This window comes from Delphinus delphis, chromosome 4 (assembly GCF_949987515.2).
Source record: "Delphinus delphis chromosome 4, mDelDel1.2, whole genome shotgun sequence".
NCBI lineage: Eukaryota > Metazoa > Chordata > Mammalia > Artiodactyla > Delphinidae > Delphinus > Delphinus delphis.
The window spans coordinates 67,392,728-67,464,816 of record NC_082686.1 but is presented as its reverse complement, the minus strand read 5'-3'; the positions used below and the strand labels follow the sequence as shown (position 1 = coordinate 67,464,816).

The window sequence follows — 72,089 nt, the reverse complement described above, 5'->3', positions numbered from 1 at the left end:
CTCCTTGGGAAAAAAATAAAGACTAAACAAAAAGTACCTAAACATTTAAGTCCATAAAAGGACAATAAATTGTCTAAAAGTGTAGAAGACAGGAATTAATAGACGTTAAAGACAGAAATTAATGAAATACAAACATACAAAAAAAATCCAGTGCTTCAATTAAATCAGATACTATTTTTTCTTGGGGAAAACCAATAAAATAGATAAATGTTGTCATTCAAAAAAACAAAAAAAATCATAGAGTCATTAGAAACAAAAAAGTACACAGAACTACAATGGTTGAAAGGAAATTCATTATATCAATATATTAGACAATGTGGATAAAAATGGAAAAATTAATAGGAAATCATAAATGATCAAAATTTAATCAAGCCCTTGACTTCTGGAATGACAGAGTAAGGACTTCTGAAAATCTCCATAAAAGCAATTAATTAGAACACTGGCAAAAATGGACAGACCAAGTTTTTCAGAACTCTGGAAATTCACTAAAGTCTTACAACAATCAGAGGAGTGTTTATTTAAGAAAATCTGCTGAAGCTTACTTGGAATGGCAAATCTTGTGGCATTTTACCTTGCCTTAATCCTATCTCCCTCTCCCCAGTTGTGTGGTAGCCTTGAAAGCCAAGAGTAATGCAGTTATGGTAGCTGTGAAAACCAGCAGGCTAGAAGCTACTGAGTGAACAAAAAGAGTTGGAGCTCCCCAAAGCCCCATCCCCAGAGAATAATCACCATTTTACCTGCCTAGAAACTTGTTTAAAAGCTCCATTCTCAGGGCTTGCCTTTATTAGACCTCACTCAGAGCTCACCGCATGCAAACTGCCCTGCCTTCTGGGTATTCCTTGGAAACAAGCAGCAGTAATTAACATCACAGCTGCCTGATGTGGCATTACCAGTAAGGCTAACAAGAAGTTGAAAAACTTGATAAAACATGGGGAATAAGATGTCCATAGGGAACTTTAAAAAGCTGTGACATATTCCTTGGACTCTAATGTGCAGGGCTGTGTGGGAAAGTTCTGAGAAGGCTCTAACTTCTCACTTCTGGCCTTGAGATTCTGTGCAAACAGGAAGTGGAGGCTAAAACAGAGTTGTAAACTGCCTGTGGGAGCATTGAAGGCATATACCAACACACAGAGCCTTTCAGCAAAGGCTGAGGCTATTGGTCCCAGGCATTTAAGGAAATCCCTGTCCAATCATTAGCTGACCACTAAACTAACTAAGCAGAGATTTCAGTGGCTGCACACCACAAAGAATATAGACTTTACAGAATTAGTCCATAAATGTTACCAAGCAAACAAACAAACAATAAATAACAACAACAGACTTTGCAAGAAGGATCTGATTTCCATAATTGATACACTATGTTATTTTAAATGTCCAGCTCTCAACAAAAAAATTACGAGACATGCAAAGAAACAGGAAAGTATGGTCCATACAAAAGAAAAAAGCAGTCAATAGAAATTGTCCCTGAAGAAGCCCAGACATTGGACTTAATTAGACAAAGACTTTAAATCAGCTATTTTATATGTGGTAAGAGAACTAAAGGAACTGATGTCTAAATAATTAAAGGAAACTTTGAGAACTATATCTCATCAAATAGAGAATATCAATAAAGAAATAAATTATGAAAAGAAACAAATAGAAATTCTGTCACTGAAAGGTAAAATAATTGAAATAAAGTTTTTACTGGACGGACTCAACAGCATATTTAAACTGGCAGAAGAAAAGAATCAGCAAACTCAAAGACTGATTAATTGAAATTATTCAGTTCAAGAGAAAAAAAGAATAAAGAAAAAATAAACAGAGCCTCACAGACCTGTGGGATAATATCAGGAATATCAATATACACATAATGGGAGTCTCAAAAGGAGAGAAGAGACAGAAAAGGGCATAAAGGATTGTTTAAAGAAATAATGGTGGGAAACATCTCAGATTTGATTTAAAAAAACAACTATTAATCTGCACATTCAAGAAGCTCAATGCATCAAAGTAGAAAAACTCAGATAAACCATATCTAGACATCATAATCAAACTGGCAAAAGGCAAAGACAAAGAGAAAATAACTAGAGAAAAGCAACTCATCACATACAAGGGATCCTAAATGAGATCAACTGCTGATAGAATTCTCAGAAACTATACAGGCCTTCAGGCCCCACATGATACAAGGCAGAGGGATGGCATGTTCAAGTACTGAAAGAAAAAAATGTCTAACAAGAATTCTATAATCAGCAAAATCATACTTCAAGACCAAAAGAGAAATTAAGACATTTTCAGATGAACAAAAAGTGAGAGACTGGCCCTACAAGAAATATTAACTGTTATACTTTAGGTTCAAATGAAAGGGCACCAGATGACAACTCAAATCCACTTAAAGAAATAAAGAGCACCAGTAAAGGTAATTACAGAGATAATTATAAGAGAGGATATAAATGTATTTTTGTTTGTAATACTTTTCTTCTCCTATCTAATTTATTATTTTTTTTCTACCAAGGAAAAAAATAATGCTTTTTTTCTTCTCCTATCTAATTTAAAAGATAATCACATAAAGAATAATTATAATGTTGTGTTGGTGAGCTTTGAAAGAATTTTATACACTATTGAAATTAAGTTGGTACTAATCTAAATTAGATTGTTTTAAGTTAGGGTGTTAATTGCAATCACTAAGAAAATAACTAAAAATTATATACTAAAATAAACAAAAAGGGACTTAAGGTGTTACACTAGAAAATATTTTATCTGATAAAAGGCAGTAATGGAGAAATAGAGGAACAAAAAGACCTAAGATTCACACATAAAACAAACAACAAAATGGCAGACATAAATTCTACTTTTGCAGTAATGTAAGTAAATGTAAATGGATTAAAAACCTCAATCAAAAGGCAGAAATTGGCAGAATGAATTAAAAAAAAACATGCTCCAACTATATACTGTAATAAGAGACACAAGATTCAAAGACACACTTAGGTTTAAAATAAAGGGATGGAAAAAGATGTACCTTGCAAACAGTATCCAAAACAGAATTGGAGCAGCTGTACTAAACCCAGACAAATATGCTTTAGGGCAAAACTTATGACTAGAGATAAAGAATGTTATTTTTTAGTGATAAATGAGTCAATCTATCAGAAAGACATAACAATTCTAAACATATATGTACATAACAAGAGAGCTGCAAGATACATGAAGCAAAGACTGATAGAATTGAAGAGAGAAATAGACAATTCAACAATAATAGTTGGAGATTTCAGTACTCTAGTTTCATCAGCTGAAACAACTAGAACAACTAGGAAGAAGATCAACAAGGAAATAGAAGACTTGAGCAACAGTATAAACCAATTAGACCTAAACAGATAACTGTTTAGAACATTCTACCCCTAAACAGCAGAATATGCAGTCTTCTCAAGTACACATGGTCATTCTCTAGGATAGATTGTGCTATAGACTAAATGTTTGTATCTCCCCCAAATTCATATATTGAAACCTAATCCCTAATGTGATGTTATTTTCAGGTGGGGCTTTTGGGAGGTGATTAGGTCATGAGTGCTGAGCCCCATAAAAGAGGCCCAGAGAGCTCCCTTGCCTCCTTCCCCATGTGAGGACACAGAAAAAAAGACATTCATCTCTAAACCAGGAAGCAAGCCCTCACTAGACACTAAATCTGCTGGTGTCTTGATATTGGAGTTCCCAGCCTCCAGAACTGTGAGAAATAAATTTCTGTTGTTTGCAAGTCATGCAGTTTATGGTATATATTTTTTTAATAGTAGCCTGTACGAACTAAGACAGACCATATGTTAGGCCATAAAACATACTTCAATTAATTTAAAAAGATTGAAATCACACAAAGTATGTTTTCTGACCACGATGGTATGAAGTTAGAAGTTAATTACATTAAAAAATTCAGGAAATTCACAAATATGTGGAAATTAAACAGCATTACCCTTAAATAACAAATATAGCAAAGAAGAAATCATAAGGTAGATTAGAAAATTCTTTGAGATGAATAAAAATGAACAACATACCAAAATGTATGAGATGCAGGCAAAGCAGTGCTTAGAGAGAAATGTATAGCTGTAAGCAACTCTATGGGAAAGGAAGAAAGATCCCAAATCAATAATCTAGTTTTCTACAATACCTTCCATAAGAAACAAAATGCAAAAGCAGGCAAACTAAATCTAGAGCAAGCAGAAGAAAGGAAAAAAGGACTGGGGTGGAAATAAGTGAAACAGAGGCTAGAAAACTAATAAAATCAGTAAAACAAAAATTTGATTCTTTGAAAAGATCAACAAAATTAACAAACCTTTACCTAGATTAACTAGGAAGAAGAGAGAAGACACAAATTATTAAAATAAAGAATGAAAGAGGGGGCATTATTACTGACTTTACAGAAATAGAAAGATTATAAGAGAATATTATAAAAAATTATATGCCAACAAATTAGAAAACCCAGGTGAAATGTATAAGTTCCTCAAAAGACACCTACCAAGACTGACTCAGGAAGAAATAGAAAATTGGAATAGATCTATAATAAGTAGATATTGAATTAGTAATCAAAATTCTTTCTACAAAGAAATGTCCAGGCCCAGATGGCTTCACAGATGTATTACACCAAACATTTAAATAAGAATTAACACCAATCTTTCACCAACTCTTCCCAAATATAGAAGAGGAGAAAGAACTCCCTAACTCATTGTATAAAGTCAATGTTACTCTGATATCAAAACCATTGAAAGAAACCACACAAAAAGAAAACTACAGACCAATATCCCTTATGAACATGGAAACAAAAATTCTCAACAAAATACTAGCAAAGCAATGTTGGGTTAACATCTGAAAATCAATTATTGTAATACACCACATTAATAAAATAAAGGACAATGTTCATCTCAATAGATGCAGAAAAATTATTTGACAAAACCCAACACCCTATTATGAAGATAAAAACACTGAAAAAACTAGGAATGGAAGAGAATTTCCTTAATCTGAAAAAGGGCATTTTTGAAAAATCCACAACTATCTTCACACACAAAAGTGAAAGACTAGACGCTTTCTCCTTCAGATAAGGAACAATATGTCTGCTCTCACTACTTCTACTCAGTTCTGAAGGTTCTAGTAAGAATAGTTAGGCAAAAAAAAAAAAAAAAAAGCATTTAGATTGGAAAGAAAGAAGTAAAACCATCTTCATGACATGGTCTTCTATATAGAAAATATTAAGAAATCTACAAAAAACTATAAGACCAAATAAATGAGTCCAACAAGGTTGAAGAATACATGATCAATATAAAAATCAAGTTCCTATACACAATGAGCAAGCTGAAAATGCAATTAAGAACAAAATTCCATTTACAATAGTATTTAAAAAATGAAATACTTAGCAATAAATTTAACAAAACAAATAGAAGATCTATACTTTAAAAATGACAAAACATAGTTGAGAGAAATTTAAGAAAACCTAAATAAATAGAAAAACATATCATATTCATGAATCAGAGGAGCTAATATTATTAAGATGACAATACTCCCTAAATTGGTCTACAGATTCAATGTAATTCCTATCAGAATCTCACCTGAACTTTTGGGTAGAAATTGGTGAGTTGATTCTAAAATTCATACAGAATTGCAAGGCACTCAGAATTGTCAAAACAATCTTGAAAAAGAACAAAGTTAAGAACTCACATTTCTTGATTTCAAAGCTACTATAAAGCTACAATCATCAAGATTATGTGGTACTGGTATAAGGATAGACATATAGATCAATGGAATAGAATGGAGAGTCCAGAAATAAACCCATGAATCTATGGTTAACTGATTTTCAACAAGGGTGCTAAGACCATTCACTGAGAGAAAGAATAGTCTTGTCAATAAATGATGCTGAGAAAACAGGATGGCCACAAGCAGAAGAATGAACGTGGATCCTTACTTCAGATCACATACAAAGATTAACGTAAATAGATCATAGACCTAAATATAAGAACTAAAACCAAAAAGCTCTTAGAAAAAAACATAGGAGTAAATGGAAGACATGAAAAGATGCTCAATATCATCAGTCATTTGGGAAATGAAAATCAAAACCACAATGAAATACAACTTTATTCTCACTAAGATGGCTATAATAAAAAATGGACAGTAACAAGTGTTGACAAGGAGTGGAAGAAATTAGGATTCCCATAAATTGGTGATGGGAATGTAAAATGGTATAATCACTTTGGAAAACAGTTTGGCAGTTCCTAAAAGTGTAATAAATAGAGTTATCATATCACCCAGTAATTGCAGATATATATATAAGTATATATGCCTATATCTATACCCAAGAGTAATGAAATCATACCTCCACCAAAAACTTGTACACAAATATTCATAGCAGTATTACTGTAACAGCTAAAAGTGGAAACAACCCAAAATCCATCAACTAATAAATGGATAAACAAAATGTGGTATATCCATATAACAGAATATTATTTGGCCATAAAGAGAAGTAAAGTTCTGATAACATTCTACAACATAGATGGACATTAAAATCATTATACAGGGCTTCCCTGGTGGCACAGGACATTAAAATCATTATACAGGGCTTCCCTGGTGGCACAGTGGTTGAGAGTCTGCCTACTGATGCAGGGGACATGGGTTGGTGCCCTGGTCCAAGAAGATCCCACATGCCGTGGAGTGGCTGGGCCCGTGAGCCATGGCCGCTGAGCCTGTGCGTCCGGAGCTTGTGCTCTGCAACGGGACAGGCGACAACAGTGAGAGGCCCGCGTACCACCAAAAAAAAAAAAAAAAAAAAAAAAAAATCATTACACAAAGTGAAAGAAGACAGACACAAATGGCCATGTATGATTCAACTTAAATGAAATGTCCAGGATAGGTAAATTCACAGAGACAGAAAATAGATTAGTAGTTGCCAAGAGCTAGGGGGAGGAAAGGAATGGGGAGTGACTGTTAATGGGTATGAAGTTTCTATAAGTAATGATAAAAATCTTCTGCAATTAGACAACGGTGATCAATGCACAACTCTATTAAGACACTAAATACCAGTGAATAATGCACTTTATTTTATTTTATTTATTTTTTTACATCTTTATTGGAGTATAATTGCTTTACAATGGTGTGTTAGTTTCTGCTTTATAACAAAGTGAATCAGTTATACATATACATATGTTCCCATATCTCTTCCCTCTTGCATCTCCCTCCATCCCACCCTCCCTATCCCACCCCTCCAGGCGGTCACAAAACACCGAGCTGATCTCCCTGTGCTATGCAGCTGCTTCCCATTAGCTATCTACCTTACGTTTGGTAATGTATATATGTCATTGCCTCTCTCTTGCTTTGTCACAGCTTACCCACCCCCCTCCCCATATCCTCAAGTCCATTCTCTAGTAGGTCTGTGTCTTTATTCCTGTCTTACCCCTAGGTTCTTCATGGCATTGAATCTGTAGATTGCTTTGGGTAGTAGAGTCATTTTCACAATGTTGATTCTTCCAATCCAAGAACATGGTATATCTCTCCATCTATTTCTATCATCTTTAATTTCTTTCATCAGTGTCTTATAATTTTCTGCATACAGGTCTTTTGTCTCCTTAGGTAGGTTTATTCCTAGATATTTTATTCTTTTTGTTGCAATGGTAAATGGGAGTGTTTTCTTGATTTCACTTTCAGATTTTTCATCATTAGTGTATAGGAATGCCAGAGATTTCTGTGCATTAATTTTGTATCCTGCTACTTTACCAAATTCATTGATTAGCTCTAGTAGTTTTCTGGTAGCATCTTTAGGATCCTCTGTGTATAATATCATGTCATCTGTAAACAGTGACAGCTTTACTTCTTCTTTTCCGATTTGGATTCCTTTTATTTCCTTTTCTTCTCTGATTACTGTGGCTAAAACTTCCAAAACTATGTTGAATAAGAGTGGTGAGAGTGGGCAACCTTGTCTTGTTCCTGATCTTAGTGGAAATGCTTTCAGTTTTTCACCATTGAGGACAATGTTGGCTGTGGGTTTGTCATATATGGCCTTTATTATGTTGAGGAAAGTTCCCTCTATGCCTACTTTCTGCAGGGTTTTTATCATAAATGGGTGTTGAATTTTGTCAAAAGCTTTCTCTGCATCTATTGAGATGATCATATGGTTTTTCTCCTTAAATTTGTTAATATGGTATATCACGTTTATTGATTTGCATATATTGAAGAATCCTTGCATTCCTGGAATAAACCCCACTTGATCATGGTGTATGATCCTTTTAATGTGCTGTTGGATTCTGTTTGCTAGTATTTTGTTGAGGATTTTTGCATCTGTGTTCATCAGTGATATTCGCCTGTAGTTTTCTTTCTTTGTGACATCCTTGTCTGGTTTTGGTATCAAGGTGATGTTGGCCTCGTAGAATGAGTTTGGGAGTGTTCCTCCCTCTGCTATACTTTGGAAGAGTTTGAGAAGGATAGGTGTTAGCTCTTCTCTAAATGTTTGATAGAATTCGCCTGTGAAGCCATCTGGTCCTGGGCTTTTGTTTGTTGGAAGATTTTAATCACAGTTTCAATTTCAGTGCTTGTGATTGGTCTGTTCATATTTTCTATTTCTTCCTGATTCAGTCTTGGCAGGTTGTGCATTTCTAAGAATTTGTCCATTTCTTCCAGGTTGTCCATTTTATTGGCATATAGTTGCTTGTAGTAATCTCTCATGATCTTTTGTATTTCTGCAGTGTCAGTTGTTACTTCTCCTTTTCCATTTCTAATTCTCTTGATTTGAGTCTTCTCCCTTTTTTTTCTTGATGAGTCTGGCTAATGGTTTATCAATTTTGTTTATCTTCTCAAAGAACCAGCTTTTAGTTTTATTGATCTTTGCTATCAATTCCTTCATTTCTTTTTCATTTATTTCTGATCTGATTTTTATGATTTCTTTCCTTCTGCTAACTTTGGGGTTTTTTTGTTCTTCTTTCTCTAATTGCTTTAGGTGCAAGGTTAGGTTGTTTATTCGAGATGTTTCCTGTTTCTTAAGGTAGGATTGTATTGCTATAAACTTCCCTCTTAGAACTGCTTTTGTTGCATCGCATAGCTTGTGGGTCGTCGTGTCTCCATTGTCAATTGTTTCTAGGTATTTTTTGATTTCCTCTTTGATTTCTTCAGTGATCACTTCGTTATTAAGTACTGTATTGTTTAGCCTCCACGTGTTTGTATTTTTTACAGATCTTTTCCTGTAATTGATATCTAGTCTCATAGCATTGTGGTCGGAAAAGATACTTGAAACAATTTCAAGTTTTTAAAATTTACCAAGGCTTGATTTGTGACCCAAGATATGATCTATCCTGGAGAATGTTCCATGAGCACTTGAGAAAAATGTGTATTCTACTGGTTTTGGATGGAATGTCCTATAAATATCCATTAAGTCCATCTTGTTTAATGTATCATTTAAAGCTTGTGTTTCCTTATTGATTTTCATTTTGGACGATCTGTCCATTGGTGAAAGTGGGGTGTTAAATTCCCCTACTATGAATGTGTTACTGTCGATTTCCCCTTTTATGGCTGTTAGTATTTGCCTTATGTATTGAGGTGCTCCTATATTGGGTGCATAAATATTTACAATTGTTATATCTTCTTCTTGGATCGATCCCTTGATCATTATGTAGTGTCCTTCTTTGTCTCTTCCAATAGTCCTTATTTTAAAGTCTATTTTGTCTGATATGAGAATTGCTACTCCAGCTTTCTTTTGGTTTCCATTTGCATGAAATATCTTTTTCCATCCCCTTACTTTCAGTCTGTATGTGTCTCTAGGTCTGAAGTGGGTCTCTTGTAGACAGCAAATATATGGGTCTTGTTTTTGTATCCATTCAGCCAATCTGTTTCTTTTGGTGGGAGCATTTAGTCCATTTACATTTAAGGTAATTATCGATAAGTATGTTCCTATTCCCATTTTCTTAATTGTTTTGAGTTCGTTATTGTAGGTCTTTTCCTTCTCTTGTGTTTCTTGCCTATAGAAGTTCCTTTAGCAGTTGTTGTAAAGCTGGTTTGGTGGTGCTGAACTCTCTCAGCTTTTGCTTGTCTGTAAAGGTTTTAATTTCTCCATCAAATATGAATGAGATCCTTGCTGGGTAGAGAAATCTTGGTTGCAGGTTTTTCTCCTTCATTACTTTCAATATGTCCTGCCACTCCCTTCTGGCTTGCAGAGTTTCTGCTGAAAGATCAGCTGTTAACTTTATGGGGATTCCCTTGTGTGTTATTTATTGTTTTTCCCTTGCTGCTTTTAATATGTTTTCTTTGTATTTAATTTTTGACATTTTGATTAATATGTGTCTTGGCGTGTTTCTCCGTGGATTTTTCCTGTATGGGACTCTCTGTGCTTCCTGGACTTGATTTCCTTTCCCATATTAGGGAAGTTTTCAACTATAATCTCTTCAAATATCTTCTCAGTCCCTTTCTTTTTCTCTTCTTCTTCTGGAACCCCTATAGTTCGAATGTTGGTGCGTTTAATGTTGTCCCAGAGGTCTCTGAGACTGTCCTCAGTTCTTTTCATTCTCTTTTCTTTATTCTGCTCTGCAGTAGTTATTTCCACTATTTTATCTTCCAGGTCACTTATCTGTTCTTCTGCCTCAGTTATTCTGCTATTGATCCCATCTAGAGTAGTTTTAATTTCATTTATTGTGTTGTTCATCGTTGTTTGTTTCATCTTTAGTTCTTCTAGGTCCTTGTTAAATGTTTCTTGCATTTGTCCATTCTGTTTCCAAGATTTTGGATCATCTTCACTATCATTATTCTGAATTCTTTTTCAGATAGACTGCCTAGTTCCTCTTCATTTGTTAGGTCTGGTGGGTTTTTATCTTGCTCCTTCATCTGCTGTGTGTTTTTCTGTCTTCTCATTTTGCTTATCTTACAGTGTTTGGGGTCTCCTTTTTGCAGGCTGCAGGCTCGTAGTTTCCGTTGTTTTTGGTGTCTGTCCCCAGTGGCTAAGGTTGGTTCAGTGGGTTGTGTAGGCTTCCTGGTGGAGGGGACTAGTGCCTGTGTTCTGGTGGATGAGGCTGGATCTTGTCTTCTGGTGGGCAGGTCCATGTCTGGTGGTGTGTTTTGGGGTGTCTGTGGACTTATTATTATTTTAGGCAGCCTCTCTGCAAATGGGTGGGGTTGTGTTCCTGCCTTGCTAGTTGTTTGGCATAGGATGTCCAGCACTGTAGCTTGCTGGTCGTTGAGTGAAGCTGGGTGCTGGTGTTGAGATGGAGATCTCTGGGAGATTTTCGCCGTTTGATATTATGTGGAGCTGGGAGGTCTTTTGTGGACCAGTGTCCTGAAGTTGGCTCTCCCACCTCAGAGGCACAGCACTGACTCCTGGCTGCAGCACCAAGAGCCTTTCATCCACATGGCTCAGAATAAAAGGGAGAAAAAGTAGAAAGAAAGAATTAGTAGAAGTAGAAAGAAAGAAAGAAAGAAAGAAAGGAGGGAGGAAGGAAGGAAGGAAAATAAGAAAGAAGATAAAGTAAAATAAAATAAAGTAAGATAAAATATAATAAAGTTATTAAAATAAAAAAATAATTATTAAGAAAAAAATTAAAAAAAAAAACAACGTATGGATGGAACCCTAGGACAAATGGTGGAAGCAAAGCTATACAGCATAAATCTTGCTCTCAAAGTCCACCTCCTCAGTTGGGGATGATTCGTTGTCTATTCATGAATTCCACAGACATCAAGTTGATTGTGGAGCTTTAATCCGCTGCTTCTGAGGCTGCTGGGAGAGATTTCCCTTTCTCTTCTTTGTTCTCACAGCTCCCAGGGGCTCAGCTTTGGATTTGGCCCCACCTCTGCGTGTAGGTCGCTGGAGGGCGTCTGTTCTTCCCTCAGACAGGACGGGGTTAAAGGAGCCGCTGATTCTGGGGCTCTGGCTCACTCAGGCCGGGGGGAGGGAGGGGCACGGACTGCTGGGCGAGCCTGTGGCCACGGAGGCCAGCGTGACGTTGCACCAGCCTGAGGCGCGCCGTGCGTTCTCCCGGGAGAGTTGTCCCTGGATCCCGGGACCCTGGCAGTGGCGGGCTGCACAGGCGTCCCTGAAGGGGGGTGTGGATAGTAACCTGTGCGAGCACACAGGCTTCTTGGTGGCGGAAGCAGCAACCTTAGCGTCTCATGCCCGTCTCTGGGGTCCGCGCTTTTAGCCACGGCTTGTTCCTGTCTCTGGAGCTCCTTTAAGCAGCGCTCTTAATCCCCTCCCCTCGCGCACCAGGAAACAAAGAGGGAAGAAAAAGTCTCTTGCCTCTTCGGCAGGTCCAGACTTTTCCCCGGACTTCCTCCCGGCTAGCCGTGGCGCACTAACTCCCTGCAAGCTGTGTTCACGCCGCCAACCCCAGTCCTCTCCCGGGGCTCCGACCGAAGCCTGAGCCTCAACTCCCAGCCCCGCCCGCCCCGGCGGGTGAGCAGACAAGCCTCTCAAGCTGGTGAGTGCCGGTTGGCCCTGATCCTCTGTGCGGGAATCTCTCCGCTTTTCCCTCCGCACCCCTGTTGCTGTGCTGTCCTCCGCGGCTTCGAAGCTTCCCCCCTCCGCCACCCGCAGTCTCCGCCCGCGAAGGGGCTTCCTAGTGTGTGAAACCTTTCCTCCTTCACAGCGCCCTCACACTGGTGCAGGTCCCGTCCCTATCCTTTTGTCTCTGTTTATTCTTTTTTCTTTTGCCCTACCCAGGTACGTGGGGAGTTTCTTGCCTTTTGGGAGGTCTGAGGTCTTCTGCCAGCGTTCAGTAGGTGTTCTGTAGGAGTTGTTCCACGTGTAGATGTATTTCTGGTGTATCTGTGGGGAGGAAGGTGATCTCAGCGTCTTACTCTTCCGCCATCTTCAATAATGCACTTTAAAAGGATGAATCTTATGGTACATGAATTGTATCTCAATAAAGCTCTTATTAAAATTTAATCAAGACAAAGTGAAAAATTTGAAAATACCAATAAAAATAAATTGAAAAGTAGTCCAGTAAATAAATGAATGGAGAGTAATGCCATTTTATGCATAGAAAGTTTTAATATTATAGCAAGGTACTATTCATTCCCAAAGTAGTATATAAATTCAGTGTAGTCTCAACAAAAATTAATTGTTTAAAAAAATGCTCTTCAGATGATTCTAAAGTTCATCTGGAAAAGTTAATATACAAGAATTACCCATAAAATTTTAAAACGGGAAAAATATCAAGGAGTAACTTGCTCTAGCAGAACAAAACCTATTATGAAGGTAATAATTAGAGAGTATAACACTAGATCCAAGGGAATTCCCTGGTGGTCCAGTGGTTAGAACTTGGCACTTTCACTGCCAGGGCCCAGGTTCAGGGAACAAAGATTCCCTCAAGCCACGTGGCCCAAAACAAAAAAAGCTAGATCCAAGAAGACTATGAATTTATTATGTGATAAATGGACAATTGCTAATTGTTTTTGAAAAATAAAATGAAATCACACTTTATTCAAAACTAAATTCCATATAGATTAAATAGCTATAAAAAACAAAAATATTAGAATAAATCTTCTGAGAATATTTTTATAATCTTGGATGGGTAAGACTCTTCTAAGGTAGGTAAAAAGCACAGGTGTTCAAAAGGGAAAGACAGATGGATCTGACTACATACAAATTAAAATTTTCTGTACAATAAAAAGCATTAAAAACAAAGAAGGAAGGAAATATTTGCTATATATGTAATAGGCAATATATTTTTGTAATATTTAGAACTCTTCTACAATCAGTAAGTAAAAAATGAACAATCTAATAGAATAATGGTCAAGGTATGTGAACAGGCAATTCACAGATGAAAAAAATACAAGTGGCTGATAATATGAAAAGACAGCCCCTCTAGCAGTTGTGGAAATGTAAGTTAAAATAATAATATATCTTTGACCATCAGATTGACCAAAATAGTTTTATGATGAATTTTATAATACCCATGTTTGCAGAAATGTGGAGGAATGAGTATTTGCATACATGGTTGATGAGAGTTTAAGTGGTCTAGCCTTTTTGGAAGATAATTTGGCATTATCTACCAAAAGTTCAAATATGCATATCTTTTGACTTAGCAATTATACCTCTAAGAATACCAATCAATCTTATGAACATCTCCCTCCAGAGAATAAGTGGAAGTTAACAGAGAGCTTCTTTTGTGTAAAGAAAATGGGATTCCCCTAGTATTGATGGAAGTAGAAACTACTTTACCCATTTTAACAAGAGTTCAAAAATTTCATGTCATCTGAACTGGTAAATTCCATTGCTGGCAATTTATCATGAGGAAGTTATAACTACAAAAAAGCTTTATACATAAAGATATTCATAGCATCATCCTTAATAGCTAAAATTTTGAATTTATTTAAAAGTCCAAAATAGGGAAATGTTAAGTAATCCATGGTAAAGCTGCTCAGTAGACTATTATAACACCACTGAAAATGATATTCATGAAGATAATATATTATTAACATAGAAAGTGCTACTGAGATTATATTTTGCAAAAAATAATCAAGGTACTAGATTTTCATGAATTATCATCCCAGATGTGTTAAACAAGTACATGCCTATCAGTTGGAAAGCCCCTTTCTATGTAACAGCCCCAAGGCCTTCTAGCCCCGTCTACCTGTTTTCCCTTCCCTGTCCCCTCGACTGCAGGGTTTCTCCTGTGTCTGTCTCTCTCTTAGTCTGTCCACACTGCAGCCAGCCTCTCTACTGTTTCCTGGCTTCTACCCTGTCTTTCAGCGTCAGTAGCTGTGGTCCTGTCTCCCCCTGCTTCACCCCACACAGGCACCACCTTTCTTCCTTTATTCCCCAACTCTTCAGGAATACAAGGTGGCTGTCTATCCTAGACTCTGATTGAGGAATTAGCGATAACAGAGAGGAATTTGAAAATAGCACTGGAAAGAGCATCAACATGAATGTACATTACTGTTGGGAGAAGTGGTTGTACTCTTCCCTTAGTGGAATTCTGGTGTCAACTATTAAAGTAGTAATGTGTTTTCTTCTCCTAGTGAATAAAAAATATGCATCTTTGAACTGAGGAAATATATGATGGTTTAGATCACACATGCCTCCTGTGGTTGATGCGGCTGCCAAGAGCTCTGTATTCTGAGATTGGAGCGAGGTTCAGTGAGAAGGATCCGCGCTGCATCTGTGGTGGCCCAGGGCTGGCCATCTTAGTAAGGTTAGTGTTAATAGTTTGTGATTAAATAGGCTTATATGCTGAACCCATTTCCACAGGTAAGACAGGAAATCAAATTCTCTTGCCTCAGATTAGGGACAGCTTGTGCTGTCTCAGAACCACATTAGACAAATTAAAACAAAACTGTGCTTTCCTGTGAAATGGTGCTGCCCTCATATCCATATGCTGGAAGAAAGATGACACATGTGGCTCCGTGCCCTGGTCAGCCATGCCCACAGGCTGTAGCCGGTAGTCAAGGACAAGGCAGGAAATGACCTTGAGTTGCTTACCACAATTTGCTGCTGGAGAGGGAAGCGGCTGGTGTCTTCAGGATATTTAAAGGGTCTGCAATCTTATTAAGCTCCTGTTAATAAGCACAACTTCCTTATTTATCAGGATAATACGGTCTGGGATTAGAGAGAGAGCCTGGTCTTTAGCTTTCAGGAAATAAACTTTTCTTTGAGTCTTACCCCACAGCCGTGAACCCAAGATTAATCATTTTACTCTTTCAGTATTGTCCTTAACTGCGATGTACCAAGCTCATATCTGAGTGTTTAATTCTATCTCAGTTCTTGATTTTTAAAATTATTGTCAGCTGATTACTAAGAAAACCATAATTAGAAATATCAAACTTCCTTTCCAAGTAGTGGTTCAGGCTACTTTGAGAAGGAAAATTCTGGCCTTATTTTTCTTTGCGGTAGAAGAAAATCTCCTTGAGTTTCAGATGATCTATTGATTGGGTCCATCAGAATTTCCATCAGAATATCTCGCATGATCCTTCCCCTTTCAGGTGGAGATGTGCAGACTGTCTCTCTACTTCTCTGAGCAAATCCCATGTCACAGACTGGTTTGGGACTGAGTGCGGTTTAGAGGGAGCTGCTTCTGGGCCCCCGTGAGCAGAGTTCCCTGCAGAGCTAAAGCTTCCATTAAACAATCAGGGAAGCAGCCAGAGGTGGTGCCCTTGCAGGCAGGCCCCGAAGCCATCCTCTGACAGTTCATGATTTGGCGTGGGGTGGTGACGAAGCAGATGACAGAATAGAGAAGATAGTTCCTGCTGCTCCGCTGGGAAAGTTAAAACATGTGAGCTGACTGAAGGCCACCACGGTGTGGGATGGATAGAGCTCTGGTTAGGAAAGAAAGCTCCAGATCCAGGTATGGGGCTTGGGACAGGGTCAGTGTCCAACTGACTTCATACAACCTTATGTGTTGAGCAGGTGGTTGGCAAAGCCTCTGGCCAGCTTGAGATTTCCTTTTAGCTAAACTTGACTAAGAGTGTGCAATATACATTACCCAGTGCTTTTAATTTATTCACTTAAGCAAAGAATATCCATATTGCTGTCTGCTTTTGTGACTAGGTCTGCCTAGGAAGTTGGAAGGTAAATAAGTCCAGCAAGGCACTGGAGCAGGGAAATGGAGGAAGGCTCTTCTTTTCCATCCCTGAGGGCCTTATCTAGGCTCAGCTGTCTTTGAATGCCCCTGAGTCACTCTGTAGACTTATCACCAGGGCTCTGAAAGCCTCTGTGGGGTCACAGAGACCACCTACTCATTTATCTCAGAGATGCAGCCTCACTATTTCAGAGAGCCCCCAGGAATAAAAGCACTAAGGCTAATCAAACAATAAAACGTTTATTGGGTACCTAATATGTGCAGCACTGAGCTGCGTGCTGAAAAAATTAAATATTATAAAAGTGTAATGCCTTTTATATATTAAATATTTAAAAACTCCTAGGATTCTTAATAAAACTGGGGGGTGGGAAACATAGGAGACCCATTATTATTCACATTTTATGCATGAAGAAACTGAGCCCAGGGTGAGTAAGGTTAAACAACCTGCCCAAGACCACGCAGCTGGTGGAGCAGGGATTTGATTGGAAATGCCAGGCCCTGAGTTCAGGGAAGACACTGGAAGGCACTTTCCTGTCATTTTAGGACTTCTAAGATCCTGAAACCCTGAGGCTATAATGGCTTGTTTCCCAGATGATGAACAGAGAAAATGTGGATTCATTGACTGCATGTTCTATTTTCTGTTTTTTTCATAGTCCATATATTTAGGTTTGGTTTTGTGACAAGATCTCCCCTATTATTGTGAGGGCCTCTCTCAAGGTATAGGAGGCATTTACATGCCAGTGCTTCAAACAGTACTCACAATGTACTTTTATTTACTGTACTATCTGTTTGTTCATCTAAGCACAGAGTATGTTATCTGGATCAGGTTCATCTGACAAACTCCAGAGTGATTTTTCCACCCCTACATGCTCCAAATCCCTTACGCTAGGAGTTTTATTTTTCTGTCACCTGTTTGTTGGCTCAGTTTTCTCAGAACTTTGTTTCTCAGAGCCAGAGTGACCCAGGCCATGCTGAGTCAGCAGGGCAGCCAGAGAGAGGGAAGCAGAGTCAAAGTAGAGTCTATCACTGTTAGGGAGGAATGGTGTCAGGCAAAATAATAGCCACAGGGATCAGACAATTAGAATAAATCATGATGAGAGCTGTTGTGGAGGTGAGCCAGGCACAGTGGAAGCTCTAACACTCATTCTCTCTCACAGCACCTTGTTTTTCTCTTGCATCATATTTACTACAATATGAAATGAATGTTCTTGTTTAATTACTTGTTTAATGTATGTTCTTTCCACTAGACTGTGAGCTCCATGAGAGCAGGGGTCTTGTGTGCTTTTCACCACTGTATATCCAAGGCCTAGTACTGTGCCTGGCACATGGAAAGTACTCAGTAAGTATTAATTGAATATATGAATGAATGCATGGTAACCATTACATCCCGAGAAGGACCAGGGATTATATTTCATAGTAGGTACAATGTCAAAATATTTAACAGCAAATTAAATATAGGTAAAGATATATTTAGTGAATTACAAGATAGGACAGAAAAAAATGTCTAGAGAAAAAAAACTGGGGGGAATACAAACGAACAGTTAAGAGACAAGGAGGATAGTATGGGAAGGTCTAAATCAATTCATCAGAGTTGCAGTAGGAGAGGAAAGAGAAATTCGGAGAAATAATATATGAAGAGATAATGGGTAACTCACTGAAAATGAAAAAGACACAGCAATATACCAACTTAAGAAGCTAACCAACATAAATAAAAAGAAATCCATATCTAGGCACATCATAATGAAACATCAGAAAGACAAAGACAAAGAGACTATCTTAAAAGAAGCCAGAGGGGAAAAAATACAGACTGCTTTCAAAGGTGTGACAGCTTGTCAGTTGACTTCTCAACTTAACAAGGAAAGCTAGAAGACAGTGAAGTAGTATCTTCAATGCAAATAATTGCCAAAATAGAATTTTATATCTGTCAAAAATAAGGGTAAATAAACAAGAACTGAGAGAGTTTTTCAACAGCAGAGCATCACTAAAAGAAATTCTAATGTTTGAAGTGATGGTTTGACTGGGGTGTACTTATCTCCAAACTCATTAAGTTGTATATGTTAAATATGTACAGCATTTTGTATATTAATTATATCTCAATAAAAAAATTTTATTAGAAAGAAAAAAATTCTAAAACATGTACTTCAGATAGACAGAAAATTGTCCTACAGGGAAGATCTGCAATGTAAGAAGAAATAAAGGACAGGCTTCCCTGGCAGTCCAGTGGTTAAGAATCCGTGCTTCCACTGCAGGGGGACCAGGTTTGATCCCTGGCCGGGGAGGTAAGATCCTGCATGCTGCATGGTGTGGACAAAAAAAGAAAAAAAACAAGAAATAAAAGGACAATAAACTAATAAATATGTGGGTAAATTGACTATATAAAACAATAATGACATCTTGTGGTATAAAAAAGATATTAAAATGCATCATCAAAACAATAAATGTTGGAGAGGGTGTGGAGAAAGGGGAACCCTCCTACACTGTTGGTGGGAGTGTAAATTGGTACAGCCACTATGGAGAACAGTACGGAGGTTCCTCAAAAAACTAAAAATAGAACTGCCATATGATCCAGCAGTCCCAATCCTGGGCATGTATCCAGAAAAGATGAAAACCATAATTCAAAAAGATACGTGCACCCCAGTGTTCATTGCAGCACTATTTACAATAGCCAGGACATGGAAGCAACCTAAATATCCATCAACAGAGGAATGGATAAAGAAGATGTGGTACATACATACAATGGAATATTACTCAGACATAAAAAAGAATGAAATAGTGCTATTTGCAGAGACATGGATAGACCTAGAGACTGCCATACAGAGTGAAGTAAGTCAGAAAGAGAAAAACAAATATCATATAATATTGCTTATATGTGGAATCTAGAAAAGGGGTACAGATGAACTTATTTGCCAAGCGGAAATAGAGACACAGATGTAGAGAACAAACTTATGGATACCAAGGGGGGAAGGGGGAGTGGGATGAATTGGGAAATTGGGATTGACATATATACACTACTATGTATAAGATAGATAACTAATGAGAACCTACTGTATAGCACACGGAACTCTACTCAGTGCTCCGTGGTGACCTAAATGGGAAGGAAATAAAAGAGGGGATATATGTTCACTTTGTATACAAAGTGAATGTATAACCAATTCACTTTGCTGTACAGTAGAAACGAACACAACATTGTAAAGCAACTATACTCCAGTAAAAATTAATTTAAAAAAATACATAATAAAAACAACATGTAAGTTGGAAGGGGTTTAAATGGTATTAAAAGTGTTCTGTGGGCTTTGTATTGTCCAAGAGGAGATAGTGATTAACTGTACACTTTGGTAAGTTTGGCTGTTTTAATTTCTATAGTAATCATTAAAATAATGGGAAAAAATTGTTTAATTTCACACCTAGTAGAGGAAAAAACTAGAATGTTTGGAAATAATCTAAAAGAAGGCAAGAAATGATAGAAAAATATACACTGAAAAGGTGGGACAAATAAAAATCACAAAATAAAATGATATAAACTGAAATATATCAGCAATTACAATAAATATAATAATAATTGATAAACTGCATTTATCAAAACTAAAAATAAATGTTTAGACACATCTAAAATATAAGGACACTGAGAGGTTAAAAGTGAAAAGACAGAAAAAGATACAGTATACAGATACTAACCAAGAAAAGCTGGTATGTTAATTAACATCATGCAAAAAAGACTTCAAGGCAAAAAGAATTACTGTTAATGAGAATCATTCTATAACAATAAAGGGCTCAATTCACAGGAAGACATTACAATTTAAAATTTATAATGCACCTAATTATATAGCCTCAAAATATACAAAGCAAAAATTGACAGAATTACAAAGAGAAATAGAAAAATGGACAACTATAGTGGGAGATTTTAAGTTTCTCTCAGTAATTGATAGAACAACAGTCCCCCCTAAAATTCAGTAAGGATTTAAATGATTTAATTAACATGATTAAGAGATTTTTACATAATGAACTTATATAGAACACTGCACCCAACAACTACAGAAAGTACTTCCTTTTCAAGCCCAAACGGAACATATTAAAGAATTTGACCACATGCTGAGCCATAAAGAAGTCACAACAAAACCAAAGGCTGGAAATTATGCAGATCATGTTCTCTGACCACAATGTAATTAAGCTAAAATTGGTAAAAGCAAAAAGAAATAAAAAAACTAAAAAATCCCTAAATATTTAGATAAGAAACACATTTATAAATGACCCATGTGAAATTTAGAAAATAGTTTGAACTGAACAATAATGAAAATGCTTCATAGCATATTTTGGGGATACAGTTAAGACAGATTTTAAAGGGAAGTTTATAGCCTTAGGTAGATCAGAAAAGAAGAACGAAAAGACAACTTGTGGAATGGGAGAAAATATTTGCAAACAATGCGACTGACAAGGGGTTAATATCCAAAATATACAAACAGCTCATACAATTCAATATCAAAAAAAACAAACCACCCAATCAAAAAATGGGCAGACTTAAATAGACATCTCTCCAAGGAAGACATACAGATGGCCAACAGGCACATGAAAAGATGCTCAACATTGCTAATTATTAGAGAAACGCAAATCAAAATCACAATGAGGTATTGCCTCACACCTGTCAGAATGGCTATCATCAAAAAGTCTATAAATAATAAATGCTGGAGAGGGTGTGGAGAAAAGGGTACCTTCCTACACTGTTGGTGGGAATGTAAATTGGTGCAGCCACTATGGAAAATAGTATGGAGGTTCCTTAAAAAACTAAACTAGAGCTACCATATGATCCAGGAAGCCCACTCCTGGGCATATACCCAGAAAAGATGAAAACTCTAATTTGGAAAGATACACACACCTCAATGTTCATAGCAGCACTATTTACAATAGCCAAGGCATGGAAACAACCCAGGTGCCAATCAACAGACAATTTGTTTAAGAAGATGTGAGATTATATATATATATATATATATATATATATATATATATGTGTGTGTGTGTGTGTGTGTGTGTCTGTGTGTGTGTGTGTGTATAAAATGGAATATATATAATGGACTATTAGCCATGAAAAAGAATGAAATATTGCCATTTGCAGGAACATGGATGGACCTAGAGAATATCATACTAAGTGAAGTAAGCTAGGCAGAGAAAGACAAATATCATATGATATCACTTATATGTGGAATCTAAAAATTAACACAAATGAATCTATATACAGAAACAGACTCACAGACACAGAAAACAAACTTATGGTTACTGAAGGAGAAAGGAGGGAGGAGATAAATTAGGAGTATGGGATTGACAGATAGAAACTACTGTACATAAAATAGATAAGCAACAAGGATTTACTCTACAGCACAGGGAACTATATTCAATATCTTACAATAACCTATAATGGAAAATGATTTGAAAAAATATATGTAACTGAATCACTTTGCTGTACACCTAAAACTAACACAATATTGTAAATCAACTATATGTCAAAAAAATAAATAAAAAATTTAAAAGATTTAAAAAAAAGAATAAGTGGATTCTCAAAATTATGCTGAGTGAAAGAAGCCAGTAACCAAGCCAATACACACTGTATGATTTCATTTATGTAAAATTGTTGAAAATCAATCTACTATCTATGAACTTATCTTTAATGACAAAAAGCAGATCAGTAATTGTCTGGGATCAAAAATGAATGAGATGAAAATTGAGGTCAAAAGCCCACCATTCCCCCCAAAGGTAGTCTTCATCCTGCCTTTGTGATAAACCTTTTCTTGTTTGATTTATGGTTTTACAGACTATGTATTCACCCTAATGAATATAGTCTAATTTGCCCAGGACTCCAAATTTTATATAGAGTTATACTGTATGGTTTTTTATGTGTGACTAATTTCTTTAAAATAATATTATGTTTCTGAGACTTATACATATAGTGTGTGTACACCTATAGCATCTTCCTTTTAAATGCTCTATGTTGTTCTATTGTATGAATATTGTATGAATATTTTATGCAGGGTCGGCTTCATGGGGCATACAACTAGGGCAGTCACACAGGGCCTCTGATGGCAGCCTACCTCCTTGCCCCCAGGAATACCGTGTTCTATGAGCCATCTCTAGGCATCTCTGAGGCCCCCCTGTCTGCTGTTCCAAACTTGCTGCCCATCACATTAACTATGACCAATACCTCTGATGTTTAAGTGCCACTCCTGGTCTCTGCTATTCCAGAATTTTGTCATCCCCATTGATACTGTAAAGCTCACTTCTGTAGAAGTGTCTTCTACTGTCAGTCCTGGCCTACAGAGAACAGATATTACTGGACTTTTGAAAATGTGTGTCCCTCTGTCACCAGCATGTTTCTCATCGCCTTGGTTAATGAAGTATCTTCCAGGCCCTGCTGAGAAACAGAGACAGTGATAGGTTTTCAGGTTTATAAGCAGGCTTATTCTAGCATTCCAACTTCCCAAAGCCCTTTGAGACTTTCCTCCACAGTTTGCATCTCTACTTCATTTGCTACGTACGTGTCATGTTTTTTTCTAATCTTCAGGCACCATTTCAGTGGTGTATTAGAACTGTCACTCAGAAGCCTTTAATAACCAGATGTTAAATCCCTTTTTTAGATTTTTATTCTTCCTCCCTTGATCCAGCACCCCCAGGATCTACTCCCAGTTCCTGCCAGTACATGTTAGCCCGGTCCTGCAGTTCTTTTGGTGTATTTTCTCTTTCTTCTCTTATCAAGCCTGTATTCCCTCAGTCAGGTTTTACAGAGTCTTGGTCATAACTGTGCATCTCGTGGCCAGATGGAGGTGGGAACAGATCCTGAAGAAGGCAAGGATTGCCTTGAAAGTGTGGGTGCCAGATTTAGCAAATAAAAAAATAGGATACAGGAGATTAGGATACTAAAATATTATTCATTATTTATCTGAAATTTGAATTAACTGCACATCTTGCACATTATCTGGTGACCCTACTGCCTCATTTGAGGCCTCTTTATAGCCTTTAAGCAGCGGAAGTCCTCTCTCTTCCAACAAGGGAGAGTTGGTCACTTCGGTAGGCCGAGAGGGTTCAGGCAATTCAAAGTTCTCATTAAATCCTCAGCCTGATCTTCAGCTGTGCCTCCCCTCCAGCTGTAGGATATGAGTGTCTTTTTAAATGCTGTCAAGGAAATACTCTGACTCTTTCACTGCTTAAAGTTGTTGATGAGTACAGCTGAGCCTGTGATGTTCTCTCTGCAAAGAATCAGTGGTGATTACCAACAGCTATCTGATTCCACGGTTCTTCCTTACAGTTATTATTGCTCCCATACCCCTCAACTGCCTGACACAGTAGTTCCTAAATTGGTCAACACATTGGAATCATCTGGGAGCTTCTAAAAATACTGCTGCCCCTGTCCTACCCCAAGAAATTGCTATGTCATTAGTCTTAGGTATGGTCTTGGTTCGGAATTTTTAAGGGATAACCAGATGACTTTAATGCTAGGACATTGTACCAGTTAGTACATCCCATTGTACCTGTATCCCTCTATAGCTCATTACAGGTAAGTCTTAGTCTACCACCACAGCATCCAGGCAGTCTCAAAATCTAGTCCTCATGGTCATCCAGCTGGTGAGTAATCCAACTACAAAATCTCACACTTAGTGTCTACTTCCTAGGACCTTTTTTGGTATCAACTATCTTAGGTAGGGTTCCCTGAAGACAGGGAATCTTATCCAAGTAACTTGCCATGAATGCTCTTAGAAAAAGAGAGTGAGGAAGGCAGGAACAGGGCAGGAATGAAAACCAGCAGGAATGTGGTCCTAGCTAAAGACTAGCTGTAGAATCTGATCCCATGGGGAGTTCTAGAACAAAGTTCAGCTGCAGAGTTAGTCCTATCTTGAGGCAAGGGGGCTAACCTTTTGTACCGCTACATCAGTTAATCATTGGCTGAGGTCTGCTCCCAGAGGGGATGGCAGAGGGCTGGAGTGCAGCTTCTTAGCCAGGGCTAGGACTAGGGTGAGGTGAGCAGGGTAAAGTTAGAGGAGTGCCAAAATCTCAGTAATCAAGGTGAATACTATTTTAATGCAATATTTTAAATAAATCAAAATTAACCCCCAAAACTCACAACGAACAAAGTCAAATTTTAAATAAAGAGAATTAGGGGAGGAGGTTCCTATTTGGCCAAGGGTAAGTCTCAAAGAGAGGGCAGCTGTGGCTCGTTGTCAGTCAACATTCACAGCATCTGGGGGATCCATGCATATAAAAGGGGCCTGGGCGGGGCACCAGCAACATCCAGTACACCACCTTTCCCCGGTTCCATGTATTTCAGTTTGGGTTGACTCCATTCCCCTAGCATTTTGGAGAGGGAGAAGAGGAGAATAATACTTGGACCTGTTTCATAAGGTCAAAAATCTCTGGCCATGGTGATTACTTTAGGGATGAACATGTGACCCAAACAAGCCCAATCGGCTTCCTCTCAAGGATATTTCTGCTGAAGCTAACAGAAAAGATGCTCTGGACAACATAAGTTAGAGTTGCTTGTGGATGTCTTTTCTAGCTCCACCGAAGGAATATGCCTGTAATAGGAGAAGAGATCAAGATGCAGAGAAAATCTGAGCCAAAACTGAAGCTAGAGAGAGAAAGAGAGTGACCTAAAAATATTGATTGTGCTAGACTCAGGTGAGCCAACGTTTTTCTGTTCTATGATGTTTCAATTAGGAATATATTTGTTGTATAGAACAGAAAGTAGGACTTAAGGAATAAAACCAACTTGAGGAATAAAAAGGGTGGGAGGAGAGGAGAGGGAGAGAGAGAGAGAAAGAAAAACATAACTGGAGAGCCCAGGAGTACATTTGTTTCAGGTGTGGTGGGAACAGTGCCTGCATAACATCACCAGGATCGATCTCCTGGATCTGCTTCTTAGGACTGGCTCCATCTTCAGGCTAAACATGAATCAGACAATAAGCTGAGGGACAGATACTCTGGTTTCCTCAAAATCTACTTACCTCTCGGCAATAGTTCCATGATTCTTGAATCAAACATCTATGCCTGGATTCTCTCTTTTTTTAGGATGAATTATTCCCTAGCATCACCAGTTCTTCCCCACCAGTTCTCTCCTCATGATCACTTATACCTGTCTTAGTGTAGGACAATTTGTGTTTAGACTGCACCTCCCCACTCTGCCCCACTACAGTAACATACTTGCTCACTGTTCTGATGCTCTCATAATTCTTTTTCTTCTCTGAATTCTCATACTATCTCATATCACTACACTTTCCTTTTGGTTCTCCCTTCTCGTCTTAAAATGAGTTCTTAAACTTCTACAAGATGATGCAGCCTTTCTTCCTTCTTCCCAAGATAATATATGTAAACTGTTTAACACAGTGCCTGGCATGTAGTGTGCTCAATAAATAGCTATGATGATGATGATGACGATGACAATGGCAATGAGGCAGCATCGACCCCTTACCTAGTGTTGGGAAGATTTGACAATTGTTTCCAATGCTAAACACCCTGATACGAGATCTTTTTCATATCTTACCTATATTTCCTGCTGCAAATAAACCATTTCTATCAAGTTCTTAATATAAGCAATTACTCAGGGAGAATGAAAATTCTTAAAATTCTCCTTGATATGTCATCTTGTTTCTTTGAGTCTTGCTACAATATATTTTTTCCAGGCAGAGTTTAAACCCAGGGGACACTCACCCATGTTAATATGCATGGCTGGTTTGGACACAGGAACAAGATTTATTTTTAATGTTAAAAAAGCATTCCTTCTTTTTCCTTTCTTTTTAAATTGATAATGAGAGTCTCAAATATAACTCTGAAGCTGTGACTCCAAGAGAGTTCAACAAGTAAATTGAAAACTGGAGAAAAAAAAAAAGTAAAGGACTGATTTAATTGTTTGGTTTGGCTTTTTTTTTTTTTTAATGGAATGGGCTTGATGTTTTCCCATCAAGTGGACACAGCTCAGCTGTTCTTACAGAGATTGTGAGGCCTGAAGCCTGAGGGTAAATACTTGATGTGTGCAGTTAAAAAGTGGCAGGTGGACTGGTGGAAACAGCATGCAACTAGTTTGTGTTACCAGTTAGCAGAGTGACCATACCCTGGCCTGTTCTAATAATAAGCTTCAGGTATATGCTCTGGGTTGAAAATATGAATTTAAGGGAGGGTTTTAATTATTAGGTAACCAGTGTTCTGGGAGCAAAGAGCCCCTGCTTCCCACTCTGCGTCTCTGGGCTCTCACATCTTTGCCCTAACCCCATGTTGGGTCTATAACATAGAAAAAGTTTTTTTCACTTTGGTGACTAAATCAAAGACTATGATTGATAATACTATTTTCAGTCTGCCGGCTATGCCTGAATCATATAGTTTTTCTAATATCCAGTGTTAGGATTTCTTTCCTTCCATTAAGATTGAGTGCAGAGAACTCCCGTGGTCCATATCTTCTAAAGCAGCTCACTTAAGTTTTCATTTCCCTGTCATTTGCATCTGCTTCTGTAGTGGAGTCTACTTGATCCTGCCTTTGGTCTGATGAGTCTGGGCTCTGGGGTCCAGCCTGGAAATGTCAGGAGGCTTCTCCTAGCTCATCTCCTTAGAAATGCCAAACTTGTAGGGGTTAATTGTGCCAGTTTCCTGTTTTTCCCGTACACCCCTCCCCCAACAAACCATCCTCTGCACGACTTTAAGACTAAGTCCTCCAGAATCTTAGCAGGGAGGCCCTAGCCCTTGAGAGATCCCCTTTTTCCTCTCAGTCCAGCTGCTTAGAATCTCATGGTATACTTAGTAAGGACAGAGCTCTCTGCCACCATGACAGAGAAGTAGATATTATTGCATGTCTGGAAATAATCTTGACAAAGGAAATATAAAGAGGGTCTTAGAAAGATGGCTTTGGCCTCAGTCGGTAAGGATGGAAAAGTCCCATGAGCATAACATGATTGCATGAATCATCTCAGTCCCTGGGTTTAGATGCTGAGAGACTTCTTCAAGTGAGGCTGATGCGGGAGGTATTGTAGGAGCATTTCTGGCTTTCAGCAGGGTGTGGAGGGACTTCTGTGCTGAGTGTTATATGAAAGAACCCACGCCTACCCCTATTACTCCACGATGGCTTCCTGTTCCCATTCTCCTACTTCTAATGCTCCCTCACCACCGCCAGCCCCACCTTGCTGCAACAAGGTACCCAAATTGCTTGTTTGCTGAAGCCCCTTCCCTTCCCTTCTTTAACTGTGTAATCCTTGTATCTTTTGGATTGCCCCTGATTCTATGAGGTACGTAAGGAGGTATTATTAACCCTATTTTACACATAAGAAAACCTAGAATCAGAAAGATTAAGTAATTTGCCTAAGGTTACATGCCAACTATAGCAGTGTCTGGTCTACTTGACCGAAAGTCCACGCTTTTGCTGCGTTATACTCTGTCAATGCCCATTTCCCAGATGGTCTGGGTAACAGGAAGCGTGGAAAGCACCCTTGACTGAAGCTGGGGAACCTGACTTTTGGTCATAGCTCTCTTTAACGATTGGTGAATCCCTCTCCTCTGCCCTTATTTGCCACATAAAATGGAAGGGCTCTACTGGATGCTTTCTATGTTTCTTCCATTTCTAATAGACTGTTAGGACTATTTAGTGGCTCCTTACTCTGTACTCTCTATATTTAGGAAATCCATGAGTTCACAGCATTTAACCTCAGGAACAATGATTTACAATCAGATCATGGGAAGAGATGCCACTTTGCCACATGTGCTGAGTAGTATCAAGCTGGCACTACTGCCAGGGTGGAGAGCTACTTTCTGAAATAAGTTTATGTGTATTTTTAAAAGGCATCTTTTCATAATAACAACACTTAAAAGGTACTAAGCACTCTAATCTTTGTTGAGTTACACTTGCTTATGAAGAATGCTTCATTGTTCTTGTGTACATATGAATAGGGAAGAACATAATTGGTACCAGCATGAGGAAGGCTAGGTATAAGTTTCCTCTGAAAGCGTCATTAGTAGACAGCCTTGACCTAAGGCATAGCATCTGTGGTTCCCTGAACTCTGTGATTCTGATTTAGACTCTACTAAAGTAGAGTACTACTTTAGGACACTATACATACTGAGATGTATTGCCCTTGTCCACTAAAGAAAATTTATTAATCACTCTAATTGAAAGTGTAGATTAATAAGAAATAAGTTGAGCAGTGGGAAATCTTATGTGCTTCTTATAAGATGTGGAAACTACTGATTCTGATCTCTTTTTGTTTCCTTCATTATCATGCCTTTTATCCTTAATGTTTGTTAATGCACTGTCAACAGGAAAGTATTTTCTTAAGAAAGTTATAAGGAACAGATAGATAACTGCCTACATAATTAGAAGCATTTTGTTACATGCTGGCAAACAAAGTGTAGCATGGTTCAGAAATGTTGCTCTAATGGACATTTTTCCTTTTCTAGTCTAATTTAACCTTGCCACCACCCCACCCATCTCTGACTGAATCTTCACTTTCTTTCCCATCTCTCCAGACCCTGCTTCCCAATTCCTGTGGTACCTAGCCTCCATCTCCCATGAGGCCAAGGAATATTTGACTTCTTTTAAGCTCTAGAATTATATGATTTCATGAAATGAGAGGTTTTACTTTAGTTAATAAGGATCTCTACTAAAATTGAGGGGTAGATACAGGGTAGATACCTCTACCTCTTGTATAGAGTCAAGTATGTACTCTGTGATCCTGCTTCCTGTTGGCTGGGAAGAGCTCGTCTGGTGTGAACGCTCTGAAATAATGGGTTCTGAAAGCTGAGATGATGGGGGGTTGATTATCCCGGGTGGCCAGAGGCAGCTTTTTTAAGGGAGTAAATCCAAGTCATTCTTAGAGTGGAAACTAGAGTTCTAACCTGGGAGGTGGAGCTGATTGTCAGGTCTGAGTGTTGTGGCAAGGACAGGAGGCAGCTGGGCGGTTGAGAGCTAGGATGGTTGGGGTGAAGATGGCAGGTAGAGCATGAAACTACCCAGACCAAGAAGTTTAGGACTAAGGCTGTGAACAAGAACACTTGCTTATTCAGTGGCTTGAGGTTCCCCTTGGGAAACCTGGAGCTGCTCTATATACTGGCCAGTGACCAGAGTCATGGTGCCTGGTGGGGAAAGGAAGTGTTGGGACAGGAATGAATTATTGCTGGAATGGGTATTCTTGGATCACAAGATACTGTGTCAATTGTGTGCAGCCTGGCTAGTGGTGAGGTATGTGGCCCAACAGAAGCAGTGGTATTTGAGCTGAGCTCTAATGATGAACAAGAGTCCGATAAGCAGAAAGAGATGGTGAGAAATATTCCAGAGACACACAGAATAGCACAAGTGAAAACAACCCAGATAATACAAGCTATATTTTGGAAACTATTAGTAGTTAAATTTGGCAGCATCATGGTTATCCAATATGAGAAGAGGGAAAAATAAGGTTGGTAAAGAGTTGAGTTAGTTTTGAGTCACATTGTTGATGACTTTGGATTTTAGGCTGAAGGCAGTCAATGGTAGAGTCCTTGAAAATTTTGAATAGTGGAGTTCCAGGTAAGAGGGTTGATTAAATACACACATCTAATTCCATTACCTCCTGAAATTCCACTAAAACTAAAGAAAAAATATTTTTTAATTTCAAGTACAAGAATAAGAAAGGAGACAACAGTTTGGAATCTGAAAAATAGATGGATGCCTGGTAACTAACTTAGGAAGGCAGGATAGCCAAATCTTTCCTGTCAGTGTAGAAACCAAGAAACAACCCAATTTGTACCCCAGAGTCATCAAAAGCCTCAGGAAATGGCAGGACTGGGAGCCAATTGACAGTGAGTGTGAGGGCCAAAATAAGGAATACTGGGTAAAAGTTGTTTGAGAAGCTGAGCTCTCTTTCCCACTCCATACCACTGGACAACTTTCCTCTCCCACCCTGGCAGAAATCTGGAGTTTTATTATCCGGAGAGGGAAAAGCAGAAAGTTTTTGAAAAGAGGGACATCTCACACATTTGAGGATGGAGTTAACCCTACTGAAAACATAGGGACAGAGTAAATTTGTACATACTGAATAAAGATTGCAGAGACTCCACCACTCGTACACACACACCCCTCTTCTCTCACTTGTCTCCCAAAATTCTGACAGCCAGACTTCTACCTTTCAGGCAAGATACTGGAAAACTACCAGCGCAACAGGAAAGACGTAAAGATGGTTTCCTGACAAAGCGCTCCTGCCAGATCCCTTTACACTAAAGCTAAAGTTAACAAGGCCATCCATAGACTCAGATCCTCCAAACAGATCTTCAGTTCTGCACTTTTAACATGAACAGGCAATCAAGGAATATTAGATATTTAAGGAATCCCCCAACATGGATGGTATATACCAAATCAGGAAGAAACAACTTGGCGTATACAGAGACAATGCAGGAAAAAGAAAGCTTAACCTATCATTAATATCTTCAGAGAGTTGATAGATGATATAGCAACCATGAAGAACAAGGTTCTTCAAGGTCCTTGAAGAATAAAGAAGTATTCAGAGAACAAAAAAGAGCTCTTGGACATGAAAACATGATAGCAGAAATTAAAAAATACAACAGACAGATTGGAAAATTAAGTTGTGAAAACCTTTAAGAAATAGAACAAAGACAAAAATACAGAGAAGAGGAGAGAAAGATAAGAAAATAGGAGGATCATTCTAGGAGGTACAACACTGGAAGCCAATAATCTAGAATGAGAGATGAGAGAAACAGAGGGAAAAATAATCAATGAAACAATTCAAGAACATTTTCCTGGAGTGAAGGACATGAGTTTCCAGATAGAAAAGGCCACCTCAGTGCTAATAACAGTGGGTGAATAGGTATTTCATTACAAAATTTAAGAACACTGGAGGTAAGAGAAGATCCTAAAAACTTCCACATAAAGATAAGGAATCAGAATACCTACCGATTTTTCAAGGGCAACACTGGAAGCTAGAGACAATGGAAATGATTTCTAGTCCAAAATTCTCTATTGAGCCAAATGATTAAGTGAGAGTAGGATAAATACATTTTCAGATACACAAAATCTCATTAAATTTAATCTCTACATACCTTTCTCAGAAAATTACTGGTGGATATGTATGTACAACCAAAGTGATTGAGTAAATAAAGACAAATACATGAAATGCAGGAAACAGGAGATCCAGTGCAGAATTTGTTCACCAGACCTAGGATCTAGCTTGTTCAGATTGGAACAGGTTCGGAAATTTGTGTCTAAAGACACTGCAGGACTCTGTATCTATATGTATTTTTTCTCCTGGTGTGAACAGGTAGCCATGGTGAAAGCCAATGGAACCTCACTTTTATAAGATCCATAATAATTCTGGCATATGGGTGAGACTGAAAACTGACACATGAAAGAAGTACGTTTTTAATTTGAAGGGTCATACTAAAGACTGGTATCTCTCTTAATTATCTTTGCAAGATCCTTAGTTTAGGCTCTTTTGGTTGCTTAGGTATAGAGTAAAAGCAAATCTGCCTGAATAAGGGGAAAACATACACACAAACACACACCCACATATAAATGTATGTGTATGTATGTATATGTATACACATACTATATATGTGTGTATATATGTATACACACGTTAAACACACATGCACACTTACCTAGAGGCATAGTGTATCTATAGAAAGATGCATAAGAAGCTGGAGATCAGTGCTGCCTCTTCATGGCTAGGGAAAAGGAATGTGAGGAAGACCTTCATTTCACTATTTATCTCCTTATTCCTTTTGATGTTTTGGACAAAATGCAGGGTAAGAGAGACAGTAGACTGGGATTATTTGGTTGGTGATTGTCATGTTCTTGGAACGAGGAAATACGGGCTTGAATGAGAAAAAAGTGGGTGGATGCTAAAGCTGGAGGAATCTTTGCCTGGCCTGGTGATGACCAGATGTGGCAGGAGGGTGGGGGTGGGCAGTGGGCGCCAAAGGAAAGGTCAGAGGGCAGTGGTCAGAGATGACTCCTTGCTTCCTAGCCTGGGTTCACAAATGTGAGGACACTGAGTAGATGAAACTGGCTTCAGAATGGCAGAGGGAGGAGGGTGGATTGCAAAAGTATAATAAGGGGAAGGAGTTAAGAGTCGGCAACCGTAGCTCACGTTTTCTCTGACCAAAAACATTCATTGGTCATATCATGTGCCTTATCATCCACAGCTTCTGGACTTATGAGATGATGCAATGGCTTCTGGAAAACTCAGTGATGGGACTTCTGGAGGCACCACCTTGGAAGGCTGAGGTAGTGTAGTGTAAGATGGAGTGTAGGCACTCAACCTGTAACCAACCAAGATGCGGCCTCTTCCATGGCCAGAAAGCACAAGGCTGGGAAATAAAGAGGTGGAAGGGATGATGATTCACAAAATTTTCCCCAGCTCTGTCACTTACTAAGTTAATGACCTTGGGTAAATCACTTTGACTTCTCTGTGCCTATGTTTCCTCATCAGCAAAATGGGCATAATGGCCCAGTACCTTCATCACAGGGTTGTTGTAAGGATTAGATGGGATAGTGAGTGTAAAGGTTTATAAGAATGCCTGGTACAAAATAAACACCAGTAATATTAGCTAGTACTGTTTCACTTTTCACCTTTCTTGGGGTTCTTCCTCTCAGACTTGGAACACAAAAGGCCTAGAGAATTTAATGTACAAAGAATGGATGTTTTCACCAGAGGACATGTTAGTGTTTTATTCAATCTTTATTTTTTAATTTATTCATTTTTTTAATTTAAATTTTATTTTTGGGCTGCATTGGGTCTTCATTGCTGCATGCAGGCTTTCTCTAGTAGCAGCGAGCAGGGGCTACTCTTTGTTGTGGTGCGCGGGCTTCTCATTGCGGTGGCTTCTCTTATTGCAGAGCACAGGCTTTAGGCACACGGGCTTCAGTAGTTGCAGCACGCGGGCCCTAGAGTCCATGGGCTTCAGTAGTTGCAGCACATGGGCTCAGTAGTTGTGGTGCACGGGCTCTAGGGCACGCGGGCTTCAGTAGTTGTGGTGCACAGGCTCAGTAGTTATGGCACATGGGCTTAGTTGCTCCACAGCATGTGGGATCTTCCTGGACCAGGGATCAAACCCATGTCCCCTGCATTGGCAGGCGGATTCTTAACCACTGTGCCACCAGGGAAGTCCTTTTTAAACAAATAGTTTTGAAGTACTACCTTAGGTGCCTGGGATCCACTGGTGAAGAAATTAGACACATTCCTGCCCTCACAGAGCCTGGACAGTTTTCTTTTTTCTGTAATTTCCATAATTTCCATAATGACTCTTCTCACATGCCATGTATTTATTTATTTTTAATTGAGATATAGTTGACATATAACATTGTATTACTTTCAGGTGTACAACATAATGATTTGATATAGTGTATAGTATGAAATGATCACCACAATAAGTTAACATCCATCACTACACATAATTACGAATTTTTCTTCTTGTGATGAGAACTTTTAAGATGTACACTCTTAGCAACTTTCAAATATACAATTACATGCATTTATTTTATAATCAAAGTATTTTCAATGAATAAATTTTTATACTAAGCTTTTGTTTAACGTACATGCAAGCACACATTACATGGAATAAAACATTACAAACTGAAAAGCAAGAATCCCTTCCTTAACTTCAGATTTCCTAGTTATCCAGAGAAACAACATCCCTTACCTGACATATGTCTCAGTAACTAGATAAACATAGAATCATATGAGACACAGAGGAAAGGGAAGAGGAGAGGGTTTAGGGTGAGTCAGAGGCTTTTAGCTAGGTGACTGGAGAATGGGGCTACCTTAGAGCTGTTAAGAGGAAGGACATACATTAGGAGGATAGAGGGAGTAATATCAGACTATAAGTACTGTTAAAATAGAAGAAGAAAATTCAGACTTTTACATTATTTTAATAGAAATTTATTGAGAACTGCTCTGTATAAGAATAGATACACGTATATGTATAACTGAATCACTTTGCTATACACCTGACACTATCCCAACATTGTTAATCAACTATACTCCAATATAAAATAAAAAGTAAATTAAAAAACATGTTACAAAACAGCAAGATGCTTAGAGCCTAATGAAGGCAAGGGCAGGGCAGAGCACACAAATGGTACTATTACAAGTACCAGCATGGCTAGCATAGCCATCTATAACCCTTTAGGGTCCTTTATGTAGAATAAGAAGAACTATTATTTCTGGGGCTTTCCCAAAGTTCTCTTTAGGTTTGGACTGAGGCTTCTCCATCCCTTAGTGATGCTGCCTTAGAGCCAGAGTCTCCTAACTCATTTCTACAGGGCTAATATATTCCTCTCTTGCGCCCAGGTTTCCTGTCATTGAGAATGACGCATAGACAGTCCTCAGACACAAGTTTGCTAGCCCTGCTCCGGGCCAACCATCACCTCCTTAGGACATCTGCAGGCTAAGTCAGCCTCTGGGCAATTTGTATTCTGGTCCTTTTAATTCTGCCCCAGCTCCTTCTCTCTCAGCCATTCATTGAAAGAGCCCTAAGCCTCCTTCCATTCACCTCATTATTAAGATGATAGCTCTCCCCCGCCAGCTCTGCTTCCAGCCAGATGAAACATCACAACAACCTGGCTATCATCAAAACCCCTCCCCAACCTCCAAGGAAACTGCAGTCGGCCTTAAGTCCATTTGGACAGACTGTCCATCTGTTGCTCTTCCTATGGCTTGTCGAAGGACTGGACAGACTGAACATTCATGTGTATTTCTGTTGGTCAAGATCTTTCATTTTCTTTCCTGTTTTGAGTATTGCGATCTCTCTCTCTTCGCTCTTGAACAGTTGCCCCAGGCCATCGTCTCAGTCATTTTCTCTGAGAAGAGCAGCAGGGTTTATGGTGCACAGCACTCTCCTGCTGTATCCAGCACTCTTTGCTAAGGCTCGGCAGTAGCTTCTTGGGCAGGTGGATCCTCCTCAACATTAGCAACAGCCCAGATGGTAATGGCTGCAGGACTGGTTCCTTCTCTGTCTCTAATTTCCCAGGTTTTGAGTTGGTCTGCTCATTGTTGTCAGCACACTGGGCCACCACTTTCCTTACCCTCACAGAGGGACAGGAACTCCTTAGCAGAGGGTGGACTTTTCTCAGTAATTACATTATTATAGTACATATTTCTTTATACTTCAAAATATTAATATTAACACTATAAGGCCATAAAATACATAACTCCCACCCGGACTGAAAAGGTAGTTGTTCAGTCACAGGTATACAAGATGGAATGAGGCACTACCTGAGATTCAGAGTAGATAAAAGCCACAATTCCAGGAATTGGGAGTTTTACATAAAACACAATGTATAACATTAAGAAAAGAGACTGAATCTGAAACAGGAGGTGTTAGTCTTACACAGGATTCCTGAGCCAGGAACCAGTTAGGTGGGCTTGACCCACAAGTGTGCTCTGAAATGAAAAGAAACAGTTAAAATCTGCTCCTGGCATAGAGAGCAGAGCTGGCATTGTAGGGAGGCTATTTCACTTAGAGGGAATCGTGAAGCCCCCTCTATTATTAATAGTAATATTTTCTTGCCTTCTGGGAAGGCTTAGAGAGACAAGAAAAAGGTCAGTCAAAACTTGAAAAGAAAAGCATATAAAAACCGGATAGTCGTATGGCATTTACTCTTTAATTAAAAATGCGGAGCACTTTTGTCGCCTGAGGCTGTCTCTGAAATGTTAATATCACACTGGGCTTCATCAGATCTTTCAGGTTCTTGGAGTTCTACTCTGGAAAAACAGAGAAAAGAATTCAGTGAGATTTCACAGTAGAGCCACTTTCTCTTTCTAGATTTCAGTGATAGGGCAGAATATAAGGGGACATTGCAATAGCAATGAGGAGAAATAAACTACTGAAGAGAGGTGGAGATGTACTGTCCATACTTCCTAAATTACTATCTTTGATTTTTGTCTGGGCCTGCCCCTGCCCTATGCTGATTCTCTGCTGCCTTCCCTCCGCCGCTCTTCCGGACCACTTCTGAACTAAGTCTGACAGGGCAGGCAAGATCTCAGCACCTGGGCTCACCATCCTGGATTCCGAGACTCACAGCGACTGGTGTATCCAGATAAGTGCTAGGCACACTGGGAGCTGTGCACCCTGGGATCATGACTTGTGTCTCTGTGACCAGGTTTTTTTTTATTAATTAATTTATTTTTGGCTGCATTGGGTCTTCGTTGCTGTGTGCAGGCTTTCTCTAGTTGCGGTGTGCAGGGGCTACTCTTCGTTGAGATGCGTGGGCTTCTCATTGCGGTGGCTTCTCGTTGCACAGCGCAGGCTCTAGGCGTGCAGGTTTCAGTAGTTGTGGCACACGGGCTTAGTTGCTCTGCGGCATGTGGGATCTTCCCGGACCAGGGCTCAAACCCGTGTTCCCTGCATTGGCAGGCGGATTCTTAACCACTGCGCCACCAGGGAAGACCTGTGACCAGGTTTTTGACTTAGGGTTGCTTTGACCCCATGACTGTGTGACCAGAGCCTTGATATTCTTGAGAGTCCAGTTTCTCAGGGTGGGTGGAGGTACAGACAATCTGATTGCATCATGCTGTGAAAGGATGGATCACCAGGAATCTTTGTGTATTCCTTCGTGCATACATTCATTCTTTCAACAAATATTTATTTTTATAGCCAAGATATGGAAACAACCTGAGTGTTCACTGATGCATGAATGGATAAAGAAATTGTGATACACACACACATACACACACATACAGTAGACCATAAAAAAGAATGAAATCTTGCCATTTGTGACAACATGGATGGACCTCGAGGGTATTATGCTAAGTGAAATAAGTCAGACAGAGAAAGAAAAATACTATATTATTTCACTTATATGTGGAATCTAAAAATAAATGAATAATAATAACTTTAAAAAATAAGTTTATAGATACAGAGAACAGATTGATGGTTGCCAGAGGTGGGGGGGGGTAAGGAGGTGGGAGAAATGGGTAAATTTCTTTTTAGTTTAAATAAATTGAATTTTTTAAAACAATCTGAAAACTTGAACTCTTAAAGAAAAAAAGCACCTCACCAAATTTTGCCTTCCACAGCCCTCGTATGTGAACAAAGGAAAATATAAAGAAAAGGGTATACACACTTCTCCCTATGCCATATTTAGGGTTACTTAAGTGCTGTTCTTATTTGAATTTGATTAGGTAAAGGATCTAGAAAGAAAGCCAAATAAATGAAAAATAAGTACAAATCAAACAAACAAATTATTGCTCAGCTGAAAGCAAACGTAAGAGAAACTAAAGCCCAGCATAATGTTTACTTTTCCACAAAACTCCTTTTCAACATGTTATATACTTATCAAACCATTAGAGTGTAAATTCTATAAGTGCTATCATCTTTCAACCAGTATTCACCATGAAAATTACAACTACTGAAAACTGTTAGTATTATTAAAAGGCTACTTTCTATAGATCCAAACATATCTGCTGCTGCAGTTTTACAGTTTAAAAAATTTATTGAGCACCTACTATATGCCAGGCACTGTGCTAGGTTCTGGCAGCACAATGATGAGCTTCGATGATATGTTCCCTGCCCTCTATAAAGTTTGATTTAGTTAAGTTTATAGAGTTTAATAATATAATTACACCAGTATATAAGTATAACCTGGTGTTATGAAGAAAAAACACAGAAATCCACATGATACTATAACAGGCTGACACAATCTAGTTTGGGAAGGGTTTTTAAGAAAGTGCAACTTGAGTCAGGATCTGAAGAATGAGGTGAAGAAGTGGCAAAGAACATTCCAAGCACAGGGCACAGCAGATGCAAAGACACTGAGGCTAGAGGGTACATATTATCACTCCTCACTTATTTATTTATTCATTCCACACATATAGGACACCCAGGCACTGTGCCAGGTACTGCAGTTACCATGTTGAATAAGATGCAGCCCATGCTCACCACATCAGACCCTTTTGGTATTAATTTTTTACTTGACCACAACTGAACTTGCCATGACCCTTGGGCATTGTGCATAGGGCACACTGCCATCCATTTATAGCTAGGGCATTTCCCTCCAAGTCCTAACTAGTCTCACTTTCCTTTTCCTCTCCATTAGTTCATGTATGCTGAGATCCCAGCATGCCTCAGACCAAGCCTAGTTAAATTATAGACTCTCTGGGGATTGTACCTCTTTCAACAATGTTGTAGGGTCAGGACTCACCTTTTCTCAGTCTGTTCACTCTCTGTCCCCTCCAGTTTGATGGTTTCTGAAAGAGACAAAAACAACTTCAGAAAATGTATTGCCCATAAATACTAAAAGAGGGAAAGTTTGAAGAGGCTCCTAAGTCCTAGGACTCAGAGAGAAATCATTGTTGCCATATATGTGGAATAGATGGTTCCTTGATGAAATTTCATGGGGACTGAGAAGGAGCTTCCTTCATCCAAAAAGTAAATGCCTTCTTTTGTTCATTGTACCTTAAGTTCTAATGTTGGGAATAGGTTTTACTTACAGCTCTATTCTTTACTAAACTAAAAATACTACTGGGAGGTATAATACATTTAGTTTTAGCAAACATTTAGTGATGGGGAAAAAAGTTTCCAATCCTTTTCTGAAAGTAAGGTTTAGAAGGAGGAGGAAAAGGAAATCTTGCAGATGTTGGTGACTAAATGGGTTAGCCAGCTGGCGCTACCAAATAATACACAAGGTTGCATGGAGAGGTTCAAGTGGGAAATTTCTAGTGGGCTAGACCTCCCAAAGCCTGAGTTCCTACTGGCATGGACTTACTACTGATGCAACTTTGGGTGAAAATTCCTCTATGCTGACTGTTATGACCGTGCTGTTGTCCCGCTCTGCGCCTTATAGCAGGGGTTGTTAACCCAGGGTCCATGGAGGAATTTAGGGACTGCAGCAATCCTTTCAACAACACCCCTGATGGTTTTGAACACTTCCTGTCTTTGGCAGTTCTCTTTGTGTGTGCATGTGTGTGTGTGTTTAAAAATAATCAGTTTTATTGAGGTAAAATACACAGTAAAATCCAATCATTTTCCATACAGATTTTGATGAGTTTAACAAATGTATGCAGTCATGTAACTACCACCACAACCAAGATATAGAACATTTATATAAGCCCAACGAGTTCCCTCCAGCCCCTTTTCAATCAATTCCTTCCCCCCACCCCATCCCCTGTAACCACGGATCTGCTTAATGCCACAGTAGTTTTGCTTTTTCTAGGATTTCATGTAATGTATAGTCTTTTCGTGCCTAGTGTCTTTCATGTAGTGCAATGCTTTTGAAATTCATTCATGTTGTTTCATGTTACCAGTAGTCCATTCCTTTCTATAGCTCAGCAGTATTTCACTGTATGTATATAGCACCATTTGTTTATCCATTCACCAACTGCAAAAATTCAGGATGCCAGATTTTCAGTATTATGAAGAAAGCTGCTATGGACATTTGTGTGTGTGTGTGTCTGTGAAGACATATGTCTTTATTTCTCATGGGTAAATATCAAGGATTGCTGAGTTGTATAGTAGAGCATAAGAATTTCAGTTGCTTCACATCCTCTCCAACATCTGATATTTATCAGTCCTTTTAATTTTAGCCATGTTAGTGGGTATGGGGTGGTATCTCATTATGGTTTGAATTTGTATTTCCCCAACGACTAATGGTGTTATGACTGTGTAACTGTGCTTATGGGCCATTTGTGTATATTTTTATGTGAACTATCTATTCAAGTCTTTTACTTTCTGCCTTTTGTTACATGGATTGTCTTCTCATTACTGAGTAGTATTATATAAGTATGTATTCTGGTTATAAGTCCTTTATTATATTTATATTTTGCAAGCATTTTGTCCCAGTCTGTGTCTTGACTTTTCATTTTCTTAAAGTCAAAGGGCAAACATTTTTAATTTTGATGAAGTTCAGTGTATCAATCTTATCTTTTTATAATACAGTTTATGCTTACCATGTCCTATCTGAGATTTGCCTAACCTAAGCTCACAAAACTTTTCTTCTATGTTTTCTTTCATAAGTTTTTTATTTTAGCTCTTATTTTAGGTTTATGATCCACTTCAAGTTATTTTTTGGGGTGTCTAGGTTCATACTTTCCCATGTGGATATCTAACTGACCCAATACCATTTGTTGAAGACTATCCTTTCTGCATGGAATTAACTTGGCACTTTTGTCAAAATCAGTTGACAAAATCATATTTTTTGACTCTCCATTTTGTTCCATTGGTCGATATGTCTGTCCTTTCACCAGTGTCACACCTTGACTACTATAGCTATATAATAAATCTTGAAATTAGGTAGTATAAGTCCTCCATCTTTGTTGCCATGTTTCAGAATTGTTTTGGCAATTGTAGATCCTTTGCATTTCCACATAACTTTTAGAATAAACTTTTTAATGTCCACTAAGGAGCCTGCCAGGATTTTGATTGATAGTGCATTGAAACCAAAGATCAGTTTGGGAGAACTGTTATCTTAATAGCTAGTCTTCTAAACCATGGACACAGCATAACTCTCCATTTATTTAGGTCTACTTTAACTTCTGTCAGTAGTCATGTTTTTTAGTTTTCAGTATACATACAGGTCTTGCACTTGTTTTTAAAAATTAATTCCAAAGCCTTTAATATTACTTGATGCTACTGTAAATGGTATTAAAAAATTCAGTGTACAATTGTTTGTTGTTAGTATGTAGAGAAACAATAGATTTTGTGTATTGACCTTGTATCCTGATACTTTGCTACACTAAATCAGTTGTAATAGCTTTTAATGGATTCCTTAGGCTTTTCTACAAACATGATCATGTCATCTGCAAAATAAGGCAGTTTTACTTCTTTCTTTCCAATATGTATGCCTTTTATTTCTTTTTCTAGAGTTGTGGCACTGGCTAGGACCTCCAGTACAAGGTTGAATAGAAGCAGTGAGAGTGACATCCTTGCCTTATTCCTGATCTTAGGTGAAAGCAATCAGTCTTTTATCATTAACTATGATGCTAACTAAAGGATTTTAGTAGCTGTTCTTTGCCAAGTTGAGGAAGTTCTTTTGTATTCCTACTTTTATGAGCGTTTATCTTTCTTTTTAAAAATTATGAATGGGTATTAATTTTGCCAAATGCTTTTTCTGTATCCATTGACACGTATTCTGTATCCACATGATTTCTCTTTTCAGTCTGTCAATAGGTGAGTTTTATTGCTTGGTATTTGGATGTTAAACTTACCTTATATTCCTGGAATAAACCCCACTTAATCATGATGTATAATACTTTTAATACATTGCTAGATTTCAGTTGCTAATTTTGTTGAGCATTTTGGCATCTATGTTCACAAGGGATATGTGTAGTTTTCTTTTCTTGTAATGTCTTTTTCTAGTTTTGGTATTAGGGCTCCCCCTGCCTTCAGAGCAGCCTAGAAACCAACTCCAGGCAGTAAGTTGTGGAAAATCATAGGGCTCACCTTATCTTTTCCCTTCTCTCAGGGACTATAGTTTTCTGTAGCCTGTTGTCCAATATCTGAAAACAGTTGTTGCATATATTTTGTCTGATTCTAGTTGTTTACGGCAGGAGGGCAATTCCTGTAGCAGTTAAGCCTTAATGGGAGGAAGGAAAAGTCTGTGTCTTCTATATAATTTTAAAAGAGCTTTAACTGTTAGAAAAGTCTCTTATTTCCTTCTACCTTCTTATAACCTTCATCGAGATACCCTTTAGAGCCTCAGTTAAGTAATCTTTGCACCCTATGGCAGTTTTTAGATATTTAAAGGCAGCACTTGTGTCCTCCCCAAGGCTTTTTTTTTTCCCCCCTGGCTGAGCATTCTGAGTTATTTCAGATATTTCTTTCTTTTTTAAAATACATCTTTATTGGAGTAAAATCACTTTACAATGCTGTATTCGTTTCTGTTGTACAACAAAGTGAATCAGCCATATACATGTATTTATATCCCCATATCGCCTCCCTCTTGAGCCTCCCGCCCACCCTCCCTATCCCACCCCTCTTGGTCATTGTAAAGCACCGAGCTGATCTCCCTGTGCTATGCAGCAGCTTCCCACTAGCTGTCTATTTTACATTTGGTAGTGTATATATGTCAATGCTACTCTCACTTCGCCCCAGCTTCCCCCACCCCACCCGCCATGTCCTCAAGTCCATTCTCTATGTCTGCGTCCATATTCCTGCCCTGCCACTAGGTTCATCAGTACCATTTCTTTTTAGATTCCATATATATGTGTTAGCATACGGTATTTGTTTTTCTCTTTCTGACTTACTTCACTCTGTATGACAGACTCGAGGTCCATCCACCTCATTACAAATAGCTCAATTTCGTTTCTTTTTATGGCTGAGTAATATTCCGTTGTATATTTGACTGATCTTCCAGATACTTTGTAAATCTAATTACATTCTATTTTTGTCAAAGTTCCTCTTAAAAATAATGGTGCTTATAGTGAATACAGTATTTCAGGATGTCTGTACACCAACACAAATAATATTATCCTTTCATACTCATGACAAAATCACCACTGTTTTTTTTTTTTAAAAAAAGCTTCTTTTTTAAAATGAAAGCAGACAATAAAAAGACAGCTTCTAAACTTTTGGATTTGATTACAAATTTAGCATTTTGAAGAGTAGATACGATGGTATCACCTGGTTTCAGTTTTTCAGCCCTGTGAAACTTTCTGTTTAAATGGTGGTTAAAAATAATTTATTTTGGAAAAGGCATTTGCCCTTTAAGAAATCATTCCTGAAAGAGCTGAGACTCTTCCAAATTTGGAGGAGGGAGGCAAGTTGTAAAAATTGTAGGTTGCTAGGCACTATTACAATACAGATTTTAGTTAGACAAGAACCAAATGAGGAAGTAAAACTTCAGGAGGAGCTATTTTAGTCTTTCTCCCCAATGGGTAAGCTGAGAGGGTAACTTCTGATTGGGAAAAGACAGTAATTGAAGGTTACAATTTCTCATGCTTTAACTGCCTTATTTGACAAAACAAAAAAGGAGAAGAGAGATTAGAAACCAGCTAGAACAACCATGGCATTTCCCTTTTATTCATTTAACAGCCTAAACAGGGTAAATATGTACGGTTGAGGAATAGAAAAACTGTAACTACTGAACAATCACTGGAAAGGACTTTTGACACCAGGTTAGTTAGTTGGAGGGCTGTCTCCTCTGAGAAAAGGATTAATATTGGATTAAGAGGAAGCTGCACTGTTGGAAAAATTTCTACTCATCAGTAAGCTTGTGTCTCTGTGGATGGGTCATGACTGTTTCCATGTTTGTCTACTGGCAGAATTTAGTTCCTTGTGGACTGAGATCCCCATTTCCTTGCTGGCTTTCAGCTGGGGGCTATTTCCAGTTTCTAGAGGCCACCCACATTTCTTGGCTTACGGCCCCTTCCTCCATCTTCAAGGTCAGCAGTGGTGCGTTGAGCCTGTCTCAAGCTTTGGATCTCTCCTCCTTCCATTTCCTCTTTCTAATCCAGGTGGGAAAGATTCTGTGACTCATGTGATTAGATTGGGTCTACTTGGATAATCCAGGATAAACCCATCATTTTAAACTCAGTATTTAATCACGTATGAAAAGTCCTTTTTGCCATGTAGGATAACATGTTACAGATTCTGGGGTATATGAGGTGGATATCTTGTTGGTGGCATTATTCTGCCTATCGTACAGCCAATGCCAGGGGTATCCACAAACAAGTGCAGACATTGCTAAAGTTACAAAACCCAGTTTTACAAACATCTCATATCTACGTGGCATGGTTACTTGGTACATCTCCCTCCTCCAGTAATATCAAGGCTCTTCTCTTTGACCAAACTTACTGGCACATGTGACTATCTGACCAAACAACTTTTTTTTTTTTTTTTGCGGTACGTGGGCCTCTCACTGTTGTGGCCTCTCCCGTTGCGGAGCACAGGCGCCGGAGGCGCAGGCTTAGCAGCCATGGCTCACGCAAGATCCCAGCCGCTCCGCAGCATGTGGGATCTTCCCGGACCGGGGCACGAACCCGTGTCCCCTGCATCGGCAGGTGGACTCTCAACCACTGCGCCACCAGGGAAGCCCCAGACCAAACAACTTTTATCTACCAATATTCTTTATCACATTCTTGAGGGGGTCGTATATGTACTATGCTCTCTTGTGGTCTTCTGCCTTTTAATACTCGTAGCTCAATTTGACCATCTCAAATGCAACAGACACCCTTACAACTCTCTCATGTGTACAGACACATCCTCTTTAACTCCCTTTATCTAGTCTCCTGAATTTTTCTGATTGCTTTTTTAGGGGAAGAAACATTTTACTTGGCTTTTCTCCATCCCTTTTCTTTGTTTTGTTTGTAAGCTAATCATTCCAATGCAAAACCAAATTTAGGAGACAGCTTACTTCCAAGCAGAAGGTTGCTTCTGCACATTTAGCTAATTCTAAATGGCAATGAGATTGACAGAAAGAGAAGTTCAAAACGCTCACTTTGAAAAGTCAAAGCCTGGACAAGCATGATATATCTGTACATCTGACCCTGCACTGTGAATTTTACACTTTTGTATCATAGAAATCTCTCGGTATACCCTGTACTTTGGCAGTTTGAACGGCTCTGCTATAAGCTTTGTGTTAATGTATTGAAACTGGATTAGCACTCCTAAATTTCTTGTTTTTGGAATACAGCTGGATGAAATGAATGACTGCTAATGTCATCCGTCTATTTTCTAGATGGATCTTAAAATCAGTACCCTGAAATCTTAAGATGCTGACCAGAAGCCTTACTCATCTTGTGCTTTTTACCATAAGCGAGTAAGAAGGTTTTACCTTAATTATTAGCACCAACCAAACTTTTACTGGAGGCAGTTACTGAGATAAAGTCCAAGCTTATCTTACAACTTCATCCAAACCAGCCCAAACCACAAACAGGCATGGGATTCTTATAAAGTCAGGGACCACTTTGCCCCCCATTAAACACAGGGCATTTTTACAACAGAAGTCAGCGGGGAGGCAGCTCAATGCAGTGCTGTTTAAAATAGCAAAACTATGGGAACAACCCAACTGTCCCACAATATGGACTTGGTTAAATAAATCAAGGTGTATCCACATAACGGAGTATCTTGCAGCCATTTTAAATGATGCTGTAGGATAATACTTAGTGACACTGAAAATATTCTTCCAACATTTAGTATAAAAAAGTTAGAAAACAGTACCTGTTATATTATTCAAATTGTGAAAAACAGTCCTCATAATACTGTCCCACTTATGGAAAAATAACGGGTTAATACATAGAAAAATCTGGAAGTTATACACTAAAAAGTCAGCATAATCATTTTTTCTTACTAGTAGAACTGTAGGTGATTTTTATTTTCAGTATATTTGGTAATGGATATGTACTACTTGGTAATCCATATGAGTTAATATTATTTTTTAAAGTCAGTGGGGAATAGTTCATCTAACTTACTTCTCGGTAAACCGAGACTCTTAGAGATGAGAAGGCAAATCTTATCGTCACCTAATCCTCCCCTTCTCCCACCAAACATTCCTGCTTGAACATCATCAGGTCCATAATCGTGAACATTTAGAAGTGTTTTCACCATTTTACTTCATTGAATTCTCACAGTAACCTCATGAAATAAAGTAGGTAAGGCAAGGAATCATCAGCTTTGTTTGGAAACCAGAAGTACATTTGTAAACCTTAGGTTAGAAGTGTTGCCTTTCCTGGAAATCCAGGCAACCTTATCAGCTGCTGAGTCCATATGGGCTTGAAACCCTGAGGGAACCTTTTCCTCCAAACACCTGCTGACTTTTTGCCAGCCTGGGCTCAGCCAACGAGCTCCAGAAGGCAGCTGATTGGGAAGTTAGCTGCAAAGTGGCAATCTGCAGAGGACACGCACTGACTCACCACATTCTTTAGAGGGGCCAGCCTGCGGCTTCTTCCTTTTCTTTAGTGTTAGAAAGAACACCATCCCACACACAACGACCAATGTTACAAGTAGAGCTGCAATCCAGAGGATGTGGTCTGGGACAGGGGGGCTTGGCACAGGTGGCTTTGCATCTAAAAATGAACCCAAGTTTTCAATCAGCCAGGAAGGTTGATTATAAAAGCTTTATAATTGCTGCTCTTCTCTTTATTTGCATGCCAGAATCTCCTCAGGGCTCTCCTGCCAGAGCAGCCTGAAATCCACTTGATTTGGGCCATAGAAAATCCCAGTCTCAGGGCCTCGGCAGCTGACTGAGAACCAAGCCAGCGACTCTGACCAAGTGCCTGGACTGAGCTGCCTTGCCTTCCCTTCCCACAGACTGAGACGACAATGACTATGATCTAGAAGAGGGTCACCTTGGCCCTTGGTTCTGGAATCTGGGTAATGTACCTGTACTGAGGCTCTGAAGGTACAGTCATCTGGGCAGCATCCGGCTTCCTCAGCCCCCTATGTGGTCAGGCCCCAAGTTTTTTTGTTTTTTGTTTTGTTTTGTTTTGTTTTGTTTTTTGCGGTACAGGGGCCTCTCACTGTTGTGGCCTCTCCCTGTTGTGGCCTCTCCCGTTGCGGAGCACAGCCTCCGGACGCGCAGGCTCAGCGGCCATGGCTCACGGGCCCAGCCGCTCCGTGGCATGTGGGATCTTCCTGGACCGGGGCACGAACCCGTGTCCCCTGCATCGGCAGGCGGACTCTCAGCCACTGCGCCACCAGGGAAGCCCTGGGCCCCAAGTTTTGACGTTTCTCTTATAGTAATTCCTCCATCCACTATCATCTCTAAATCAGGCTCCAGACACCTGTCACCCGGACAAACATAGCAGCCTCTTTACAGGCACCCATCTCCAGCTTTGTTTGTTCTTTCCCCTGATGTCTGGGTGGACTTCCTCAAGCATGGCGTTCAGCCTCTCTCTCCTACTCGAAAACTTTTGATATGTCTTCATGCCCTGAGGATCAGGGTCAGAATCAGCTCCTGGGAAGTCAGGACTTACTTCCTTGCACAAGGACTCCTAAACTTACGGGAAGTTAAGAAACAGGCTTTGGGTGGAAAAATTAGGACTGAGTGGCCCATGTTATAGACATTTATGGGAAGAGGTCTGGTAGTTAATCTCAAATTACAGGAGAATAGGACCAGCTGACCTTCCATTAGCTTAGGGGCATTTTGTGGACCGATGCCTTGTTTCTGGGACCTTAAGAAAAGGAATTGTTGGTACTGCAGGCCACATTCAACACTTTTTGAGTCTATCCCAGTTTAATCTCACTTGAACCTGTTTGGCATCCCAGTGAAGGAGGGTAATACTTGTTAACATGGAGGCTGCTACCTTTTGATACCCCAAAAGATTCCTTGACACAGGGCCTAACCTATATCTTATCTAGCCCCATTTTCCTGAGGCAGCTAGAGCTGAAACATTTCTGAACATGGCGGCAGCTAGGAAGGTTTTGGCAGCGGCTGAGAAACGGCAGAAAGGTGAGCCACGGTGAGGCTCTAGTGGTGGCGAGGCTCTGCTCCTGTGGGAGTCATGGCAGAAAGCCCCAGGGTGTGTCATGTGTGGTGATGTTGGCAGTGCCAAGAAGGTGCTAAATTTCAGGACAGCATGGGAGAGGCTTCTATCAGGCCAAGAGAGGCTACAGTGGAAGCAACCAGGACAGACAGGGTGACCTCGCCAGCTACTGAACTGTCAAGAGTCAGAGGTGTCTGATCAGAAGGAAATCAGCACCTGCACAGGGGACTGGCCCACTGGTACAGCTAAGCTGACTGGTGGGGACTGGCCCCAGGGGCTGTCCGTAAGAATGCATCAAGAGGCCAAGTTATGTTTGAACAATGAAACACCAGGAGAGGGGAGGCATTAAAGCCAGAGGATGGAGCAAGGAGCTGGATGGATGCCTTAGGAGGGGGCAAACCAAGGGGCCAGAGTTGGAGGAGGGGCCAAGGCAAACAGAAGGCAGATGGGTGGGGGGAGGGGTCAGGATCAGAGCAAGCAGTGTTGAAGGCAGTGTGGGTACAGAGTGCCTTTATTGCAGGAGAGACTCTTGCAATTACTGCTCCTCAAAAGTGGGGTCTCAAGTATGGATGTATTCTAGGGCAAAGCCAGGAATTTAAAATGGCAGGCTCCTATTAGTGTACACGGCTTAGTTTCAACCCTTTCCCAGTGGGATTGGCCCCCATACTACACTGTCAACGTGCCACAAGCATTTCTGCTTCTGCATATTTCCTTGACACATGTGTGCTGATGGCCACCACTGCCTGTGCCCATGGCAGGTACTGCTAATAGATTGTGGCCCTCTCACCTCCCAAGCCTGAATGCTGTTTCAGAATTTTTCAGAAGCTACCACAAGTTTGAGTGCCTGTCATCTCTTTATCACACTTATTAAGCCCAGTTATTTCTGTTATGGTAATATAAGGTCCCATGTCCTTTAGGAAGCCTTCACTGACCCTCAAGGAACTTGCCTATCTCTGAATGCTTATAAATCTTATTATCAGGCACTCTTGTTTTTAAATTTAGTTGTATATTTCCATGGGATATAATTTAGATTCTAATTCAGTCCTTTTACAATCCAATTTACCATGTGTGTCCATTGTGGAGTTCTGATTCTATTAGAAGGGCAGAGAGCGTGTCTTATACCTTTTGGTTTTCTCCCCTGAAACCAACAATGTTTAGAATGGTTTTGTACTCATAACAAGTGCTATATGTATATATGAATGTGTGCGTGTGTGTGTTTTAATGAGTGGAAGAATTTTAGCCTGGAGAAATCCTGGCATCTTCTAACCTAAGCTTCAGAATCTTCTATCTAAAGGTAGCCCAAAAGACTGGGCCAGTGTCAAGGCTAAGAACGTGCTTCCTCAAGAGCAGCATAGGTTCATAGCCTCTTGGACCTTGTAGCACTCAGATGAAACAAGAGCCCTCTGTCTGGGTCTTTCCTAACAGTATGAAAATGGCCCAGTTGGAGGTTTCCTGGCAAGCAGGGGACACTGGATGATCTGCCTTACCCATCTGTGTATAATACCTGATAAAAGAAACTGTCAGGCTTACCTATATTGCAAGGTGGTGAGAAAAGCAGTGTCTTCGTTGGCTCAAGTTGCAAGACACAGAAGATGCTCACATTTGTTTCAGGAGGGATGGAAAAAGACATGCTGATAGAAATGTTGTACAGTTCTGTGATATTATTTTGAGATTTCTTCATGACAGTGTCATACTCAGTAGTAGAATTCTTAGTTTTTACCAATATATACATCCTCTGAGGTTCTGGGTAACCTTGTGTAGATGAGCAGGTCAAATTTATGATGTTAGAATTTTCTGTTTGATTAGGAATTAGATTTATTTCTGGTTGACTGAAGTTAGCTGAATGCAGAATAGAGATACAAAAAAAAACAGAAATCAGTTTAAATTTAGATGTATCTAGAAGGGAACAACAAATAACTAGGTATCCTGGGAACTCACTGGGGGCACACCTGGCAGGCCTCAGGGTGTCTAAATTGTGGGCCTCAGCCCACGGTGAGAGCCACATAATGATCCCACATTTATTTTTCAGGAATGGAGTTGGGGCCACCATGCTTACTTCCCGCTGACCCCAATCAAGGATGTGCTCTCTGAGCAACAGGAGGGGCTCTCTGAGCAACAGGAGGGCTAGCTCCTTCTGCCAGCCAAATCCCTTGCTCTTCTTCTGTAGTCAGTAGGTACTGTGCAGGTTCTACATACTAATTTATAATTTAGTATATTGTTTCTAAAACTTCAGTGATTCGCATGATATTGTTACAAGTTTTGCTATATCCAACTACTCCTTAAGCGCTCTGCTTGTACGTGATGTGGCCGGTGGAAGGTAGATTGCCATGGTGTTACCTACTTTAAACCTCATTAACAATAATTAATCTGGACCTAGTAATCCCACACCTGGGTATCTACTCTAGAGAAATGAAAACTTACGTTTACACAAAAAATTTGTGCATGATTTTTTACAGCAAATCTATTCATAATAGCCCCAAACTGAAAACAACCCAATGTCTTTCCATGGGTTGAGTGGATAAACAAAATGCTACTTAGTAATAAGAAGGAACAGATTTTTGATACGTGCAACAACTTGGATGACTCTCAAAGTCATTACGTTAAATAAAAGAAGCTGGTCGTAAAAGGTTACATACTGTGTGACTTCATTTATGTGATATTCACACAAAGATAAGACCATAAGTTGCAAAACAGGGGTTATGGGTATAGAGAGGGTATGACTATAAGGGCATAGCATGGGGAAATTTTTTTAGGGTGCTGAAAATGATTTGTATCCTGTTTATATTGCTGGTTATATAAACCTATACATAAGTTCATATTAATAGAACTGTATGCCAAAATAAAAATAATTTTACTGTATTTTAATTTTAAAAAGTCTGTAGTGACATTTAGGTTTTTCAAGGCCTGGAAAAACAAGGGAGCTGTTTTGTCAGCTTTCGGGTTGTGTGCCTTGGGTTATTTCCCTCCTGTCTACTGGGCTTATGGTTGGGCCGCAAACAAGTCATAAGCAACCTCCAGGAGGCCGAAGGGAAATCCCAAATCAGCCAGCTGTCACCCTTGGTAGGAGCTCCAGGCAAAGATTTAGTGGGTGAGAACTCTTGGACTAAAGGAGAAAATGAATGTAAAAGAGATTTGAGACCTATATGGTTCATATAAACTCAAGGGCCAAATCACCCATGGTTTTCACTTAGCCACATTACCTTGGTTTCCTTAGTTCTATCTGGTCCCCAAAGCAGATTCTTACAGATCATTCAGAAGTAAACTATAAAAAGTACGAAGGACTTTTAGTTCCCTCCTCCCAAGCCCCGCACTCCCTTCAAACGGGCTTCCCAGAATTGGCTGTCCTCTGCCTCTCTCGAGGCGGCCCTCTCCCCCACCTATTGCAGTCTCATCTGAGAAGTCCCCGGATCTGAACGCGCCATTGGCTACATACCCAGCACTGACAGGTCAGAGCTCATGTGGTAGGTGGGCATCAGTCCTTGGGGTCTTTTATGATGGATGAAACATTGATACGAGCCCTTGTCCTTGATCTGAACGTTGTGGAGTCGCAGTGTCCAACTGTCCTGGTCAAAGCTCGTGCGGCCTATATACTTGGGATGAACATTGTGAGGTTTCTCTTGGCCTCTGTACAGCTCATAGAGAACCAACTTATTCTGGTCCTGCCAAAATATCACCAGGTCATCCAGGCTTAGGTTTTGCGAGTTTGGAAAGTGGCATGGCAGGTCTCCAGTCTCATTGAAAAATGCCTGACTTTCCAAGGAAGCAGCACCTAAAAGAAGGAAAGGTGGACAGTGGGGAAAGAGGCACAAAAGGGAAGAAAGAAAGAAAGAAAAAAAAAACCAGAGACTCCATTTCTCTTTATACAATACCCAGATGCTATCTTATCAGTAATGATCTTGAAGAAGTAGATATTAAACTCTGGAACTGTGCATACACATTGGCATGTGCAGAAAGGAAGGGGCTTTTGTCCTCACTCTACTGATAACTAACTGGGTGGCCTTGTGCAAACTGCAACGCCTATGAGGTTCAGTTTCCTTATCTGTTTAATGAAGGGGTTGACTAAATGTTCTAAGGTTCTTTCCAGTACTATGGTTCTGTGAATTTAAATCCGAGAACAGAGAAAATCAGCAAAGTTAGACAACTCATTCACCCATTGGTTACTTCCCTATAATCTGAATATTGATCCTCTTCACTCTAGCTGTTACAGGCTCCATTACTTCTTCACCATGACCAAAAGCTCCCTATCTCCCCTCCCTATCCCCTTATTCCTTGGCCTGCTGTGGTGAAAAGAGTTCCGATATCCCTCCTTTCATTATGCCTCGGTAGCTGGGGATCACGGTGACTAATATCTTTGAAATTCAAATAGTTCCCTTTATAGACTTTCCCTCATGACTGCTGCTCCCATGGCCAGCTCTCCCAAGGGTAAAAACAGTTTGGAAATGACACAAATGGTCAACCAAGGCCTCTATTCTGTGACCTCTCTAAGCTCTTTCGGAGATCAGAAAGAGAACTGGGCAGATTTGATGGTTGTTTTGGGATTGTGGTGGTCGAAGACCATTTAAGGTACATGAATGAAATGCTGGAAATGAATCATAAATGGGAAGGTGAGGATGTACTTTTGGAGTACTGGGGAATCCCCAGGTACCACAGACTTGCTCTGCCCAGGACGCATTGCTTTTGGAAATGTTTTCAACCCCTGGAGAATGTGCTGGGAGAGTTCAGAGAAATGCTTTCATCCCTGAGGGCATATTGGGGTTTGTGGAGGGATTTGGGTCTCCTCACTCCTTAAATGTGATTGCTTGTAGGGTTTCTGTAGGACCTATTCTGGATCACAGAATTACTTGAGACCCGGCCAAGAAATTAAGTAGTGGTGAGTGAGAAGTGCAGGGTTAGGGGAGAAATGCTGTTTCTTAGTTAATATGAAGTTAGACGCCACCTTGGGGAGGGAGTTAGGATGGGTTCTAAGTAAAGCTTCATCATTCCAGACTTCAGTAAAGGGATGTTGACATTAAGGAGGAAAGGAGAAGCAGGTTGGTGAGGGAGATGAGAGGAGTTATCTGAGGCGTTCTTTGAGGGGTGGCAGGAGAAATTAAATTGATCTGATCAATAGGGTTCTCTTCTAAGAGGGAGTAGAAGAGAAATAACAGTGACATGCACTTGGTGAAATTGAACTGTGTGCAGAGTGGCCCAGTGAGAACCATAATCAAGGGGGTGGGTGCCTGGGGTGGTCTTGAACTCTATGGGAAGGGACTCCAGGCATCAGTGAGAGTCAGCACAAGTTTGAATCACTGCCTATTGCATTACGCTCACTAGAAGCCTGTGAAGCTCTTGAAAGCAGAAAGTACAGTCTGTACAAAATGCATTCCCATATTGGAGGGAGGCGGGAAAATCTACCTGGGTACCTGGAACAGCGAAAGGGGGACCTAAAGAAGTCTTACTGTGTTCAGTAACTACTTATCAGGCACTCCTGGGGTGCTGCTACTCCTCTGCTAAACTCTGAATGATAATGTAAGTGTGTCACCTACTGTAAAAGCTTCTAGCAACTATCTCTGGGGAAACTCATGCTGGTTTTATGACTAACTTGCCATATGATATAGAGCAGATGGCCTAGTGGGGAAACCAAACACATAGTTGAAAATTCTGCCAGTTAACAGTCACCATTATGTTATTATTCAGCAGTGCCTCTGGCCTGGAAATGACTTTGCCTTTGGCTTCTTCTGTCTTCCTGACTTAGGGTTGCTTCTCTACAGAGCCTCACAGAGCCTCTTCTCCTGCCCACCCACTCTCTCCACTCACAGAGGGGTCCAAGACCCAGGCTCCCTCTCCCAAAGATTATATGGAATTTTTCTTCCACCCATGTAACTGCTCCCCTCTCACCTGCCAACCGAAAGTGTGGTCTGTGCTCTAAAGGCATCGGCATCCCCAAGGCGATGCAGAATCCCTGGCCCCACTCCAGACCTTCTGAGTCAGAATCTGCATTTTTAACAGATCTCCAGTTTGAGAAGCTGCAATAGAGTATTTCTATCTCTGCCTCCAGAGTGGAATAGAGAGATGACGGAACAAGAAAAATTTGTTTCCATCCATCCTTCCCCAAACCCTCTCTCTTCACCCTGGGGTGGAAATCACGCTGAAGTCCATTCTGAGTGGAACTGAAAGTATTTCACAACTTACTCCATAGTTCCTCGCCAACCACTGGCTTCCATGACATCACTTAGAGCTACGTATGCTAATTGCCTCTCTGATGATATGGGAAAACTTAGCTCAAAGTCCGTTTTTTCTAAGTGGCTTCAGGCCTCCCCTGTTATGACCCTAAACCTTAGGCCACCCAGCTACGGGACTTGCTGGGCTCCCCTGGAGGGTAAGCATTGAGATTCTCTCTCTTTCCTAGCACTTGAGTCATAGAAATGGTCTGGGTCTAGTTAAAACTGGTTGCTATGATGATGTTAGGAGCTAGGCACTCAAGAATCCATCTAGACACCTCCCTAATCAGCTGAAGACATTTCTTTCAAAGGATACTTGAGGACGTCATCAGCAAGAAACTGTTTGGCTGTCAGACAAAAACTACAGTCTTCTAACTTTGTGAGGTCTCTGACCCCACCTGGGACTTCAGTCTTCCCCAGCTACTACCCCGCATGCATGTCTTATGTATTCTAGGGTCATATCTGCCTCATATTACTATGCTTATCTGTACTCATGAATTTCCCTTCTTTTACTAAACTTCCTCCAGAGCTTTACTAGGCCCTATGGAAGCCTCATTCCATTGTAATAAACTCCTCTATGTCTTCAACCTCTTCATCAAATGTTTCCCCCAGGGTTGTGCTTTCATTGAAATCTGGCCCAACCCAAAGAACGTCGCATGCCTCCAGCCGCTGCTTGTTTTATCACACATCAGAGGGACCTTGAGCAGCACTCTTCCCCTTTTGAGGTGTTCTCCTCCCTCACTGCTGTTAGCTACTAATCATTTGTCACTACTTCCTTGCTCACTGAAGATTTTTGGCATTAGATGCAAGGTCTTTCTTTCCAATCAGTTATTCCTATCAAATTGGGTGACTTTGGCATGGATGAGTTTACCAACACCCTTGCCTCAAAGTTCTTTGATCTTTCCCACTTCAAAGATCTTCATCCACAGGCTATTTCAGCAGCCCCTTTCCCATGACATAATCTTAAACCTTATCACCAAGAACACCTCTGCCCCTAGAATCTTAAACCTCAATATACCAATCTCTGTCCACAAGATATTTTCCACCAAGATTTGCTCTTGATTCTACCTACATCTGTTCTTCAACTTTATTAAGACCTCAGCTCTGTCCAGTCTAGACCCTATAATGCAGTGCTTTCCAAAAGCACTCTCTTAATAGGTAGCTAGTATGACTGAGAAACTGAATTTCCATCTTATTTAATTTTAACTAATTTAAATTTAAATAGCCACATGTGGCTGGTGGCGGTCATATTGTTTGCACAGTGATAGAATATTTTTTCAATCATTCTCTTGCAAGCAACTTCAATAAACTTGCCCCTTTGTGCAGATTTCATCCCAAGAGCAATCTACTTTTGATCTGCATATCTGTTCCTTATGACTGAATGTTTGAGCACTCCTGGAGGAAATTATGCAGTTGATCAGGCTGGTGACATTACAAATTGGTAGTCTGTAGTTCCACTTAACTTGGCCTCTGAGCTGCTCGCCCTGCTCACCACCCTCTCCCTTCCTCACAGCACTTACTTCAGCAGTACCCTCTGCTACTGCTTTTAGTTTCTCTTTCTCCTATTTTTTTAAACATGTTTATTGGAGTATAATTGCTTTACAATGGTGTATTAGTTTCTGCTGTATAACAGAGTGAATCAGCTATACATATACATCCATCCCCATGTCTCTTCCCTCTTGCGTCTTCCTCCCATCCTCCCTATCCCACCCCTCTAGGTTGTCACAAAGCACAGAGCTGATCTCCCAGTTCTGAGCTGATCTCCCTGTTCTATGCTGATCTCCCTGTGCTATGTGGCTGCTTCCCACTAGCTATCTGTTTTACATTTGGTAGTGTATATATGTCCATGCCACTCTCTCACTTTGTCCCAGTTTACCCTTCCCCCTCCCCGTGTCCTCAAGTCCATTCTCTAGTAGGTCTGTGTCTTCATTCCCATCCTGCCCCTAGGTTCTTCATGACCTTTTTGTTTTGGATTGCATATATATGTGTTAGCATACGGTATTTGTGTTTCTCTTTCTGACTTACTTCACTCTGTATGACAGACTCTAGTCAACTCTCTGAAAGAGTAAGTGGAGATTGCTGCCTCCACCCCCAGCCTCTGTCCCCACCTCTGTGCTGAAACTTCCCTGGCAGATGTTGTCAGTGGCTTCCCCCCACTGCCAAACGCAGAACACTTTTCAGACCTCATCATCTCTGACCACGCTGTCGCATGCCACACTGTTGGCCATCTCTCCTTCTGAAACTCTATTCTTTCCCAACCTCTGACATCCTGGTCAGTTTTCTCTCATCACTCCTTAAATGGTGACTAGGGCAGGGATGGTTCTCCAGGAGTTTTCATGGCTGATATGGTATTTCTGTTAAGATTAGCTTTGCTTTGATCTCATGCTCACCATGGATCCCACTATAGATATAAATATAATGTGTATACAATTATGTATATTTATATATTATAGATATATAATGTGTATATTTTATAAAATATAGAACTATACTATATGTTATATGAAATACGATCTATTAAAATATATGGAGCATCATATAATGTAAAATGTAAAATGTAAAACACATCATTACATGCCAAAAAATTCAGCTCCTGTTAAGTGCAAGCCATCAGATTACACTACCCACTGCTCCCAGTATCCATCTCCTCCTAGGCACCTGGCTTCTCCATCACTTCCCTTGCCTAGGCAATTTCGGTCTCTTGCGCACAGTGCCTAGCCTCTCAGTTTCTTGTCCTCCTTTCCTCCAATATCTTGTCGCCCACTCTACCCCAGCCATTTCTTCCCTGGACCAGACCCCAGACCCTATTGTTACCACTGCACCCCATAAAAACTCTCAATATCAAGCATCTCACCTTGTGACCACCACCTCTTATCTTTTCATTTCATTCTTTCTTCTACCACCACTCCATCAATTCTCCCACCTCACTGGGATATATTATGAATTGGAATATTTCTCACTGTATCTGCAGATACTACCCTAGGCCAAGACTCCATTACCTCTTGATTAGATAGTTGCAATTGCCTCCTAACTGATCTCCCTACTTCCACCCTTGCCCACAAATCTAATTCCTTAAGCCCAATTGATCCTTTAAAATATGTCTCAGATGGTATAACCCTCCTGTTCGAAAGTCTCTGGTGACTTCCCACCACTCTGAAAATTATATCTAAATCCTTTCCCATCACACTGAGAACTATACCCCCAATCCTTCCCATGACCTACAAATTCTTATGTAATCTGGCCCCTGGTACCTTTCAGACCTCTTCCCTTCACTTACTCTGCCCCAGCCATACTGGCTTCCTTGCCATTCCTCCAAAATGCCAGGCACATTCTATCTCAAGACCTCCCCCCTTCACTCTTGTTGCACAGCCAAGAAGGCATTGCAGTCTCTGAAGGGAGTTGCAGTCAAGGACTCGGCCCCGTCACTGGCCAGTCACGCTCTTTCACATATTTATATTTGTAGCCCAGGCACTTTCGTTCCTCAGTTTCTTTATTGGGGCCTTGGGCAGAGGTCTTCTTCAGATGCTTCTGCTCAAGCTGCCTTATGGTAGGAGGGAAGGAGGACCTTGGAGACACTTTCCCCATGGAGAATTACTTTTCCCCAGCTGACTCAGTATTTCTACTCTTAGCCCTTTCCCCTCATCCTTCCCTTCCACCTCTCCCCAGGGTCCATAAAACTGCTGGAGCCTTTTGTCTGGGGCTCCCTCAACAGTGAGAAGAACCCCCGTGTCTGTGCTGATCCACCTGATCCTTGACTGGTGTGCTGCACAGAGGGAGAAAGAAATAAAAGTGTGGAAGAACAAGTTAAGAGTCAAGGGGAGTTAGTCTGAGAAGCTGTAGTATTTTCTAGAAGAAGAGAATGCGAGGAAAGGTAGAGAAACAATATTTAAAGAGATAAAGATTGTGACTATTCAAAATGGAAAAAGACGCAAGTCCTCAGATCAAAAGTGTGTTCTAAGTACCGAGTAAGATAAATGAGAATAAATCCACACCTAGATATGTTGTGGTGAAGCTGATAAACAAAAAGCATAAAATATTTTTTCCAATTTACAAAGAAGAAGAATTGAATCTTTTCATTCTTTAAAAAAATGAAGAAAGAATACCTATAAAACAATGACAGTTACAATGAAAGCTCCTTAGCAACCATAAACCAAAGAAGACAATGGGGCAATAACTTCTGAATGAGTAAAACACACACACATTCAAATAAAGCAAATTACAGCATTTCAACCCACTGGACTAATACAATTTCAAAAATTATAAAAATGAAAAGAATTTAGAAACATGAGAAAGTGTGTATGAAACAATATTGAATAGAACATATTCAGGGATTTGCCTATATATTGTGGTCACAACTATATATAACTAATTTTACTCTCGTGTCTGTTACACTGTAGTAAGGACCAGAGGAGTGATTTTTATGTATTTTTTTATTTTCTATATTTTTAAAGGTTTTTTTTTGATGTAGACCATTTTTAAAGTCTATTGAATTTGTTACAATATTGCTTTTGTTTTATGTTTTCGTTTTTTTGGCTGTGAGGCATGTGGGATCTTAGCTCCCCGACCAGGGATCGAACCCACACCCCCTGCATTGGAAGGCAAAGTCCCAACCACTGGACCACCAGGGAAGTCCCAGAGGAGTGATTTTTAAGTAGTGGAGGGAGCTGACTACTTTTTAATGGAGACATCTATAGGGAGAATGAATGAAAGAAAGAGTGAAAATGAAACCAAGAATGGGTAAATACTCTTAGAGACTGTTGAAAGAGTTTTCATAATTTTGAGGTCCTGGAACTTGGCCCTGTGACTGGCAATGGCTATAAAGGAAGGGCTACAAGTGTTTTTGTTTCTGTAAATCTTAACAGTACCGAGGGGGCCAAAATCCCGAGTTGCATACTCTGGAAATGGTATTAAGATCTCTCACAGAGTAAAAACAAGCCACAGTCTCTCAAACTCTTGCTGCTTCCCAAAGTAGTCTGTTTGCCATTGGAGCCTCTCTGTTCCCTACAAATTTCACTCGTGCTCCCAATCAGCCCTCTACTTATCCTATTCAGTGACCATCTTCCACTAAATTAACTTGTCTGACAGCCCATTCTCTCTGGAACCTACTAAATACTAAAATGATCCACTACTTCGGAAGTAAGATACTCCCTACTGGGGAGCAAACATCTATTTCAAAGGCCTCTGAGACAGTACCTTAACATAAAGGGGTGACTCCAATAGGAGAACTACTAGGCTCCATGACAGTTCTTTGGGAATTTGGGAATTACGTCTGAACTATCTATCTATTCACCTCTGTGATTATAGTGACAACTATCAACAGCAACAGGAAGTGGGAGTCAAAGTAATCATATAAACATAATCCTCATGCAGCCACCCATGTAGGCACCTGCAGAAACCTGGGAGGAAAGAGTAGACCCTTACACAAGATACGAAATGAGGGTTTGAGCCAATTTTATGTAAATCTTAAAGTGAATGAAGACCCCCAACTATACTCCTGGTACATTAATTGAACCAGAGGTATTGTTCAAGAGAAATGAGAAGCCTTAGGACCCAGTAAACCCCCAGACAATAAGAGCAACCATAAAGAGTCAAACTAGGAAGAAACTTCCTCCTGATACGTGAGCTACTGATTTTCCAAACACCACTCTGACTCCAGCTTTAAGTGCTACTGGAGGTGCTGGGTAGCGGCCAACAGAGCTGGACAGTTAGAGGTGTCTTTGCAAGTGGCACTTCAACATTCCTTTGGCTTTATGAATACAAAGCACAAATTATAACCTAATTCTGCAAGGCCATGGCTGCCCTCTCGCCCTTTTAGGTTTTAAACTCTCGTCCAATTTTCGCCTCATGGGCCAGGGCAGCAACTATAATGTCTGATTTCCATGACTAGGGGAGGACACAAAACATATGGAGGAAAAAGGAGACACAGAATTATTTCACTGTCCTGTTTTATCTCTGCTGTCAAATGAATTATTCAGCCCTGCATTTTTGCCGTGGATTATCTGGGTCAATTGCATCTCCTTTCTCCCTTTGGATTCCTGCCTATGGGCAGGTCACTGCTTGCCAGCCCAGCAAGCAGAGATGTGCCCTGAGAAGAAAGATAAAATTCAAATAGATTCTTTTCCATTCTTTAAAAAAGAATGAAATCTGTTTTATTATTTTTAATCGTGTGTTAAGTATTGGCAATGTTATCTTCCAATCAGGTGTCACCATTTTCCTATCCCACTTAAAATTTCTACTGCCAAAAATATAACTACTATTCTCTCACCACCATAAAGCTTAAATGACTTCCGTTTGGGGGAGTTATTTTTAAAGTTTCAATATTGATAACTCTCTTTTTAGAATTTAGGAAGTATCCAGGTATCCAAGTATCTGGTACATTTTTCTTTCTTCTCTCCCAAGTCATAAAAGCTGGGCTGGTCACTGTATGAGAAGGGCCAGGGCCCGAGCTGTAGGGACAGCTAAGGTGTCAGCTGCTGGGAAGGTGGAGGATGGACCTGGTGGGGAACTTGTGAACTTGACTAAGGCACAAGCCACATTATCTATCAAAGTTGTTTGAGTCCCCAAGGGACAAATCCTAGTATTATGGAGAGTTCCCTAGCAAGAGTTAGGAGGAACAGCATAATGTCAAGGTGAAGTGAAGAGAGGCTGAATCTGTACCGCTAGGTGTGAATCCAGGCTCTGCCACTTATTAGCAATGTTGTCTTAGGCAAATTACTGAACCTCTCTGGGCTTTAGTTTGCACAGCTGTAAAATGGGGAATCATATAACAAGACCTAAAGCAGAGAGTTATGGTGACGTTTGAGTTAATATTTATAAGATGCTTAGAACAGTACCTGGCACAAAGTAAGCACTACATCTCTGTATTTGTCAAATAAATAAGAAGTGGGATAGGAAGGGGTTCTTGATGGATAATGTCCTGCAAAGCTTTGTTTTATCCCCTTTCTCTCTTGCTCTTGCTCACACATCACTTCTACCTCCCCAAGAGCTAGAGTAACAGGTCATATTGGTGCTGGGAGGTGGAAGCTGCTGTTATGACCTAAGTCAGTAAAGTGATCAGTTAGCCCATCTATAGATCAGGCAGCACATGTATAGCACAGACCCAACAAGCTCCAAGGTGCTAAACAGAAAACACATCACAAAAGGCCTGTCCCAGCCAGCATCAATCTGAGGGAGCTTCTCTTCCTTGTAGCCTGACTCCTTTTACCCACAGCAGGGACAAGGACAGTGGCCAAGGGCCTGGTGTGTGGCTATCAGAAGGAGGTAAGCTCGTGGCCGGGCCAGTTAGTCAGGGGCAGCCTGTGTGCCGTTGTAGCCAAACAGCAGGCTGGGCTCCCCCTCCACGTCTGCCCCACACCAGGACCAGATGCCTTCCCTCTCGGTGCTAAGGGTGGGGAAAACAAGCAGCAGGAAGGGGATGGGCCAGGAGAAACTAAAGGCACCCAGTCGCAGGATGGGCGGCAGGAACCTCGGCCAACCCCAGTTTACAGATGAAACTGAAACTCAAAGAGATCAGTAAACAGGGAAGGTCTGAGTTTTGTGAGGCCTGACACTGCTAAAATTTCTTTTGAGGGGGAAGAGCTCTTTCAGAAAAAGAATACAGAACACAAAACAAAATGCCCATGGCCACTACGGTGCCACTCAACATGGGGAGAATGTGATAGAAAAGTCGAAAAGTCGCAGTGGAAAGAGACAGTGGTCTTAACTTATTGTGGTTAAAATATCTTATTAATGAAAATTTTACTAAGGCTTAAGACACAGGACCGCACTGTTAGGGCTCCTCCTGGGGTCTCGGAGGGGCTTGGAAAGAGCTGTGCAAGTAGGAGCCCTGAAGCTTAGTCCCTTAGCTTGATGGTAAATCAGCTGATACAGTTAGCTGAGGCTCACTGAAGCAGGTGGTAGCAGAGCTGGGTTTCTTGATCCTCCCAGTAATCAGTGCCAACTATGATCTATGGGCACGGGCTGGTGGGGAGGACAGTGGATTGGGGGGGAGAGGGAAGGTAGGGAACGAGAAAAACAATGATCGCTAGTGGAAGGAGACTTCTAGAAGCCTGTCAGCCATTTCCTAAAAGTGTGAGAATGCAGAAGTGGGGACAGAGGAGCAGAAGAGTTAAGCCTCAGGCGTGTCAGAGTAGGGACCCTCCCTCAGCTCCCTGGGCACCAATGGACAGGCCAGGCTACCCTCCTCTGTGCATCCAGGACCACGGGTGTGAGACGACAGAAGGTGTAGGGCTCCATCTCAGGCTGGGCCTGCCATCAGCTGAGATACTTGTTCTCGACTGTGATACTTCCTTCTTCTCCATGAAAGTCTTTTGCATGTGGTATTGTGAACGCTGAATAGAAAGTGAGTAAAACCCATCAAATCTCAAACCCCAGCTTGGAGGTCAGGTTCATCGGGAGAGAGTGGGAGGATTCTAGGACTTTATAAAGCCCCGAGGGTGCTTACCAGACAGCAGGAGGGCCATCACAAGGAGAGTGTTTCTCAGTCCCATGGTGCTAAAGTTAAAAAAGAGAGATAAAACTTGATTAGAAAATGAAACCAAAAACCAAAATATAACAAGTGGAGTTTGAAATTCACTTAGGCCCATGGGTGTGGCAGAGATCAAACAGTGTGTACACCAAAGCCATTTTCTTTTCCTCCTAACCCCACAGACACGCTCTATTTCCCAGTCCCCCCCACCCCATGTTAGGTGGGCCATGTGACTGGTTTTTGGCCAATGGAATTGTGGGCAGAAGTGACAGGTGTTACTTCCAGATACAGCAGCACTAAAGCCTCTCTCTTACCTCCTTCCCCTGCCTTCTTGGATGCAGAGGCTCCAGAGGAGGAGTCCAAGGGCCTAGAAGATGGAAAGCCTCACTATGAAAGAAGCTGGTTTGCTGGACAAATTAATAAAACAGCTCTCAACACCCCACAGTGATCTATATTGGGCTGTGACATGAGCAAAATATAAAACGTTATTGTGTTCAGCTAATGAAATTTTGGGAGTTGTTTACTGCAGTAGCTAGCACTACTTATCTTGACCAATAAATGGGTATGGCGGGGCAAATAGAAAGTATTTATGTTCAGAAATCAATTTTTCTTTGGCTTCCCTGTGGTTTTCAAACTTTATTGTGCACAAAAATCATCTGGAGGGCATGTCAAAGCAGTTTCCTGGGCCTTGTCCACAGAGATTCTGATTTAGTAGATTGAGTGAAGCCCATGACTAACAACCTCACAGGTGATAGCGATGCTGCTGGTCTAAGGACCCCACTTGGAGAACCACTGCACTAGAGTGTTCACTTAATCTATATGATGGAGCCAAGGAAAATGACAGGCATTGCTCTATAAACTCCATCCTCTCTTTTTAACTCTCCTGCCCTCTGTCTTTCTTCATTCACCCACTTACCCCAACTTAGACCAAAAGGGCTGTAGAGTGGCTTACAGGGAAGCACAGAATAGGAAAGATGACCAACATTGCAAACAGGGGAAAAGCAAACCAAATGCAGGAATATAAAGTGGAGCCGAGTACAAGGCAAATGCCAAATGCTTACCATAGAACTCTGCCCACTTTGCATGGTGTGGGTCACAAGTTTGGCTTGTAGCTTTTTTAACAGCCAAAGAGAAAAGGTAAACCTAATTGGTGAATTAATTTACGGATCTGTCCATGAGATAAAAACACACCAATGCTCAGGGGAAAGTATGCAACTATTCCTGATGCAATAGCAGAAATTTCTTTCTTAGGGGTGATTTGTCTAGAAGCCATCCCTGATGACTTTGGGCTAGGCTAGACACCCTTCCTTTCTTTTCCCATAGCACCCAGCACACAGCTTTGGGCCAAAGGGTGTCTGTTTCTTCCCTTCTGGGCTATAACCTTTCATTTTTAATTAAAAAAATTTTAGTAGATCATACCTGCACATGGTACTAAATTTAAAATGTAAAGGTGATCAATAGTGGGAAGCAACTCACTCCCAACCCTGCCCCCTAGCAGTCTGATTTTCCCCCATAGTAATAACTGGAGTGACCACTGATACCTGTTAGCAGTTTCTTGCCTCTACTTGAAGTTATTTTAGACAAAACGAAATGAAAACTTATACCCATATTTTTTTTCATTTTATTATAAAACACAACTGTTAGCATACTATAATGCAGTTTTGCACACTAACCACTCCCCTGGAGATTGTTCTGTATCCTCATGTACTGAGTATCCGTATTCTAACAGTCGCATATTATTCTGGTGTATTTTATTGGATGGCAGTAATTTACTTTACCAGCCCCTATCAATAGACGTTTAGGTTTTTCCAATCTTCTGCTGCAATGAAAAACCTTGATCATATGCCAAATCACATATGTGAGAGTAAGCTGTCTTCCTATAAGCAGAATGCCTTGACCAAAAGGTCATTGCAATTTTAATCTTCACAGATACTGAAAAAATTGTTCTCCCCTAAAATTTTATGTTTATGCTCCCAGCAGCAAAACATGAGTGTGCTTAGTTTCACGTAGCTTTTGCCAACAAAAGCTAATTTGCGATCTTTATCAATAGGGAAGGTTAAAATGACATCTCAGTGTAATTTTTAAAAATTTTTTGTTGTCATGAAATACACATAAAATTTACCATCTTACTCATTTTTTGAGTGTGCAGTGGTATTAAACACATTCACATTATTGTGTAACTATCACCACCACCCATCTCCAGAACTTCTTTCATCTTGCCAAAATTAAACTCTGTACCCGTTAAGCACTAACTCCATACTCTCCCCCACCCCTTCGTCCCTGGCAACCACCATTCTACCTTCTGTCTCTATGAATCTGACTACCCTAGGGACCTCATGTAAGTAGAATCAGACAGTATTTGTCTTTTTGTATCTGGCTTATTTCACTTAGCGTAATGTATTCAAGGTTCAACCATGTTGTAGCATATGTCAGAATTTCCTTCCTTTTTAAGGCTGAATAATATTCCATTGTATGTATATGCCACATTTTGTTTATCCATTCAACTGTTGATGGACATCTGAGCTGCTTCCTCCTTTTGGCTGTTGTGAATAATGCTATGATCATGGATGTGCGAATATCTCTTTGAGACCTTGCTTTCATTTCTTTCAGGTATATACTCGAAAGGGGAATTACTAGATCATATGGTAATTCTATTTTTAATTTTGGGGGAACTACCATATTGTTTCTCATAGCGGCTGCACCATTTTACACTCTCACTAACCATGTACGAGAGTTGCAATTCTCCACATCCTTGCCAACACTTGTTATTTTCTGTATTTTTTTCTTTAGTACCCATGCTAATGGGTGTGAGGTGGTTCTCACTGTAATTGTATTTTATTTATTTATTTTTTGCGGTACGCGGGCCTCTCACTGTTGTGGCCTCTCCCGTTGCGGAGCACAGACTCTGGACGCGCAGGCTCAGGGGCCATGGCTCACGGGCCCAGCTGCTCCGCGGCATGTGGGATCTTCCCAGACCAGGGCACGAACCCGTGTCCCCTGCATTGGCAGGCGGACTCTCAACCACTGCGCCACCAGGAAAGCCCAATGAATCACGTTTAGTTCAAACAATTACATGAAATTGGTATGGCCCTGGGAAATCCTGGACAGATGGTCCGTGTAATTCGTGCAGTAGGGAGGAGCACTGGATATGAGAAGGAAGTCAACATCGTTTCTGACTTCTCTGTTTGGAAACTCTTTCTTCCCGAGGGAGAAGCTGCCTCTCCTTTATTTCCTCTCATTGATACTGGTGTTGTTCTCTCAAACTATGCAGAATAAGCCTACCACACTTCTATCTCAGCCCTTCATGGATTTGGGGGGTAGAGATCATGTTTGTTCTCAAAATCCTGGCCCAACAGTGACATTCCTAGTAAACTTCACTAACATTAATTTGGAGACTGCCCACCATCCTGGCCAACACTTTAGACACTTAGTTTATGAGGCCCTTTTAAAATATAGGGCTAAAACACTTGAGATTGACATGATTCTCCCTTATACAGTATAAATGCCCCATGTAAAAAATTTCTCTCACCTCTAGCCATGGAGTGTGCGTGAGGGTGGAGGCTTGACTTAGGAAGCCAGTTTTCTTCAATGTCATCGGCTCTGAGGAAGAGCAGAAATGTAACTGCTTCCTGTGCAATGAACTCTTAACCCCAACTATGAGTCACTGCTTTTTCCAGGGGGCCTGAGAAGTAGACACTCTAGGCTTTGGAGGGAGAGAGCAAAAAGGGGAATGGGAGAGGAAAGAACCTAAGAATTTACAGAGAGGATTCTCTGAGAGGAGATTTCTGTCAGCTATGAGCAGAGTAAAGTCTGTAGGTGTGTGAACTGGTCAGAAACCTAGAATGAGTAGCTTCCATTTAGCTGGAGGTTCACTTCAGAAACCAAAGAAAAGTACCCATCAGACACTACTTTCCCTTGCTTTACATACCTGGCCGTCATAGAATGTGAGTGAGAGTCAGCTGAATGACTAAGTATATTATTATGCCCCACAACAAGGTGAGATTATTTCTCCCCGTGTTACAGATGAAGAAATGGAGTTTCAGAGAGGTTAAAGAATGTTCCGAGTCACCTGGAGGTTGAGATTGAGATTGAGAGGTTGAGATCCAAGGTTGGGATTTAAACCTGCACAGCCTCCTTGCATTCTTTTTAATAAATTCTTTTGAGGTAACATTGGTTAATAACATTATATAAGGTTCATGTATACAACATTATATTTCCACTTCTGTATACACTACAGCTTGCTCACCACCAAAAATTTAGTCTCCATCCGTCACTCACTGTGTTCTTTTTAACACTGGTGTGGTTCCTTTAAAAGTTCCAGCTGGTTTCAGATGTGCTGTAGGACCCAGTGAAAGGATCCCAGTTCTACCCTCTCAGGACAACAGGAGAGCAGCACATCCCTGGGGCCAAGTGTGACGGTGGCTCCTGGAATCAGAGTGTGACACTCAGGGGGACGGGCTGGGCTGCGGGCAGGAGGGAGACATAAGTGTTCCTGTGTATCAGGAAAAGTTCTGTCCTGAGCTGCCATTCAGTCCACAAATATTGCTTGAGCACCCACTATGTGCCCAGCGGAGGATGTTCCTCTCCATTCCAGCCCTAGACAGGTAATCAGTTTCCTGGCCTGGGCTGACCTCCAGACACATGTTACTGTGTTTCAGCTAAGCTTCACCTAGAAGAGCTCGGGGAACTACAAGTATTGGGGCAGAAAAAGGAGAGGATTAAGAAGAGCTCTTTTTCATCTCAGGTCTGCAGGAGGATGTGGGATCTAGTTCAGGCCAAATGCAATATGCAGAGGTGTGGTGTAGTGGTGGCCAGCCATGGGGTGGGACAGGGGAGCACAGACATGATGACTCAGGAAGTGAGAGAAGGATTCCAAGGCAGAAGTTGGGGAGCACGAAAAAAGTTCCCTATTTCTCAACTTTTTCTAGACTATTAGTGGTGATCAGGGCACCAGGAAAAATGATGATAGGTTTGCTGGTGTCTAAGGAAGGTGTTCACTGAGACCGTCTCCTGCCAACATGTAGTGAATTTGCTCGGCGTCAGGCTTGTTCTAGAGGTTATGGGGGAGTGTAAAGATCTGCAGGCCTTGGTCCCTGACCCAGCATTAAAAAGAGAAACAGAATGTCCACAAATAGCTACCATTCAAGCTCCAGGCCAGTGTGGAAGGTGGACTCATTTATCTCCTCCTGGCACATACGAGAGTCCTTGCTCCGAGCGAAGTGGGAGACGCCACAACCTCCGTGGAGGGAGGACTAGATGGGCCTCAGCCCAGTGCTCAGGCCCTGGCCCTTTGCCTTCTGCCAGCTCAAACTGTGACTGGACAAGCCAGGTGTGCTGGATGGGCACAGCCAGCCAGGTGAGAAGAGAGTGAAGGCCAGGAGGAGGACAAGTTTGCCCGGGGCTTTGGCTGGCCTCGGGGTGACGTGCTGCATGAATCACTTCTCAGGGCACCAGAAGCTCTACCTTTAGAGCAGCTGTGATAACCTCTGAGGCCCTGGGAGGAATAGGGTAGGCTTATTTCCTTTTTTACGAAGTTTCTGAACTGCAAAATAAGAAGGTTGCTGGGACTTGACTATATCTGAATTTTAACTTCTGACAGGGTGTCTCATGATACGCTTGAGAGCAATGGAGAAATATGGGATATATACTCGCACAGTTACTTGGCTGAAAAGCTGTGCCCTAATGTCATTCATTCATTTAACAAATAGTTAGGAAGCCAGGCCTTGTGCTAGGTGCTGGGAATAGAATGATGAGCAAAACCAGAAAGGACTCCTCTTCATGTGGTTGCTTACAGTTTAGCAGAGGAGCAGGATAATGACCATACAAATAAATGTAAAATTACAATGATGACAAGTGCTACAGAAGAGAGGTTCATGGTACTCTGAGGGCCCATAATAGGAAGAATGTTGTGATAGATTAAAGATGGACACATAGTCTTTGCTAATCTCCTCTCTTGAGTCTGGGCTGGGCTTAGAGGCTTGTTTGACCAATAGAGTGCACTAGAAGGGATGTTTAGGATTTCTGAGGCTAGGTCAAAAGAAGCCTTGCAGCTTCTGTCTTTCTTGGAATACTCGTGTAAGATGTCCCACTACTGAGACCACCATGCTGGAGAGGCCATGTGTAGGTGTTTGGGTCAATAGACCCAGCTGAACCCAGCCTTCCAGCCATCTCTGCCAAGCCACCAGACATGTGAATAAAACCTTGAATCATCTAGATCAGAGGTCAGCAAACTGCAGCGTGAAGACCAAATCAGGCTATCACCTATTTTTACAAATAAAGTTTTGTTGGACTACAGCCGTACCCATTTATTTAATTATTATCTATGACCGCTTTTGTACTACAATGGTAGAAATGAGTAGCTGTGACACAGACCATATGGCCTGCAAAGCTGAAAATATTTTCTATCTGGCCTTTTATGGAAAAAAAAATACTGACCCTTGCTCTAGATCAGTACTGTCTAACAGAAATATAATGCAAGCCACATACGTAATTTGAAAATATCTAGTAGCCACATTAAAAAATTCAAAAAGAAATAGATGAAATTAATTTTAATAATATATTTTGCTTAATCCAATATACCTAATATTATAATCTCAACATGTGATCAATATAAAAATTATTAATGGATTTTATTTTATTTTTTTTTGCGGTATGCGGGCCTCTCACTGTTGTGGTCTCTTCCGTTGCGGAGCACAGGCTCCGGACGTGCAGGCTCAGTGGCCATGGCTCACGGGCCTAGCCACTCCGCGGCATGTGGGATCTTTTCGACCCGGGGCACGAACCCATGTCCCTTGCATCAGCAGGCAGACTCTCAACCACTGCACCACCAGGGAAGCCCTATTAATGGATATTTTACATTCTTTTTTCTGTACTAAATCTTCAAAATCTTGTGGATATTTTATACCTACAACAAATCTCAATTAAGATGAGCTACCTTTCAAGTGGTCAGTAGGTACATGTGGCTAGTGGCTACTGAACTGGACAGTGTACTTCCAGACTAGCCCATTCATCAGTTTAATACCGCCAAGTGACCTCAATTGATGCCATGAGGACCAGAAAAATCACTCAGAAGCCTGCCCAAATTTCTGATTCCCACATTGTGAAAGAGTAAGATATTCATTGTTGTAAGCTGCTAAGTTTGGGAGCAGTTTGTGTTACATCAGTAGGTAAAGAGAACAGATTGTGATACATCAATAGGTAAAGAGAACAGATTGAATAGGTGCTAAGTAGGTGAAGGGTTGTGGGGGTGACTTGGAAGGATGCTAGGCAAAGGGAATAGCATGTGCAAAGGCACTGAGGGCACATGAAAGGAGGTCAATGTGGACAGAGCAGTGGAGGACAAGATTGGAGAGGTCGGCAAGGGTCAGACCATGCTCATTTTATGGGTCAGTTAAGAATTTTGGTCTTTATTCTGAGAGCAACATCAACAGCAGAGGAGTGACATAATCAGGTTTGCATTTTGAAGATGACTGGCTGCTGTGTAGCAAATGGATAGTAGGGAATCAGGGCAGAAGCCAGAAAACCAATCAGTTGGCTACTCTAGTTGTTGAAGTGAAAGAAGATGGCCTTTGGTTGTGGTGGCAAAAGTAGATAGAAGTTTATAGGTTCAAGCAGGATTATAGCCAGCAGGACATGATGATGGGTTAAATATGGGGAATGAGGACAAGGTATTGATTTATTCATTCACTCAACAACTGAGTGCCAGGAATCATTCTTGTTTAATAGACTGATACCATGGTGGGTGCTGTGGGGCTGTTTTTTCACTTTCACATATTTAGTAAAACTATGAATGAAAGCACAGAAATCATACTTCTGCTTTCAAATGTGCAGATGTGCATAAAAATGTGCACAAGAATGAGCCAGATAGCTGCTGGTCAGTTGGTAAGCTGAATTAATATTTATAAAGCCTGAAAAGAAAGTGGGATACTAGCATGCTGAATCTCAGGGTCCACATGAAGATCTGCACTTAAGTGAAGTAGTTAAGTAGACAATAGAGAAGTAGCTTATCCATAGTAAATGTAAAAATCATATAAGCGTTCGCATGGCAAGGCTAACCAAAAGTTAATTCACTCTTAGTGTAGAATGTGGTCACTGTGCTCTGTGCTAATCAGACCACATCACTTGTGGTTATACTTGAATGACAATGACAAATTAGAGTTTATCAAGGGATTCACCGGGGAATAGTGAAAGTATGTCAAATGAGGAACAGTTAAAAGGCCTGGGATTAATTAACTTAAAGAAGAGAAGCCTGTAAGTACCTGATGGCCCTCTGCAAATATTTAATGGCCCTCCCACAGGAAGACACATGCACTGTTGTTAAAGGGCCAGTAGTTCCAATAATTGGAAGTTACAGGGAGCCAGAGCTCAGCTTCAGATAATGAAGAACTTTGAATAGAGTGGTACAACCAAGGACTGGACTTTCTTGTGAGGTAATGAGCTCCTCATCACCAGACTTGCTCAAGCAAAAGTGGGGTAGTAATGCAGAGAGACATTTTAAGAGAGATGCTTGAATTGGGTGGGTGGTTGAACTTTATAACTTTTAAGTTTACCTTGAAGCTTCTCATTCCATTCCCAGGAGGGAGGAAAAATAAGGGAGAAAACCTGGACACACCACCTTTCCCTGCCCCCACCCAATTCCATTCCTCTTATTTTTAGCATAGTATATGGTAGGGTGCATTTAGAGGATCCCAGGGTCTGTGGAGGGTCTGCTGAGCTGACATGTGGTCTAAGGCTTCAGAAGAGATGGAGAACAGCAAGCACTCCTATAGTCCGGAAGGGTGGGGTGAAGATGGTGATAACTGACCTGGGACTTAAAAGTAGGTCAGATTTGGTCTCAGATCTGTCCTCTGGTGACAGGAACAGAGTAAGCTAGGGGTGTTAGTGCTTGCTGGAGAGAGTCAAGTTCTGTTAGAGCAGATGAGGCTTCTACCCAGCGCTCCACCTAAGCCCACTCATTCTGATATTCCCACTCCAGAGACTTGTCAGCCTAGGCCACTGCGTAACAGAATCTTTCTCAGAGAATTTCTGTCTTCCTTTCATGTTAGCAATTGTTGATTGTCCAGACCTCGATGTGGTGGCTATCTGCCTCTGTCCTTGAAAGCCTTTGCAAGCTTCCAACAATTCTTCCCAGGACAGCCCTTCAAACAGATTCCTGAAGAAGTACCATCCTAGGCATCCAGTTAATGTGTCTCAAAAAACTGCTGCCTCCTGATGAACCACTTTTAAATGTTTGATTGAGTTTAGCTGGATAAGTATTTTAGCCATATTCTTATTTATTTTATTTTATTTTATTTTTTGCGGTACGTGGGCCTCTCACTGTTGTGGCCTCTCCCGTTGCGGAGCACAGGCTCCGGATGCGCAGGCTCAGCGGCCATGGCTCATGGGCCCAGCCGCTCCGCGGCATGTGGGATCTTCCCGGACCGGGGCACAAACTCGTGTCCCCTGCGCAGGCAGGCGGACTCTCAACCACTGCACCACCAGGGAAGCCCTTTAGCCATATTCTTGAAGTGCATGCACATGTATAAGAACAGAGGCAGAACCCTGTGTTCAATGTTTCCTACTAGTATAAAAG

At 40.6% G+C, this 72,089-nt stretch overlaps 1 protein-coding gene across 1 annotated transcript; it reads right to left on the bottom strand.

The window, feature by feature from the left end:
• Positions 1 to 36,099: 36,099 nt before the first annotated feature.
• Positions 36,100 to 62,540, bottom strand: CD86 (CD86 molecule). Its single transcript, XM_060010138.1, has 6 exons — positions 62,495 to 62,540; positions 51,285 to 51,731; positions 49,382 to 49,690; positions 46,280 to 46,432; positions 38,635 to 38,680; positions 36,100 to 36,196 (listed from the first exon to the last, which is right to left on the bottom strand). Exons 1-6 carry the CDS (start codon positions 62,538 to 62,540, stop codon positions 36,100 to 36,102), a joined length of 1,098 nt encoding a protein of 365 aa, XP_059866121.1.
• Between the last annotated feature and the right edge of the window lie 9,549 nt (positions 62,541 to 72,089).

What these genes read in the sequence shown, in the direction of transcription:
- CD86 (XM_060010138.1), bottom strand. Translation starts at nt 62,540, where the DNA reads ATGGGACTGAGAAACACTCTCCTTGTGATGGCCCTCCTGCTGTCTG. An exon ending in CTCACCACCTTGCAATATAG is followed by an intron (nt 46,433 to 49,381) that starts GTAAGCCTGACA and finishes GTTCATTTTTAG; the next exon opens with ATGCAAAGCCACCTGTGCCA. An exon ending in AGTGAACAGACTGAGAAAAG is followed by an intron (nt 36,197 to 38,634) that starts GTGAGTCCTGAC and finishes CTGTTTTTCCAG; the next exon opens with AGTAGAACTCCAAGAACCTG.